The sequence below is a fragment of the Rhipicephalus sanguineus genome, chromosome 7, assembly GCF_013339695.2.
Source record: "Rhipicephalus sanguineus isolate Rsan-2018 chromosome 7, BIME_Rsan_1.4, whole genome shotgun sequence".
In the NCBI taxonomy this organism is placed as follows: Eukaryota; Metazoa; Arthropoda; class Arachnida; order Ixodida; family Ixodidae; genus Rhipicephalus; species Rhipicephalus sanguineus.
The window spans coordinates 158,828,316-158,900,235 of record NC_051182.1 but is presented as its reverse complement, the minus strand read 5'-3'; the positions used below and the strand labels follow the sequence as shown (position 1 = coordinate 158,900,235).

General features: G+C 45.7%; 2 protein-coding genes and 1 long non-coding RNA gene across 3 annotated transcripts; 1 reads left to right on the top strand and 2 right to left on the bottom strand.

Moving 5' to 3' along the window:
• Positions 1-15,022: 15,022 nt before the first annotated feature.
• LOC119401000 (uncharacterized) lies at positions 15,023-17,302 on the bottom strand. The gene is made up of 3 exons (XR_005185350.2): positions 17,258-17,302; positions 16,262-16,283; positions 15,023-15,055 (listed from the first exon to the last, which is right to left on the bottom strand). It is a non-coding gene; the product is annotated as an uncharacterized LOC119401000 (long non-coding RNA).
• Positions 17,303-30,368: 13,066 nt separating this feature from the next.
• LOC119400375 (phosphatidylinositol N-acetylglucosaminyltransferase subunit Q) lies at positions 30,369-46,512 on the bottom strand. Its single transcript, XM_037667393.2, has 8 exons — positions 45,798-46,512; positions 42,074-42,196; positions 40,825-40,948; positions 39,918-40,044; positions 39,035-39,369; positions 34,417-34,531; positions 33,169-33,224; positions 30,369-32,437 (listed from the first exon to the last, which is right to left on the bottom strand). The coding sequence occupies exons 1-8, from the start codon at positions 46,394-46,396 to the stop codon at positions 32,333-32,335; spliced, it is 1,584 nt and encodes a 527-aa protein (XP_037523321.1). The 5' UTR covers positions 46,397-46,512; the 3' UTR covers positions 30,369-32,332.
• A 310-nt stretch (positions 46,513-46,822) lies between these two features.
• Positions 46,823-71,687, top strand: LOC119400374 (thioredoxin domain-containing protein 11). Its single transcript, XM_037667391.2, has 9 exons — positions 46,823-47,363; positions 48,169-48,721; positions 50,450-50,515; positions 50,626-50,745; positions 53,842-54,018; positions 54,976-55,173; positions 57,703-57,815; positions 59,575-59,652; positions 67,385-71,687. The coding sequence occupies exons 1-9, from the start codon at positions 47,059-47,061 to the stop codon at positions 67,659-67,661; spliced, it is 1,887 nt and encodes a 628-aa protein (XP_037523319.1). The 5' UTR covers positions 46,823-47,058; the 3' UTR covers positions 67,662-71,687.
• The last annotated feature ends 233 nt before the right edge of the window (positions 71,688-71,920 follow it).

Genomic DNA, 71,920 nt, shown 5'->3' with positions numbered 1-71,920 from the left:
CAGATTGCCGTCTGTGGTTCCAGTGTTGGCTCCGCTTTTACAGCAGTCTAATAAACATTACATTGATATTTATATGATTCAGCAAGCTACATAGAAGCATTGCTCGACTACGGAGGAATACATTAACGAAAGTTACGCATGATATTCACATGACTGCACCATAAAGCGCACTTACTTTTGATAAGGCTGACGTTTGTACCCTAACGGGAGGGCTGACGTTACTTCGCAACGTCACCTCTCACCCGACATAGCTACTGTATAGGGTCTTTTAACTGCGAAGCTAATTAAGCTAGCCGTCGTTTGTGCAGCCTACGGGTATGTGCCGTGCGGCCTACGCGATAACTATCGTCATCATAAACGGGTATGTGGCACAGAAATTGGGTAAGTACCACTACTCACAACTGGTCCGCTAAAAAGGAAGAACAACACTATCGTCATCAAACGGGTATGTGCCACTGTGCAGCATATCGGAAAATTGTCATCATAAACGGGTATGTGTTCCGGCCGAGCCCCGGCCGAACCTAGCTAATACGAAGTTCAACCTAGCCACCAGTGGCGTAGCCAGGGGGAGGGGGGCACACTGGACCCGTGCCCTCCCCCCCCCCCCCCGAATTTTCTCTCTGAGATGTGTTACAGAGCACGGACACTCGACAACACTTACCTTCCCGGACCCCACGTCAGATCAAGGGCGTGCCCCCCCCCCCCCCCCCCTGAAAAAAATTTCTGCCTATGCCATTGCAACCCACACCAAATTTAACCTCGATATACCCAAGTTCTACCGAGTTCAACCTAGCTACAACCGCGTTCTGCCTAGCTACAACTAGAATAGGCAGCCCGTAGATCTATAAGAGGTGCGAACGCTTGGTTTCAGCGCGAGGTTCTGTCTCCGGAGTTTGCACGTACGTGTCGTGTCTGTGACTGTTGTTGGGTAACAGGTGTCTCAGCTTGCGACTGCTTCTGCGCAGAGCTGATAGACGGAGCGATCAAGGCGACGGTGAGTTAAGGCAGATTTATATGCATATAAACAGAGGCGTTACATATTCGGCGCTGGGGCCGACAGCTTATGGGGCTCGCACAGAGGTGCAACGACGACCTGGGATTTCTTCGCTCGCTCTCTCTCTCCGCGCAGCTTGGTTCTTTTATAGCCCTGGCCGACCCCTTGCATCAGCCAGTAGTTCGAAGCCTCCAATCAGGAACCGCCGTTGGTCGCTGGCTCGAACCGGATCCGCGGGTGAGAGAGAGGGCTTGCCGCACGTTGCGTGAGAAATTTCCGTCGGTTGCGTCAGACGCATCGCCGGAGTTTCCGGGGATTGCGTAAGACTCCCGCCTCGTTGCATCAGCTGGTGTTGACGCTGGTTGCATCAGACAGTCTGTCGATGTTGACGCTGGTTGCGTCAGACGTTCTACCAGCTTGGATGCCTTGTCGAAGCAAGGAAGTTTGGGTTGGGAGCCCTGGCATAACACTGTCTGTAGTTTAACTCGAACCTCTATGAGCTGTGAATCAACGTAGAAACAACCTAGCATCGCCTAGCTAAAACCTAGCAACGACCTATAAGCAACCTAGAAACAACCTGCATCACTTAGCTAAGGCCTAGAAACAACCCAGAAGCAACCAAATTAATCTTCAAGTTTCGTCCAGTTTCGCGTTATCAAACCTTGCGAGGCCTAGGGCAAGCTTCGCCAATTTTTTTCCAATGCAGTTTCAAGCACTGGCGTCGCCTTAATAGCCAAGGAATTTATCAGGGGAACATTCGCGGCTGTATGGCAGTTGAGAATTGCACGCAGGAGGTTGTGGGGTCGGTATGGGCGACGAGTTGATTTTTTCGAGCACTTTAAATAAAATTTTTAGTTCCACGAACACAGAGCAACGCTTCCGGTGCAAACGCCTCCGCTGAACCACTAACTTCCGGTCTTCCGAATAGTTATGTTGAATACATATGATATCGGAGCAGCAGTTTACTCAAGATAAGAGCCAATTAACTCTCAGCTTCTCAGGATAACAATGAAAATTGAATGAGTTCATAGAAAGTGCAGATGATTTTCTTGTGAGAAGCTGGTATCGTTGCGGCACCTCGCGGAGCAGATCTAACCCACGAGCTTCTTTGTACGTGGCCTCAGAGGTCTGCTTCGACAGCGCGACCAAACACAAATTAAGGAATACACCAGAGTACACCAGGGAATACAACAAGGAATACACTAGCGTATATAAGTGCCGACGTGCGAAGTGTCACTGTCAGGCACCGATGTCAAGGATCAGGGTTGCCCCCAATTTTTCTTTATATCAGAATTTCCCCACTTCCATGTGCAAATAACGACCCCTATGCCTTCCTTGGCTTCTATCTATTGGCTTCATGAGAATGTGTATAACCAAATACGAGTGCGGCGATCCATCTCCCTTGCTACGTTCATTGCGATAAACTAGTTTCAGATTTGTTCATATGCTTATGATGTCAGAAGGATTCATCAGTGACTCAGTTGTGGCTAACAACCTATTCGCTTGAATCCTAAAGAGATGAAACTTGAGCGTTTCTCGAAAGATTACTAACAGCAGTTATCTCGTCAAGCGAGCACCAAACGTTTATTGATGTTCCAATGTCTCGTCAGAAGCGATTACGGGCAGAATGGTGGTCACGGCACTGCATATTTACTGCTCTATTAACAGGCAGTTATCCAAATATGCCGATTTACGGAATATTTCCTCGAAGTATTCCAGCAGCTCTTGCAAGATGACAAGCCTCGCGAACGGCTCGTGATTGTCCCTCCAAGAGCAAACGCCGCTGAAGTCTTCGTAGTCTATGTCGAATGCAGCGACGCCAAAAGGGACGGACAACAGCTGCAACCTGAGCCTGCATATCTGAAGAAGTGTTCGGTAACAGTGCAAGCTTAAAATCAGTCAGTTGAAAACCGCGCATTGCAAGCTGTCAGAAAAGAGTGACAAACAAGCACCAGTATTTGTATTGCTATAGCAACTTTATGTACACTCATAGCGTACTTTTGCCGTCGGCGTCACCGTTATGTTCCGTATAAAGCGCAAACTCATAACATCGCCCCGCGCGTCTGTGTACCATGTGCGATTGGAACCGCGCGAGTACAGTTCCAGCATTTCGTTTCAATCGTTCTCGTTGGCGTAGACTATGCGAAAGTATTTAAAAAAATATTAGGTATTCCCGATATGCGATTTAGGATCGAGTACTGAATTGTATAACGCTATTCGATTCGCTATTCAAATTTTTTTGAACATTCGCACACTCCTATAAGATGGATAAAATTCGTAGGATTTCATGGGAAGTGGTTCCTTTTGATATGTTAATGAGGTCGTAACTTTTAACACACCTGCTTATAGAGTTACACTTTTTTTAATTTTTGGCAACTAGGCAATTAGGCAACACCCAGGGAGGGTGCCAAACATCTTTCAAGACTCATGTTCTACCTTCCTAGACATTGGTATGAGTAAAGTTCAGGTTCTTTTGATAATGAGAAACCACACTCCACACTCGGCGCCCGAGACGCACCACCCGAGGTGATATAAACGGAGTGGGAGGTGAAATTAAGTTTGAAGGTAAAAAAACAACGCTCCACACTCGACGCCCGAGATGCACCACCCGAGGTGGTACAACGAAGTGGGAGGAATCAACGTTGGATTCGCTGGTCGCTTGAAGAATGAGATACGCTGGAGAACTTTAGAGGAAAATCAAGACAACTTATATTTACAGACTAAAAGAAGAATTACAAGCATAAATGTTACAAAGAAATAAAGAAAAACAAGTACTGGAAATGGACCGTCTGTGGGGCGACCCTACGAGATTCGGCAGAGCCGACAGTGCCTAAGACCTTAAGCCCGGTTCAGACCACCAGACGGAACACCGGGGCCGCTTTTTATCACCCTGATGCTCCGCCTTCGCATTACTGCTGGCGAATAGTCGCCTGTTTGCCCTGTAATTGGGCGCTGCATGCAGCAAATCAACGAACTCGCAACAAGGTCACCGCTTCCTTACACCTATGCGGGCTCATGCTCCTCGCCCGAAGCAACACACAAACAAGAGGCAAATAAAAACAAAGTAAACTAAAGTTGTTGTGGCCAGGGCAGGCTCAGCTGACGCTACACGTGTCTAGAGCTACGTGCACGCGCGCAGTGATAAGAAAATAAAAGAAAAACGTCCGTAAGAAAAACGTCCCTGGTGACATGTCAGACACCCAGCTGAAGGGACGGCAGACCGCCTGCCTTGTGGGTGCCCCGACCACCCTCGGGCCACTTCGCTGCTTCCCCCTCCGCGCAAAACGTCGCACGTGGCACCACTTATAAGCTCGTTTTCCAGCTCCCGCTCCCACGATTTGGCGAACTAGACTGTAAAGCAAAGTGCGGAATTGGATACCACGCCGAAGGGAAGCCAGCGCGCAAACAATTGTCAAAGGTGCCGACCGGGCGTCCGATGCCCCACAACGTGGTCCCGCTCCTCGACGTTCACGCATTCGAGCGTCAAGGGCCTGTCTGCTGTTCGAGGCACCTGATGTTCGCCACACATGACGAATGCCTCCGGCGACAGCGCGGTGCACAAAAAGCGGGCCGCTTGGTCTCGTACCTCCTTGGGTGGCGCCCGCGAAGCGCGCGAACGGCAAACGGCGGAGCCCGAAGGTGGCCCATCATGCGCCGCCGAAAGGCATCGCTGAGCAATCAGAGAGGTCATTACGACAGCGTTTCCAACCCTCCCTGCCGCCGCCCGCGAGTGGGGCAGGCACTTCGAAGCACCCCCATCGGCGTGGCCCCCCAAGTTGGCCGCACCAAGTAAACAAAAAAAAGTACCGTGCGTCTGGTCTTGACGGCAGTCCTACAGTATGTATTGCCCATTAAAGTGTTGCCTCCATAGCAATGCGCCTAAGCAACGGCTCCGAAGCGCAAAGCTTTCCAATAACGCTATCACCCACGCTCATGGTTTAAGCTGTTAGGTAGCGTCTTTACCTTACCTTTTGCACAAGAGTGCTGTCGTTGTCGAAAGAGAAGACTGAGCCATTCGACTTGTCGTAGAACAGTGTTCCGCGAACTTCCGATTTATACTGGTGGGGATCACTGAAGCTTGGATTTTTGCACACCTAAAGCAAGGAGTGTGACAAAAAACCCGATACACGGTGCATTGAGACATGTGTATGGATGTCGCTATATGCAAGCGGTAGTTAGAGTATATGCTACCTTTAAGTAGCAGAGTTGCGCATCTATCTTCCAAACGCTCTAGCAACCATGCATTCCGGAGAAGCTGACGCTCGGGACAATTTTTATATTTTTCGACGCCGCCGCTGCAGCGAACTGAATTAACACTACTCATCGATAGTTCATGTTTATCGCCGGTATTCAACACACCAGACATGTTAATCGGCGACCCCGTAGGCATATCGCCTGCAAAAACGGAGTGCGACTTCACCGCATAGCTGTGGTTGCTAGCCAGACCTATGCGCAACTCTGCTACCTAAAGGTTGCAATACAGTGACTCTAGTCAAACCAGCTACACAAAAGGAGCATCTGAACTTGTGTTGAGTCATGTGAACAAGGGTATTCTGAATGAACGAGTCATGGGGCTGATGGCGCCGTTGTTGATCTTAAAGTTCAGGGCGGGATGGGAGCTTGAAGAGATAAAAAATACTTGAATAGATGGCGTCGCCGGAGTGGACGTTCCGACAAGTGGTCTTGTCTTCTTCAAGGCAACAACTGTTAAAGGAAGAAATCAGTTGTTGCCTTAAAGTAGACAAGACCACTTGCGAAACGTTGGCTCTAGCGACACCCTTTGTTAAAGGATTTTTCATCAGTTGTTGCTGTTGCTACTGTTGATGTCGCCGCTACCGCATGAAATAATCCAGCGCGCCCACGACAAGGATATTCCAAACTGGAGATGACAAAAAAGCTAGCTCAACAACAACAACAACAACAAAGATAAGTTCAAAACTACATGAAGAGTGTCGCTGAGTCTCGTTCATGCGACTCGCATGAAGCAGCGTAGCGTTACACGGAAAAACCATAGCCACGCAACGAAGAGCAGATTTTTTAAAGAATTTATTGTCATTGTCAAGTGCATATTAGGGAAATACAAGCGGTCAAAATTACAAAGAGGTCGCAACTGCGGCATGCCTCACAGTCACAACTTCACTGCGGCACGAGAGCAAGAAGCACATATGAGTGCTTCTTGAAGAACTCACTTGTGCGACGCTTCCGAAAGATTCAGCCTTTGGGTCGTGCTCGCACTCGGAGAGGAAATCTACAGGTTGCCCAGCTTTGAGTCTAGTCCATCGGCCTTTCATGGTGACCGAGACAGCCCAGTATGCGGCCACACCTCGTGCGATCAGCTTGTTAATGGTGTCTGCCGCCGTTGTCTGCGTTTGTTAATACGCGACGTATCACTTCAGGGTGAAAGCCTTTGATGCTTCAACCATAATGTGACGACGTCGCAGTATGACATGATCACGTCACAGGCCGACAAATTTGTGACGTCACCATGACGGCTTTATGACTTGATACAACGGGACATCACACGATGACGCTATCAAGTGACATATGATCGCTTGATCAAACGTGGGCCGATCCCGGAGGCACTGCAAAGCCACGTGAGGGGCAGAAAGCTTACAGTGCCTCCAATCACGGAGGCACTGCAAAACCACATTGGGTGCCGAAAGGTTTCAGGCCTTGGAGGGGGGAGAGAGGGTGGATTAACACATCCGCTGAGAAGAACAGAAAGCGATTGTTTTAGCCTTCGAGTCGTCTTGGGCAAATGCATAAGCGATTGTGTGAGTTTTTTTTTTTTCGTCAGTTCATCAGTGCAGAATAATGTAAGCAAAATTGCGTCATAGGAAAAGTTTTTTGGATCACCTAAGAAGCGCCATATTTAGGGCTAAAAAGTAAAGAGAGTGTGCCGACATCTCGTGTGCTCTACCCCAAAAAAAAAGTTCGTGGGGCCGCAGGATTCGCATGGGAACGGGTTGCCATGGAGCGAAGCTGCAGTCGCGCTTCTGCTGCAGACGCTTGCCCGCTCGTTTCTCCGGAGTGAGAGACTGCAGATATAAACGTTCTGCCTCGGACTTGAGTGTGCCAGTACACTCTACTCGGACTATACCCGCGGACAATATTTCTTGGCAACGAATTGAAAGCTACGGGGGCGGAGCTTCTGCACATGTACTCCTACGCCAAGTAGTCCGGTACGGATGGCGTTTCGCACCGCTGCGGAAAGTGACGGCTGCGCACATTCAGCGTTTGATGTCGGCGCAGACGCCGCTTAGCGTTCGATGTAAACAAAAAGACGCCACTTTCTTACGCGCGCAAAAACGCAAAGTAACGTGTAAAGTAAAACAAATACAAATATATCACTGATTTGAGCTGCCTCCTGTCTCAGAGCCATATGTAGAAATTAAAGGACTATTTTATATCTCACGCAGAAAATAGGGACACAATTGTGGGACTACATCAATTAGCGGTAGGATACGCGAGATGGGGCTCCGTGGCCTTCGCTTTGTTGCCAAGAAAAGTTGCCCGTTAGTATAGTGATCTTTCGAAGCAATCTGCGCTTTGAAAAAGGTCCCACTTTTTCTGTGCTTTACACTCTTGTTGCTGTTGCCGACGCCTCTACGTTTTGCTAGCTCCCTTTCTCCGGCGTGAACGCGCTGCGCCGTCTGAGAGTCTGGCCTTCTTCCGTTTCTGGCACTTCTCTACGTCATACTACAGCAGCGCCACCACACAATGCGTGAGCGTGCTCCGCCAGCTGCGCCGTATCCATTTTGTCATCTATAAATACTAGTCCAATTTGTCTGCATGCGGACGGGAGTAGCCCGAAAGAATGCCCCTGGGAACGTATGAGCCAGAGGTGAACCGTTTTGTTGTAAAACATCTGGCGGCAAGTGTCGCGCTCCGGTGGTCCCATAACCACGGCCACAATGCAACGTGTTCAGGCAGATTCCCCACTATTTTGTTCACACTGGTGCTAACGAACATTCAGAAAAATGAAGAAAAGTAGGGTATGGAGTTTATCACAAAAGTATAAAGAAGGCAAAATATGAAATGAAGATTTAACTAATGTCACAAGATAAATATGTGCATTTAATGCTAACTATCACGCATGGAGGGCTCGTTTCCCATTCACTAAGCACAGTATAGCATTACAAAGGACGAATCAGCAGGTTATAGAATGACATGAGTTGATAGCATCAGTCTGCAGTAGCACTTGAGCGCTACGTGGTGCGTGCGCAGGAAGTGGCAGAGAGCACGCTATGGAGAGGGTCCAATATGAGTGGGAGTTTGAATTACTTACTAAATGCAGAACAGTTACAATTGCATTAGGTTAATCAATCTGTCAAAATGACACCAGTGTTCTTTGTTATGATTCGGGGCGCTTTTTTATTCACCTCTGCTTTTCGTTTTATTAATGGCATTTCCGTGACAGCATGCAAAGAAACAAGAGGCAATGACTGCTACTTATTAAAACAAAAACAAAAAAACTCGGCTTTGTCAGCAATTTGGTGCTCTTCTCACTGAATCGTATGTATTATCGTACCGACATGAATCATTCTGCTTAATAAACTCCCTACTTGCTCACCAGGTCGTGTTTGTAGCTGCTGTTACCGAGTGCTGGAGGCCTCGTCAGCACCGTTGGCGGCATGACGCGGCAGTCCTTGAAGGTGTTGTCACCCTCCAAGTAGTGGCTTATGATAACTACAATGTTCGGCGTAAATATTTTCCTGCTCGCGCATGCGAATGAGATCATTAGGTGAAAAAGACATGAAAAAATAAGTAGATGACAAGGCGTTTGCCATAGTTCCCTTAAGTCATCCTCAAATTTTCAGTTTAGTGGTTTTGACGCCATGTGCGAGTTTAAGTATAGCGACCAGCAAATGATAGAAATTTATATATATATATATATATATATATATATATATATATATATATATATGAGAGAGAGAGATGCTATCGAACTACACTGCAATGTGCACTGGTCACATAGGACGCCATTGTTTCCTGTCAATGTGTGAAATAGGTCTTGAGGTTTGCCTAGCATGTGCGGTCAAAAGGCGACACCACGCTGGTGCGCCGATGGCGCCCTCTGTCTAAGGAGACGGCAACCCGTTCCGCGAAGCCCTTGATCAGCTCCGTCTCCGCGCCGTTTACTCCCCAAGCCCTGCCGTTTAATTGAGCACATGCGTCATTGTCGCTTTAAAGGAGCAAGTGTATGGGGCCCTGCATCTGCCTCTGGAACGTCGCTATTGGAAATAATTTTTCCGAGTACTAGAAGTTAGAGCTTCAGTGGTAGTGTGAAAAAACACTGACAAAATCTTGAAAGCAATATTTCTTGTGGCGTGTTTGAGCCATAACTAGCGTATATAATGCGGTCCTGTAAGAACGGTTGGCAACAAAAAACCGCATTTTTTTAGCTTTGGCTGGTTCGTCCGGATGTCTCGTTTTGTTCTGGCAACGATGCCCGGATGATCTCGTCTCAGTTCCCGCATGTCTCGTTTTAAGTGTCCTGTTAAAGGCACTAGCTTTTGGCTCAAGGCCGCCAACAACGAAAGCTAGAAGCACTTCATGCTTAAAAATTAGTATAATTTACTGAATCACAAAATAGCGTGATATTCACAATTTTATTGCTTTCGTTCGTGATACGGTCGCGTGCTACTTGTCATGTGCGCTGGCTTCGCGTTTAACAGTTTACGAGCGCTTTCCGAGACGCAAAAATAAGACAATTTTTAGGGACGGGAACTGCTAGTATACATGCCGTTACTCTCAATAACGTATATTGCCCTTATCGCAAAAATATTGCTTTTTTTGATTTCAGAAATAATGCGAATCGAGGTTCAGTGCATGGTTACCAGCTATTCTTTTTACCACGTCGCTTCTCTTCCCGGTGGTTCATATTTCACTAACAACGGTCAAAGTTATGCGTGATCATTATTATGTGCCCTAGCTTGAACGCGGTCAAAACGGTTTACAGATTTACATATTTCGTTCTTTAGTCTGAGCACAGTTTCGCAGTTTTCGCACGACTCACGAAAATGTTTCGACGTAGATATTTTCCAGGGTGGTGTCGGTGGCCGGACCAGCGAAAACGGTGAAACAGCTTCTGTTCTCAGTCCTGTGGCCGATTAAAAATCCGTCGAGTAACTGTAGAGGAAAATCGGAACTCAAAACCACGCCAGGTATATACCCAAAGACGTAGAGCGGTAAAAACTGCGAAATTCGAAACTTTGGTGGATCCAGATCATAGGCTGTGAATTACGAAAGATCTAAACAATGATTATGTGCTTGCTCCAAGCTTTGATGTCGAGTTAAGTATGAATAACGAAATACAAACATGCACCCTGACAATGAAAATCTACAGACAAATTACTAGTTGCGAAGAATATTTCGTGTTAAAAAAGAGGTGTGACAACTATGCTATGACATATTCTAGTTACAATGTTCGGTAGTCATTTTCGGCGAACCAGTTCTAGAATATGATGAACGACCTGAGGATATCAGACCTTAAGGCTCGCCAACATTTCTTCCACGGAGGATTTATCCAAGCCAATAGTCGGAGTGTCTAGGATGCCGAAGTTGCAAATGTGGTGGTCCATGAAATATCTCACTACCACTGGTACAGTCCCGTCTTTTGTGGAGAGTTCTGACTTCAAGTGTTGTCTGTACCTGCGTGAAGTGAAGGATTGGCATTAAGTTCAGAACTCCTCTCAAGCTAAGTAGGCTATAGTCTATGCTCAGCAAATGTGTGAAAATGAACAACTAATAGCTCTATTAAGTCAATTTAGGTTGTTGTGTTGCTCGTTTGGCATTCACAATACGCATTTGAGCTTAGACGCCACGACATAGTGATTCGGGAAATTTACATTTTCGCAAAACTTTTCGCGCGATGCGGTGTATAACGAGGTAGGAACGTTGGTAGCGGCATCTAGTGATGCTGTATGTCTCAATAGAAGAAATTACCGATGCTGAACATTAATGTATGTCTAAACATGGTCACCGCAGTTTCATATTTTCACGACTTGTCCGGCTTGAGTCACAGATCGCGCTAATAGCATGCGTACTTTTGGCTGCGCGTTTGGGAAGCCTCATTTTGCTAAACCGAAACAAGTTTGCGCGAAGCATGGCGTCTATCTTGATGTTGGCAGCTTTGCGTCCAATAAGATGTCAACGAATATCTGCAACCTGGAACTTCGCCAGTGACGTCCAATGCTAACATTCGGCTTGAACAACTTCACTCAGTTTATAAATTCACTTTACGCAAATTCCTCACTATAGGTCTCTATTTACTATATTACCCTTTTGGAATTGTGTGTGAGGCCACATACTTGTAGACAACTACACAGAAAAAGCAAGGCAGGCCCATCAAAAAAATTCATTTTGCCGCAGTGGTAAAGCAATGACTGCGATAGCAACAAATTGGAATGGAATACGAAGTAAAGCTAGCAGCGAACACCTTCAGGATCTGATCCAGCGTAACTCTACAAAACGGTGGTGTAAGGGAATACGGCCATTACAGTGAGCGAAGCGGTTTTCGTGCTGTCTGTCGCTTCAACGAGAAGTATGCGGGGAGAGCACAGCATGCACACTCGTGAGCAGTTCGAGGGAAAACAACGCGTATCTCATCAGCGATTACTTGTAATGTACTGATATGAGTGTGACGTACTGAATGGTAAGGTATGGATTTCCGCTAGAGCTTTTAGTGTTATGTGCATTTTTGTGCTTGTGAACTGCATTTAGCAGATATGACGTTCAAACGGTAATTTCGTTGTTCCCTGTCACATTGTTCACGACTCTACAAGGGTAGGAGCCGTCTAATGATGTCTATCGATAGCGCAAGCGTCCTCGCCCATTTGATGAATGTCTGCAGTTGTTACTCGAACGGCGCATCTTTACAAAGGCATCCTTTCATGCTCCTTCGCCCGGCGGAGCCAGCCGGTGTGCTTCATCTCTGCTTGCGCTGCGCCCGTCTACAGCCTTCGCAAGCTTACTCTCGCAGACAGAACATAATTATGCGCGGTGCGATGTTATCGATTTTGGACATTATACGGAACATGACGGCGACGGGGACGGCAAAATGTGGCCTGCATGGGGTGTCCACATTATTGCTATCGCAATAAAGGGCTGTGTTTGAGTAAAAAGATAGACCAACCTGTACGCGAAGCCAATGCCAGGCGCAGTCTGATCCGATTCGAGGTGTTCGTCCAGAAGAATGCTCAAGGCGACGTCGACATTGTTTGGGTCGAACGTCGCGGGTCCTTCCTTGTAGACGGAATCGTAGAATAGGTAATCGCACAGTGTGTCATACGGGATCATATCTGGTTCGCTGAGCTTGGAGCCGATGGTGCACAACAGGCGCTCCGACTTGTTTCCTGGGTAAGTTTGTCACCAGGTGAGCTTTGAAAGCAGAGCCTCACAGGTTGAAATAGAAGGTTGTACTTTGTCAGCAGCCTTTATCTAAACTGAGATTTAAATGTCGAAGTGTTTCGTGAATCATCATCATTGCCGTCATGAATCTCGTAATCTTGATTCACGAAGTTATCCTCAATCACCTATCACCATCATGAATCGCATGATGACGATAACTGGCGGAACGTATTGGCGCAGGATACTTTGACTTCGGCGACACTGAAATTTCGAGCAAAAACGCCTTCATGCGATACACCATCGACAGTCCCGTGAAAGCTTGGGCTGCATGTATCTTCGTAATTTAGTGGTTAAAATAAGGAAGATGGTACGTCTCTGTTCCAACGTTTTGTTCCTTTAGGATTTTCCCGTCGGTGGTGGATATTCGCAAAACATTTGAAAAAATATTCGGCATTTGGAATATGTCTACGTATGTGCAATTTTCTTCCCTTTTCTTAGTCCGTGTTTATTAGGTCATTTAAAGAGTCTTTACGATGCATTTGATGTGACTACTAGTCGAACATAATGACATTACCTCGTTGTTCCAAAATTTCGAATATTTGTACACCGCTACTTATGACTATCCGCTAAACCTACTTCAGTGCCGATACCGCGATTATGGCCACAAAACGAGCAGTAACAAGTGTGTATCAAACATTTCGAGCAAACGCCTCTCACCACACGTCTCACTAGCTTGTGATGTAGCTGTATCGTCAAGTAAAACGAAGATGCTGGTAGCAGCAAGATGAAGAGTCGGGCTGCTTGGTGACAGCCAACAAGCGATTCTGAGAAATATCAACGTGGTCGTCGTCATCGTCATCTTGATTACGTGCACAGCAGGACAAAGGTCGTTCCCATACTTTGCCTTTTCACCCGGCACTGAGCTTGCTACGGCCACGTTATACCCATTAACTTAATCTCATCTGCCCACCTAACTATCTGCCTGCCCCTCGTGCGCTTGCCTTCTCATGGAAGATCCAGCCCGTTACATTTAACGACCAGCGGCTATCTTGTCTTCGAGCTACATGCACTGCTCATGCCCATTTCTTCTTGGGACGTTAAACCCCAGATATTATTATTATGCCGATTTCTTCTGCTCGGTTTTGACTAAGATGTCCTTAACACGCGTTTCTTGTCTGAGAAATGTCAGTTTATATCAAAACATTCACAAAGATGTGAAATCGCGGCTCGAACAATAAGCGTTCACTTTTGTTCTTAGTGGACTCACGCTTAGGCGGTGCGGGTGGCAGTGTCACAATAGTGGGCGTCGTGGCCACGTCAGTCGTCTCTGAATATGTAAAGGGCGACTCGGTGTATGTAAAGGGCGACTCGGTATCTGTAAAGGGCGACTCGGTATCCGTAAAGGGCGACTCGGTCTCATGCCCGGTGTTCTCTTCTGTTGTCGACTTCCTCGTGAGTGGGGATGGCGTGTCTTCAGTCCTGAATTCAGGCACGACCACGGTCAGGCCACTGGCGTCCCTCATGTCCTTTTCGGTGATCTCGGGTTGCTCCTCGGTCCGCATTGTCTCGTCTTTGGATTTCGACCCTGAGAATTAAACGCCGCTTATCGAGTCATGCTCGGGGAAATGTAAATGAATCAATGAATCAGTCACTCAATATCTATCTATCTATCTATCTATCTATCTATCTATCTATCTATCTATCTATCTATCTATCTATCTATCTATCTATCTATCTATCTATCTATCTATCTATCTATCTATCTATCTATCTATCTATCTATCTATCTATCTATCTATCTATCTATCTATCTATCTATCTATCTATCTATCTATCTATCTATCTATCTATCTATCTATCTATCTATCTATCTATCTATCTATCTATCTATCTATCTATCTATCTATCTATCTATCTATCTTTTTATTGTGTATCATACACTTAATGATCGGTTATTATACAGAGCGCTTTCAAGGGTTGTGGCTGGGGTCCGTTCTCTAGTAGAAGTGGTTTGTATTGAACTACAAGACAAATAAATACAAAGAAATACAAGCAAATAGAAATAAATGCACATGCCACAATAGCCTTGTTAAAAGTGCATGAAAATTTGTTTTTTTCGTTACCCGGGTTACTCTTTGTAGGTTATGTAGACGAGCGCGAGGAAGTTGCTTAAATAAAATCCTGTGGATGATGTGATGCTACAAGGTAAAGTATCCCATAGATTCGTGGCAATATAAGAAAAGGGATGTAAAGCATTGTTAGTCCTTATTAATGGTATGCATAGTGGTGCAGCTAAGATAATTTAGAAATAAATTTGCTGAATTCATCAGTACCAGGAAGGCATGCGAGACGACATGTTGAATCCTACCAACATCATACAGGGAAACCACTTAGGACTGCGTTAACAAATTTAACATTTTCCAAGCGATTTAAATAATGCATTTCGGAAGAGACTATACTTTACATTCGAGGATATAGACTATAATAATGAAATACTGCTGTTTGTCCCAGAATATTGCTGCATGGCCTAGTTTTCTTAAGCCAGGCGCTGAATTGGCGATGTAAGGACGGTGGCATTGGGGCATTGATCGCCGGAAGAGGGAAAATTTCTCACCGCTCGTAAACGCGATCACCGTCATCGCCATGACGATGACTCCGAGGGCGATTATGACACCAAGCACCGCTGCGGCGAGTCTCGAGGTATCTCTCCTGTACAAAAGAATAATAAAAAGCAGATGTGCATACCTGACTGATTCGTTTGCAAAATTATTTTATTGAACTTACACTCAACTGACTGGATCGATATATCGACCGATTCGCACATCATAGCAGCTGTCTGTCATTAATATAAATTATGTTTTACAATAAATTTTATACACTATTCCTCGTTTCGTAAATCGTATGCGGTGACCAAGAAGCCAGTGAAACTTGTTGCAATAGCGACGTTCGCACCATGAAGCATGAAGCTTCTTTAGTAGTTGTTACCTATTACAGTTCTTCAATAATATTTTTTGGCATTTTACGTCCAAAAACTGCGATCTGACTATGATAGACGACATAGTGGAGGGCTCCGGAAATTTTTACATGAAATTCTTTAACGCGCACCTAAATATAAGCGCACGGGCCTCTAGCATATGGCCTCCATCGAAATGCGGCCGCCGCGGCCGGGATTCGATCCCGAACCTGCGGGTCAGCTGTGAAGCACCGTAGACACTATACCACCGCGGCGGGTCAGTATAGTTCTTTAACATATGCCGAGTAATCTGTGAAAAGTTTACGCATCTTGATGAACGAACTGAGGTAGACGGCTATTTATACATTGTTGAAAACCAATTTGCGTTTCACTCTTTACAGTTGTGTTTTTCACTTGAAGCCTGTCGCACTGCCTCACGCTGAGGTTCTGGCGCGGGCACTTAGGCGTGGGACGAGGCGCCTTCAGCTGAGGAAGTTGAGGTGAACAACGAAGGAATCCCGCGCGGTATGGGCGTACCTCTCCAGCTCTTTCTATACGACGATCTTTTAACATGAGACGCAAGCCAGGAGCTCTCAAACTCCTCCTTTCTCCTTGTTTCGGTAGTCTCGTCGCTACACCTTACGGTCTTTGGGCTGTGGCCACCGCCGCTGTTCGGAACGAACCCGCGACTTAAGCACAAAACAGCGTAGCTTTCGTGACCGAAAATGCGAGTTGTCGAGCTCTCCTGGAGCTTCTGGAACCCATTGTTTCTTAGGTAAGGAGATAAGAACCATTTACTGATGTTCACGTTAACAATGTATTAGCTCAAATCCTCATTGAACACGAGAGAAGTTAAATTAAACGACCGCCTATTCTCAAACGGAGTGCTCATGCTGCTAAAGTACGCACCGACAGGCAACGACACTCTTAAATTAACGCTAGTGCTCCAAATGCGTACTTACGCTGCCTCGTCTTTGATTCCAGCTGAAACACGAAACACAAACGTGTCATTGCCAACGTAGTACTCTTTAGAAACTTAAAAGACATCGACCTTGCTTTGCAACTGCATTGAGTTCTGCACTTTTAATTTCTCTTTTGAGCCACAATTTGTGTCATACAAGGAGTGTCCTCATAACGAGATTGAAGCTCTCTGTTGCGTCAATTATGCAATCCTTGGAGAAGAACTGCAGAACTTGCGCAGCATTTCTATGCTACTGCGGAACATGAAGCAATAAAATTCTAGATACTGCGCGTCTAAGCGCGCTGGCGTGTGCGCGCTCAAATTCTGCACAGCACTTCCGTTTTTGGGTCTGCTTCGTTTAGCGTCACCTTTATACGTCCGAATTGCAATTTCGTAGCACAAATCAGAAGTATTCATGCGCGTAGTTTCATATGTGCCATGATGTCTTACAAACTCGCCCAAGCTTCTGTGCTTCTAAAATTATATGGACACTTGAGACGAATTTTCGCCGTCGCCGTCATGTTCCGTATAAACTTCGAATTGATAATATCGGCCCGCACGTTGTATGTCCTATGTGCGAGTGAAAGCTTGTGGAGGCTGCAGATTGGTGCGGATCAAACAGAGATGAAACTTAATAAAACATATTATTGGTATAGTTATATTGGCAGTTATATTGTTGGTATAGTTGGTTCATACTGTGCAGAAGGTCATGACCCACTGCAAGGCGAAGGAAATAAGAGGACAGGAGAGAGCGTCACGTTCTATCCTTGTAGGTTCGAACGATAAGTTTTAAATAGAGTTCGTTTTCGCAAAGTGAGCATTATGCAAATGTAGTTCATAGGAACGTCGTGGAATTGTTGTCATGACTAGCGTGCTTAACTTTAGCGGCCTGCAGATACCGAAAAGCAATGAAAATCGAACAGGTTGTTCGGATCCACAGCGGTGGACTTCCTATTTCACCTGCAGCCCGTAAATATATACTGTGGCAATTTCATACCTGAGGGGAAACTCGATGGGCCTTTTGGTACTAGCGCCATTTCGTTGAAGTTCTCCGGTACGTAGGCTGGCGTGTCCATCGCGTGGGTTGTGGCCACGGGATAGCCGTACATGCTGATTTCGATGGAGCAGAAAGCTGTGTGAAAATGGCATTAATGCCTGCTATTGATAAGCACCTGTTCCTTTGCTTTTAATAATATAGTATTAGGAAAGGCAACTGAAAAAAAAAAGAAATGTAAATTTATACAAGTTTGTACAAAGCCCGCACTTTGACGTCCACTGTGCTTATTCGCTCAGTACCTGCATTGTCTAGCTATTGGCTAACGTACGGCTAGTTTTGAATAGTATCGACGTTGCCCTTTGGTTAGCGTTGGTTGCCGAGGAATTTGAAGGTAATCAGAGGTAAATGTATATAAATCTAAGGCATTTCTCTCGCTTTCATTGCTAAATACTTGGATTTTTTTCTTTTCGTTTTGCGTGCTATGCTTTCAGAGAATACTCTGAAATTTATCACAAAGTTACAGCTGCATAAGCTGTGCCAGTGGGCAAAGTGCTTACCATGTCTTGTTGTTGCCAATGTCGCTAGTGGAATATGTAGTACAGTGGTCTTTTATCCATCAGCTCCACTAACTACTGCGTGAACCGTTTCATGAGTCATTATGGCACTGTTCAAGAAACAAGCTGTAGCTAACTTTATTATTGCCGGTTACGTATAATAATAAATGTCTGTCGCATAAATTTTGTTTAGAGCTGTAAAATACGTTGCGGAGTGCACCACGTAATTGACTAAAGAAGGCTAACCGATCAAGGGACCCGTTTTTGTTTGGTAAGCATGCGAAGCCGACAAAGGGAAACGCAAAGGGAAACGCAAATGGATACGTTGATTCATTATTTGTAAGCAATGTGAGGTATTAGGCTAGTTGGTTTTTCATGATTATAAACTGCGCTATAGTTAGTGCGAAATACGAAGTTAGGGGGGGGGGGGGTGACACGAAACGAAGTGGACACTACAAGCGTAATTTGAGCTTGTAGTGTGCACTTCGTTTCGTGTACTCCTCCCCCCCCCCCCCCCCAACTTCGTATTTCGCAGTAACTATAGGGCAGTTTGCAGTCACTATTTGTAGATTTTGATTGCAGCATAACAATTATGCTATAAAGGGCAGCGCAAGTCGATAACCAATCTGTGTGTCGCTGGCGGGATTCGAACCCAAAACCTCAGCATTCTCATGCACAGGCTAGCCTTACACAGCTGTATATGTCTTTAATATTCCAACAGTGCAAGTAGTGCATCTACATGAATTTTGGACTGGATGGGCATTTCAGACAACTGTAAATGGTATTTTTCTGTGCAATTGTATCGGTACTATAGAGCCGTGTGAAATGCTAAGGAAGTTCGGTCGATCATTGCCACATCCTTAGTGCAGTGCTATAATTGGGTGAAATCCGCTTGTCGTCTTTAAAATGTTACGAACAATCATATGAAACAGTATTATTTATGGAACAAATCGTTATGTCACCACGGATTTGGAAAAATATTGGTACTTCCAGTGGCGTGTCGGCTGGGACATCACTAATGGCCAAAATTGAATGCATAGCACATTTGAAACGTCATCCTGTGACGGGGCAGCTCACTAGATGTCTGGTTTAACGTTCCTAAACCACCATGTGATTTTCAAGGACGCCGTAGTGGAGGGCGCCGAAAATTTCTACCACCTGGGGTTCTTTGACGAGCACCTGAACATAAGTACGTGAGCCTGAAGCATTTTCGCTTTCACCGAAAATGCGGCCGCCGCGGCCGAGGTTCAATCCCGCGACCTGGGACAGCCCACGTAGAATTGTGAAGATAGTGACGTGGATCGTGATTTAAGTTGTGTGACTGCGTTTAGGCTAAAAAAAAAACTTTTGCAATGAAAGCCGAATGCGAGAGACATTGAGCTTCCGTCCAGGTACGCGGAGTTGCCGATGTTTCTATCCGTGCATGAAAATCGAAGAAGCCAGTGCTTGGTGTTCTTTCTTGAAAGGCTGGTTGGCCATAAGAACTGACTTTTGGAAAGAGTGTAATGTCTACGCTTATCGGGCACGAGCGCAAGAAACGCAGCCAGCTCCACTGCGCGGAAGTCATCGAAACAGCGAAGCTGATGGCTCCCTTCATCGGGCTATTACCTTTTGATGTTTTTTTGCAAGTCTTCCTGGGTGATTCCACGTAAGATCGAACAAACGATGGCTGGTCGACCTCTCAAATTTATTTCAAAATTTTATATATTATTGCCTGATGAGTGGAAAGAAGAGATCCGCAATTTGTTTTGCCGCCAAAAATTTTTTCGAACCACAGGAAATCAATAATGACGAAGAGGTGGAGTGGAGCGCTCATCCGCTCTGCTGTTTTGGCCAACTTTCGTTATGAATTGCACAAAATATATTAAAGTTAGGTAGCTGAAATTTATTTACCTAAATATATGCATGTTTTTGCTCCTGCTCAAGTATTTTTAGTTTTTGTGTGTAGTGTAGATGTTTTTATAAAAAACCTCAAAAATGGCCCAATCGGCAAAATTTTCTTTACTTTGAAGGTCTTTATCTCAAAAATGCCTTGTAGCAGAGGTAAAAAAATTCCGCATTACGTTCATCGCATGCTTATCTACCAAACTGCCAAATCTTGTATTTATATAACTTTTCAGTAAAGAGATATGATCGGGCTAAGTTCAAGAAAACACCGAACAGTGAAAACTTCTGACGACAATGAAAAAAAAACCCATTTTTTAAATTTCTTAAACTTTGTCCACTTATTCTCCTCCACATCAGCTTTCACAATCATCAAAAACATGTTGCATAATGTCGTTGCACTAATAGTTACGGACCCTCCAATGAGACCCTTAGGCAAGGATGGGCAATTCCGACTTCTTGCCCAGCAAGTGTATAAAATGCAGGCAGGATTGAATTCCTTTTTGTTAAAAGGTCAGCAGGTATCTAAAAAGGTGTCGCCGGCACTGAAGACGTTAATTTTGAAATTATTTCGTCACTGCAGCGGCCACGAGCGCGGAGCTACCGAGTAGGCGCGCGCGCGCCCGAGATGCTCGTTGTAAGAGACGGCGCAGTGAGAGCTCGTTCTCGCGTCCTCAGACCGATTGAGTTCGAAACAGCAACACCTCTCGGGTGACTTGAACGCACGTGCACTGGAGCTTCGCTATTCTATCCGCCCTCTGTTCGCATCTCAGCTAGGCGCTGATAACACGGCGGAGATGGAAGCAAGATGAAAACTCTATAAGGGAGCTATGAGCGCTCGCTTCACGCACGCTGCTGCCACAGAAACTGCGCTGCGCCAGTTGCGATCAGTGGAAAGCATGAACGTGGCTCTCCAGTGGCAAAGCAAAATATGAATTGTCAAAGGAAATAAAGCAAAACTATCGGTAACCGGATGCGCTTGTCTATATTAGATGTCGGCAGCAGACGGCGTGAACTGGCCGCGCGTTCGGTGCGCTGTTCACACTTCATTCGGCGCGGATAGTTCTTGTGCTTTGCTCTTACTCAACTCCTCCTGTGCGTCTCATGACGAGAAAGTATAGCTCTGAATGAGTCTATTGTGGAGACTACCTTTCGAAGCACGAGAAGCTTAAAGGAGTACTGACACGAATTTAAAAAAAATTTCGGATTGTTGCTCTAAATAAAAATACTGGTGTCGAGAAACGTAAAACGACTATTGTGGTGCCTGGGAATGCATCCTATATATTTTAATTAGCGCCACCTTAAAAAGACACTTTCGGTTTCGATATCGAGGGGGTGGCTTCTCAGTGTCGTTTCATAGCAGTGTGACGTCACGGAGATACAGAAATTCGCGACGTACTAGCGGGAAATCCGTCATCTGCTCGTGGTGCAATAGACAACGATGAGTGAATTGTCGTCCAGTGACCCTGACAGTGATTTCTACGATTTAGGCTGCATGCAGGACGCAGAACTCGCGAACTCGGAGGAACTGTCCTGACTAGTCGGGATAATGTCCTTGCAGTGTGGCTGGCTTGCAAATGCTCAGCGACGAATACTTCAAAGTCAAATTAAAATATTTTATACGTGTTCTCCGACTCCAGTGTGTGGACAGCGTGGACACTGCATACCAACGAAGCAAAAAATGTCCCTTTTGCGATGTCTCAAAATCGTGTCAGTACTCCTTTAATTATTGCAATGAAGCCAAAATTTCGCAGAGTTACCGATCTAGACATAAATGCTTTGAAGGAACGTTTAACGCCTGAAAGATCAGTGACTGTCAGTGAGACGGACTACTTGTGCTACGCGTGCTTTTGCTACCACTTCACGGAAGATCTTCACGGAACGCACAGTTTAACGATGACATTCTTATGCCCCCTGAAAAAGAAATCGACGCAATTAACCAGATCACTGCGACTACCGGTGCACGTGCGTTCAAGTCACCCGAGAGGTGTTGCTGTTTCGAACTCAATCGGTCTGAGGACGCGAAAACGAGCTCTCACTGCGCCGTCTCTTACAACGAGCATCTCGGGTGCGCGCGCGCCTACTCGGTAGCTCCGCGCTCGTGGCCGCTGCAGTGACGAAATAATTTCAAAATTAACGTCTTCAGTGCCGGCGACACCTTTTTAGGTACCTGCTGACCTTTTAATAAAAAGAAATTCAATCCTGCCTGCATTTTATACACTTGCTGGGCAAGAAGTCGGAATTGCCCATCCTTGCCTAAGGGTCTCATTGGAGGGTCCGTAACTATTAGTGCAACGACATTATGCAACATGTTTTTAATGATTGTGAAAGCTGATGTGGAGGAGAATAAGTGGACAAAGTTTAAGAAATTTAAAAGATGGGGTTTTTTTTTAATTGTCGTCAGAAGTTTTCATTGTTCGGTGTTTTCTTGAAATTAGCCCGATCATATCTCTTTACTGAAAAGTTATATAAATACAAGATTTGGCAGTTTGGTAGATACGCATGCGAAGAACGTAATGCGGAATTTTCGTACCTCTGCTACAAGGCATTTCTGAGATAAAGACCTTCAAAGTAAAGAAAATTTTGCCGATTGGGCCATTTTTGAGGTTTTTTATAAAAACATCTACACTACACATAAAAACTAAAAATACTTGAGCAGGAGCAAAAACATGCATATATTTAGGTAAATAAATTTCAGCTACCTAACTTTAATATATTTTGTGCAATTCATAACGAAAGTTGGCCAAAACAGCAGAGCGGATGAGCGCTCCACTCCACCTCTTCGTCATTATTGATTTCCTGTGGTTCGAAAAAATTTTTGGCGGCAAAACAAATTGCGGATCTCTTCTTTCCACTCATCAGGCAATAATATATAAAATTTTGAAATAAATTTGAGAGGTCGACCAGCCATCGTTTGTTCGATCTTACGTGGAATCACCCTCCTAGGTATTGTTGTTTTGAAAGTCTTTTTTAGTTGACTACGTTAAGCTATGAGGCCGCGGTAGCATCTTTCATGGCCACGCTGGGGCGCTACGGTAGCGTTCCAGTGCGGCCGCGGCCTCTTCCAGCAGCCCTGTCGTCTAAAACGCCTATTACTACGCAAGCAGCGTTGCAAGCGCTGCTGCTGCTCATGAAATGCCCGCCTTGCCGAGGTAGTGTGGCCAGGTGTCGTTGCATCAACACCCTCTATCCATCTACAACCACGCTCCTCACCTTCTCCCCCTCCGAGCGAGACTCACTCTCGCCACTCTCGGTGTGGCACAGTTTTCCCCCCTTCCTACCAAGCCTAACTCTCTCCACCCCGCAAGTCCACGTGACCAGCTTGCCTCTCTCGCTACCAGCGCCACTCTCTCTACTTGCTTCGCTCTCCCACACTACCAAGCTCCGTTGAGCGTACTTCGGCTCACGGCTAAGGGTCGACTATGAACAGTTTCGCTGTCAAAATTGTCTGAGGAGCTGACAATATTGAAGGCGCAGGCACACTCTGACGTAGCGCGCACGCATGCGCACGTCGGCCTCCTCGGTGTCATGGGGGTGAATGACCGGCTTTCATAGTCCTAGAAGACAAAGAACAGTCGGCGTGTCTTGCGCTGGTTGCAAAGCAGTCAACCACACAAAGACGGGGCATCACCGCCGCAGTGAAAAGGGAACCGGTGGGTGATCGCGAAAGGTGAGGGTTAGCCATGACAGACGCTGCGCCGTGCTCCCTATAGGGCTGCAGAAATTAGGCGTCTTATTCTTCCTCTAATCACACAATCAGCCATGACCTCTCGATGAAAAGGTTGAGGAGAAAATCCATGGCTTGCCAGAAAGGTATAGTCAGTAATTGTCCGTAGCTCCCTTGAAACAAGGTGCTTCCTAACTTACTCTTCAAATTATTTCCTGTGGCTGTAGCCCAACAACTTGCATCGTTTCAAGAAAACCGTCTCGAGGAATCGTTGTACCGCCATGGCTTAAGATGTCACACTCTTTCGTGAGTGATTCGTTCGCACGTCTCGTCAAGCATATCTGCCAGTCAGTCTGGGAATACAATAGCAACACGCTCACCTGTTCAAATCGCAGATAAGTTATCGCAGGAGAGGAACTGGTTTGCAGAGGACCAGCGCAATGCACGTCGAAGCCGAAATGCCGAGATCACCCTTGTGAACAGATGACGATGATAATGAAGGTGCTGATGATGATTTCTCCTCTCGTGGGCCAAAAGCCATGCTTGCGAAATAGGCGTGGATACGGTTCGTAATAATAAAGAATGATAATACTCCAACATAGTTATAAGAATGGTTGGTATGATGATCGTGACGGAAAGTGCCTTCAGTAAGTACTCTTGCTTCATTCATTCGCCCTTAACTGATAATAATGCATTTCGCAAATGGAAATGCTCTCTTGCTCACCGCATGTGCGAAATTATTGCTTGAATTTCATTGTTTTACATGTCAAAGAAGCAGGTAGACAGCCAATTCGGGGTATATTGCGGTCACATTGGTTTAGAAAATGCGCAGGAAGACACCGGACATGAGAGAACACGAGATGCGCTCAGAATGCTAAAAAAATACAGTTTATTGCACGCGCTCACACATGAAAATGAAGGAGAGGAAAATTTTAATTTATTCAACGTTTTATTTTACTCAAAATTACGTCTTTTAGCACCTTTGCGCGGAACCAAAAGGACGAAAGAAAAGAGCACACACGGGCAAGCACAATCTAACAAGCGGTTTATTTTTTAAAGAAAAAAAAAACATTTTCTTTAGAACCCAACATGATCTGCGCGATCTCGTCCTAGAACACATCATTCGAGCATATATCGACCAATTGTGATCACAATGCCGCGGATCAGCTCTTCCACGACAACAGAATACATCAAAGGCACATACACCAAACAACTGAGAAGAATACGTCATTAAAGATATGATGACAGGAGCGAAACCTCTTTTCTAACAAGGCAATCGAAGAATGGCCGATGCATCACTCTTTTAGTTTTTCAATACAAAGGGCTTCCGCGATTTCCCTCGCGGTTTGGTTTCCGTGTTTGAACAAATGCTCTGCTATAGGCTAAGGCGTGCACCCACGGTCCCGACTATGCATGGCCAAATGCGTGCTAGGGCGATGTTTCAGGCTGGACGAGTCTTCCTTTAGTCTCGTGTTGCAGCATCTCCCAGTGTAGTGTTCTTAGCTTCAAGGGTCTTGACCTTAAACTTCCTGCCGGTCGGTTCTTGGCCCATCCTCCTTGGTGGGCCAGCGCCATCACGAAGATGCCATCGTCATCATTATCATCTCTTTCATCGCACGGTTTCTGGCCAATCCCCCAATGTTGGTGTGTGCCATAGATACCAGGATCTTCTGCACTCTACACTTTCATCGGCGTGTGCGCCTTGCGCATAAAAAGGCAGAATGTGAAGTAAAAGAAAAGGAAGGACAGCCATATTAGTGAAGAACATTCTAAACGCCATTTAGAAAAATTCAATGGAAGCATTGTTGAGGCATGAAATGTATAACTTATCATGTACACATATTCAAAGGCTTCTCGCGCGCATCGTTTTTCTCTTTCCACCGATGTATTCGTAACTACCACTTCGACTTCAGACCGTTTCATCATCACTTATCAAAGAGCCTTTCAACTACCAACAAACCACGAGATTTCGAGAGAGAGAGAGCGAAAAATAGAAGAAACTCTATAAATAAAAATAACGGTTCCAGGTTACTGTAGGGGGAGCCCCTGATCCGGAGCCCCAGTGGCTGTTGAGGCTAGCCGGATCTGGCCAGGGGTCACCAGTTGGCTCCCCAAGTCCAGTTTGGAGAGCCGCGCCTCCGACGACCAATTTGCGAGTCGGCCGTTCATTAGCGGCGAGGCGGTGTTTTGCCGGATGCTGCGTGCATTAATGGGTTGTGTGTTCGAGCGCCGGGGCGGAGTCACACAGCAGATATTTTAGCTGCGTTTGGGCGGCGGAGCTGCTTAGAGTCATGTTAATCCCTGCGGAGCGTCGTCCGCTGTTGCCGAGCGGATATGTGCCACAGGAATAGAATAGGACAACCCGCACTACTCACCGCTGGTCCACTAATAAAGAAGTCCACGGGAAAAAGCGTGTGCGCGCCGGGAAGAGAAAGAGAGAAGAAAGAAAGGCAAAGAGGGGAAAAAAGAAGAAAAAGAGAAAGAAAAACGAAACGAAACACCTTGCCGTTAATGTAGCACTAATATTGTTCTTGTGTAGACCTCGGTGTAGTTATCAATCGCGCGCTAAATCATGCGCTAAGGTCGGTCTTGTGTTGGTTCTTGTGTAGTTCTAAATCCCTTACTCAACGGAGCTCCACTACCGCGAAATCTGAGCAAGTTCGTAGCGCGGGCCACCCAGCGCAGTGCTGGGCAGTATCGAAGATACATGTATCTTATATACTATATCTCAGATACTCTTTGCGTATCTTGTATCTGTATCGCGATGTCTCACAAAACGAGTATCTATATCTGTATTTCCGATACATTCAATAATGTATCGTGTATCTGAAGATACAAGATACTGCTATAGCAACACCACCGTGCGGAACAACAAACGCTGGCTGAACTCCGCTTCTTAAGCTGATACTGCTGCCACTAAGTCACTAGAATAGAACTAAACACTGCGACATTCTTTTATCGTTCCACCGGAGTGCTCTAGTGAGCACAGGCGATTAGGTATACGCGTACCCATCGGTGGAGCGGAGTCACGTGATGGCGCTCGAGCCACTCGACAAAAACAATAATGCTTTCATTTGGGCCAGTTGGTGCAAACTTGTAACTTGTACACACGCGCCCGTCGTGTGTACGTCTCTTCTGTTGTCCGTATTTTTAGCGCAGCCATGAATCAAGTTACAAGACAAAACCCTACTACAATCCTACTACAAGACAAAAACAAGCGCGCGAACGTCTACGCTCAGCCAACCTTTCGTGTTCTCGATGTTTTCTCTTTTTTTAGTTGTGTCGGTGTGATGTCATTTGTTCATAGCGACGGCACTTTGTTGCGTACTCCCATGCGTGCGGCGTCTTCCGCTCAAATTCTGATGCAGCCATAGAGAACTCAAGCTCAAGTTTGTGCGCGATGCTATCTTACATATCTACATTCGATGTGAGTTTGCTCTTAGGTCAGGGTGATGTTGAGGACAAAGTTAAAATAATCTGAGCGTGCCTATAGAGTACACCGTAACAAAAATTCATCTTACGATTTAGCAAAATAGCGAAATTGAGCATTATAATAATGGAAATTATAATAAAAGACCTTAAATGTGTTAGGAAAGGGATTTGAGAAACACAATACCAAGCACTCCGTTTTTCTCATGAGTATCCCCACGAGCCCTTTTATGCTATTTCCCATAGGCACTGAGTTTTCTATTGTCTGACCTTAGCATCTAAGTTGACGATACATCATGCTCTATACTGTCATAGCTTTTAGGGGTGCCGCCTTTATCGTGTTTATACAGGGTGTTTCACGTAACTGGAGCCAAATACTTACAAAGAAGTGGTTGACCTCAACTGAATCAAACCAACGACATAGTTTACCGTCACGTGGCTCTAGTTACAGTACTTTTATATATCGCTTAATTTGTTAATTAACTAAGCTGAATTATGCAACATTTATGATATTCACTCTTGGGCCAAATGCGTTTCGTTACACTATACAGGGCATTCCAAAAGAACCGATCCATTTTTTTGTGGAAACCTACATGAAGCGTTGTGATATTTTTCCGGCGTTTAAAGAAAGCCGGACAAATATGACCACGTTACTGCCCTCCTGCGCTACCGTACTGCAGCGCTCGCAAACGTGCTTTGAGCGCAACAACCGGCGTGTGGACCGTGGCGAAATTAGTGGCCGCTGCTCTAGGCATAGGCTCCACAGTCCGTCCACATTATGGCTACCGCACAAGGCAAGCAAACGCCGTCGTCCCTGAGAAGCGATAGTAGAGTGTACTAGAAATAGTATGACGGTCCGCGCGCCGGTTGTTCCGCTCGAAAACTGTTTGAGAGCGCTGCAGTACGGTAACAGATGAGCGCAGTGGCGTGGTTTGATTTCATATTTCGCGGGCATTTTTTAAAAGACAGAATATATTCACCACACAGCATGCACGTCGCCAAAAAAAAAAAAAAAAAAAGAAACTGGATCAGTCGCTTTTAAATGCGCTCAAAGAGTGTATTAGAACTGGCGAGTGCTCGGAACGGCCGCAGCACCAATGTACAGAAAGTCAAGTCCAAACAGGGTCAATCCGCTTGTGGCGCTGCGGTCGGTGGTCTGCAATGTGCCGTCGTTTGAGGGTTGCGCGCGGCTCCGCCGAAGTGGTGCAGGGGTAGAATGCCCGCTTCCCACTCAAAAGGCCCGCGATTCGAATCGCAGCTGTAGATATGGTGGGTTTTTATTCTTAGTGTCACCTTTTGTAGCTGTATTGCTTTTCCTTCGTTTCTTAAAACTAGCTTCAGTTGCTACGTGTTGGTTCAAAAAGTAACGAAAAATGTGAAAGAGAAGAAATTTGACCGTGAGCGTAGTTATACGTAGCGCCACCGCCCGGGATTCAACAGAAACGTAAAGTATGGCCTCCGATATTTTCGCGAATACGAGACTCGAAACGAGATTTCACATTTTACGTTACTTTTTGTAGCAATACGTAACAACAGAAGCTAGTTTTAGAAAACGAAGGAAAACCAATACAGCTATAAAAGAAGACACTAAGAATAAAACCCCACCATCTACAGCTGAGATTCAAACTCGGGCCTTTTGAGTGGGAAGCGAGCATTCTACCTGCACCACTTTGGCGGATCCGCGCGCAACGCTCAAACGACGACACTTCGCAGACTACCGATCGCAGCGCTGCAAGCGGATTTAGCCTGTTCGGCTTCACTAAAGTCCCTAGATTTTTCGCTTTTACTTAAGTACCGACAACTGCCTCCTTTCACGGCCCTCTCTCACGCGCAGCTGGCGTCCGACGCCATTTTCTTCCTAACTTGGAAGATTTACAAAGCCATGTGCGTCTAAGTACATTAGCCACCCACCTTTCAGCAGACAATATGCTACCGCGACGCGCCTTTCTCCTCCCGTCAACCCCCTGTCATTAGTGAATGGGGGACGCGTTTCACCAGGTGCTGGAAAAGAGTTAGGAAGAACATGGCTGCCGAAAACGAGCGTTAGCCAATGAGATTCGTCGCCGGTGCTTCAATGGTTGTCGGTACTTAAGAAAGAACAGGGAAAAATCTAGGGACTTTAGGCTTCACTTTTTGTACATTGGTGCTGCGGCCGTTCCGAGCACTCCCCTGTTCTATTACACTCCAACGAGGAGGCAGCCGACGTGAGAGACTTGGCGGGAGAGCACCATGGAAGCAAGCATGCGATAAGAGCATTTGAATGTCACGAAGCATGCATGATTACAAGAACAGAATATGCAGATAAGACTAGGCTTAGCGTTATCGAGGTTGTTGTTTCTGCATACCCCTTATTCACTGACAAAATATGGCTGCCGGCGCTGTAAATTCTGGTCCTTGGACCACGAGAGCCACTGCCACATAGCGACATTTTTATTTATCACACCAGCGTCGCCGATACTGCCTGCTATGTGTTCTAAAGAACGTGACGGCATTGCTAACGACAGCAACCCAGGCTTCATCGCTTTTCTCAGCGTTACACGGGAGTCTATTTGAACCTCAATAGACAGTTCGGAGTCATGTGACCGGTGCAGGAACACCATGTGTAACGTCATGCCACCGCCGCATACAAGTTGAATGAGACGCTTTGCCTGGCGTTGTCTAGGTGTCGCTATTTTGTCTATGTCAGTGTTGGCCCGTGTCACTCAGGGGCTGGCCAGTAACGTACGCTGTGCGAACACGGTCCGATTACGCTATCGCGTTCCTCTCTTGAAATCGAAGCTCAAGCGTCCACCAAGTATTTGCCAGCATCATTGTTGCTAGAGCCAGGGTCGACAGCGACGTGCCGCTTTACAAATGACGTCACACGTGACGTGTTTGACGAGATCGCATGACTCCGAGCTGTTGAGATGCAAGTAGACTCTCAGATCGCATTCTGTCATACTTCGAAGTGCAACAAAAAAAAATTGGTCAAATAACATCCCCGGGCTTTTATTTGACAACATGACAAGAGCGGCATGTATAAATCGATCGTCCGTCGATCCGTCAAAATGGAATGAATGACACGTGGCGAGCGCGTGCGCATGCGCGTTGACGAAGAACGGCACAAAATCATACAGAATACTGATTATGAAATTCCAATCAAAGTCCGATAATATCTACAAACCTTAGCAGCTACTTTCGGGTGTCGCGTCAATGTATATAAGAGGCAGAGAAGGCGAGTCATAATAGTAATAGTTACATGCCAAAACCATGATATGATTATGAGGCACGCCGTGTACAGTGTAATACTCCAGATTAATTCTAACCACCTGGGATTCTTCAACGTGCACCTAAATCTAAGAGCACGGGCGTTCTTCCGTTTCGCCTCCAATCGAAATACGGCCGCCGTGACTAGGAATCGAACCCGCACCCTCGAGCTTAGCTCCGCGACAAGCGCGAGTCACCAATCAAAAATGAGAAGTTGATAGTAAATAAAGCAGCGAGATATACTTTCGTGAAACTATGCGTATTTTCACTGAGGCTCCACATTTACCCAATTTCAGCGGTGAACACAGACTACAGTGGAAGCACTGCTACGCACAAAAAAAGCAAGAATAAATATGGAGGCGGCCATAATCCTTGACTTAGGTGTCTGGTAGCGGCACTCGCACGTCGGCGTTCGTGTGCATAGGTGTATTCCTTGGTTTAACTTTGTGCTACATCGCACTGTGCTCTCAGAGGCCACGTAGAAATAAGCGTTCGGTTGAGATCTGATCCGCCAGGTGCCGCAACGATCACAGCTACTCACTGGAATAATTTTAATTAATTATACGGATAGTTTATTGACCCTCATATTACGTAAACGTACGCTCCGATATCACATGTACCTACATGAACGAGAACCATCGATTTCGTACCGGTTTTACTTTTTACAAGACTTTTTTTCTGAATATTCGGAAGACCGGAAGTGAAAGCTCGACCGGAAGTGCTTGCAAGAGAAACAAGAGTGTCCCTCGTTGTTCATGCCTCAAAAAGTAAGCCCCGTATGACACACATGGTCCTTTATAAAGGTTGCGTGTTCTTATGGGGTCGTGTATAACTTGTGAATATAACGTCTTCATATGAGACCGCGATATGTCGATATGGAGCTTACGGGGTTTTTTTTTTTATCCTTATGGAAGGCTTTTCGAAAGCAGGCCAACACATAAAAGAAAACTCATCGTGCACGTCAAACTCCAGCGTATCTGTGCTTGTCTAGCGATTGCAAAGCTATTTCGGCAGGCTTACACATGCATGCGGTTTTCTTGCGCGACTTCCCCCGTCAGCGGATTCCGCTGCGCGTGCGCACCATGACCTCCCGAGATGCGAGCGGTGAGCGTATAATGTCGCAGTATATAAATGTACTGACGTACTATCGGCGTCAAATGAAACATGAACAGCTGCAAACATTAGAAATGGCATAGTGCACGCCCTCCAGTCGTCACCGTTGACAGGCGCGCAGCACTCCGGTTTGGCAGCACTGCGCGTGTTCATGGTGATGACTGGGAGGCACGCACCATACCATTACTAATGCTTGCCGCGGTTCACTTTTCGTTTGACGCCGACAGTACTTCAAACGGGGGACACAATAAGTAAGAGCCAGAAGAAGCGGGCGACTCGACCAATGCAACTCACAAAGGAAATGAAAGAGCGTAGATAACTTGAAGTACCTTTTTCTAGAACTAGCTGGCCCGTAATCTTATCACTGCCCTGTTATCTTTATAATCTTCCAGGAAAACTTGGTATATAATATTATGGCCGCCGTAAATTCGTACGAAACATAACTGTTGTTAAATACAGTCACAGCCTCACTATAACAAATAATAATAGTTGAGAGGTTTTACATGCCAAAACCACGATATGAATATGAGAGACGCCGTAGTGGTGGGCTCCGGAAGTTCCGACCACCTGGGGTTCTTTAACGTACAGCTTAATCTAGGCACACGGGCCTCTAGCATTTCGCCTCCACCGAAATGCGGCCGTGGTGGCCGGGATTCGATCCCGCGACCATCGGGTCAGCAGTCAAGCACAAGAACCACTAGAACACCCCGTGGATCATCGCTATAGCGGGGTCTTTCGTTACACGCTACATTCGCTATAGGCGTGTATGTTGCTACACGTTGAGAGCGACCAGAAACGTTCCAGATTTATTTTGTTATATGCGATGATGCTGTATCCCCGTTTGTTATACCGAGGTTAGACTGTATGTAGCTTCCCCGATTGACTATGCCTAAAAAAGGTTTGGCCGTGCTCCGAGAAAAAAAGAACATACTCTGTAATAAAACTGGAAGCCGTAGGAATTTCCTGAATGGCTCGTTCTGGATTGGATGTGTCATCTGTTGAAGAATAACGCTTTCGTCGTTTTCAGTGGAACGGCGCTTTGTCTGCGCGTGACAGTATCTACATGTATGCATTAGACGTAATCCATCGACTAGTATGTCGCACGTCTTTCGCTAAGGGTGCTTGGAAGCCACGTGTTCGATGACGTAAAACAATAAGCGTCCAATGGGATAGGTGTTCTCTTCAGAGAGGATAGACGATGCGTCCAACAAGGAGGTCGGCCAACAGGTCCTTCCATGAGGGGAAGCCAAGGGGTTCTGGAAGCAAGTCTACGCTCCCACCGGTCACCTGCGCACACAGCGAAAGAAAAAACAAAAAAGAATTATCCAGTTGCACTCAACGTGAAAGCTGTAGGAAGTGCGGAGCAGTGGTTCACCTGCTTTTCGGCGACGCTGGCGTTCAAACCGCGTGCAGCCTGCGCACTCTACCCTCCTCCTTTCCCTCCTCACCCTCAATCCCTTTCCCATCCTCTTGCTATGCTATGCTATACACGGCCATGCTACGCTTTACCTCACCTTCCCTCCTCCTTACTCTCACCCTTCTCCCTCACTCCCCTTTCCCGCCCCTTGCTATAGTGTACACGGTTATGCTATGCTTTACCTTCCTCCTCACCATCACTTCCCTTGTCTACCCTTAGCTTGCCAAAGTATACCCCACATGGTTTAGTATACAATAGCACACGTTTGTGTAATATACGTGCAAACTCCAAATAAATGTCGTTGCAAGTTCAGCGCTCCTCCTTGTCGTCTCTGTTCGTCCTTGTCTGTTTTCAGTGCCGCAGCATTATGAAACAGAATACACGACGGAAGAATACCGGTGCCGAAGACGTCCCCCCCACTCACTCGCTCGCTCGCTCGCTCGCGTGCGCGCACGCACGCACGCACGCACGCACGCACACACACACACACACACACGCACGCACACACACACACACACACACACACACACACACACACACACACACACACACACACACACACACACACACGCACACACACACAGACCAGATGGCAACGCACCTGCATATAAAGTGCGAACTCCGGCCCGGATGACAAGGCGTCGAAGCGGACGTCTCCTGCAAGATTTAAAAAAAAAGCACTCCAGGGCAGTCTCCATTCGGTTGAATGCACGTTTGCCAGTGCGTGAATAATGTTACTTGTTGATTCCCACTACGTATGCCTCACTTCAACACAGAACTACCTAAAATCATCGGCAAACGCTCTATTAGTGAACGACAAACGCGCTATTGGTGAACGTGATGATCAATAAAATGACAATATTTGCTGGAAAAATGCAAATAAGCCCCTAAAAAACTCGTCAAGCGACTGGAAAATTCTGCAAGCGACTCGGCGAAAAAATAAGCCCAAATCCGCTTAGCGGAACTGGCAACTCTGGTATGGGCATAGGCGTGCGTACAGTGGGAGATTTTGCGCAAAGTCTGCCCCATACCGTTACTAAGTCGGAGAAGTATCGTCATTGTTTAAAGAGCAGGGTTACGGCCACGCAGGTCTTTCGCGGTAATGGCGGCCGAAGGTCCCTGTAGTTGCATTATAAGAACTGCTTACTTCCCAGAAAGCCAAACTAGCCACGGTGGTGTAGTGGCTATGGTACTCGACTGCTGACCTGAAGGTCGCGGGATCGAATCCCGGCCGCGGCGGCCGCATTTCGATGTAGGCGAAAATGTCTGAGGCCCGTGTACTTAGGCGAACGTTAAAGAACACTAGATGGCCAAAATTTACGGAGCCCTCCACACGGCGCCCCTCATAACCATATCGTGGTTTTGGGACGTTAAACCCCAACAATTATTATTATCATTCCAGAAAGCCGGTGGCCAAGGGCAAACCGTTGTGAGAAGCATGTCATGGACTCATTTTCATTTTTCATCCAATCTGTGAGGTGAGGGGGGAAGCAGGGGCGTAGCCAAGGTGGGGCGGTTTGGCGGGGGGGGGGGGGGGGTTAAAACTCTCCTCGAAAATTTTCAATTTTGCTAGCGTATATATACACGCACACATACAAACGCACGCACGAACATACACAAAGTATGGTTGAACCCCCCCCCCCCCCCCGAAAAAAATTTCTGGCTACGCCCCTAGGGGGGAGGGCTGTGATCATACCTCGCCCCCCCCCCCTTAATGGTGAACCCTGCGCACGCCTATGAGTATACGTCGGGCTATTCGGTATCGAATCATCATGAGCGCGTAAGCCTGTTTTCGTGTTGCAATCGGTTTCGACCGCAATTCGGCGACGCAAGCAGGCGCGTAACTCACCCACGATGGGTCGTCCGGTGACAGTTCTCGCCGCCAGTGTGTAGAAAGGCAACGAGTCCCACACGAGCACCGCCCGGCTCAGCAATCCTTGCACGCACAGGACGACCAACCGGAGCTGCTTCCCAGAAAGGAACGAAGGAAGGTAAAAAATTCAATGCAGTTCCACCCCAAGCGAAAGCTGTACGAACTACAGAGCACTGATTCGCCTGTGGTTCCCTTGTGTTTATCCGCCATCTTCTGTTATTTTATGCTCTTTTCTGTTGTTTTCATGTGATTATGTGATATTTTCTTTCGTTTCCTGTTCTTTTCTTGTGATTATCTGATTTGTTTTGAGATTATCAATTCTATGTTCTATGGTCTATATACTTTCTACTGTTTTTCTACTCTTTGCTACTCCGAACGCGGTGCGTCTAGCTCTCGACGCTGGCGTTTCGCTGACTCGGACACACGAATTAGCCTTTCGGCAACGCTGGCAATCAGACAGGAGCGCACACTGGCGTTCCAAATGTGCAACCAGCTCGGCTTATGCGTATCAAATGTGGGACCTGCGTGACGCCAACGCCAGATACGAGACCGCCTGACAACAACGCGAGACATATGAGGCAACGACAGGGCGGTCCCTTAAACTGCTCCACATTTAAAAAGGCTGCATGGAGTAGAGGCTCTACCAACGTCTGCCAGCACTTGCCCTCCCTTTATCTCGGAAACATGCTCTTTCGGGTTGGTGCTCGCTTAGAGGTTGCGGCGGTTCTCGCCGTCTGGCCCAATGACGGAATGCAGCACTGCCTTACAGCTCAAAAAGCAATTATTAGCACGAGAAACGATCAAAAGTTAATCTAACAGCTCAAAGTCCCCGCAGCCACCACACATGCCATCAATCGTTCAGCCTTCGCCGCGCCGGCCGTCCACCACACGCGTGCACACACTCCGCCAGTCCGTCGCCAATTCCCCGCGCATCGCGTTGGCTGGCGTCTTTGTAAGGGATCTGTAGGACGCGCGCACCCTTACTGCGCAGCACGTGTAGTTATCGGGTGGCGATGCGCGCGATTCCCACAAGGTCAAGTTGTTTAGCTCCGTTAATGTAGACGCGAGGTAATTTCCCGAATAAGAGATCGTTGGTCCCGATGAAAGCAACCTATCAAGATGAGTGTTGATGACTCGATGTCCAATAAAATTTACGAAGACTCTGAGGTTTCCTGTAGAAACCAGTGACACAAGACACAGTAAACAGTATCTGTCCTGAAAAAAAAAAAAATGCCGCATTAAGCTCGTATAGGACCTTGGAGGAAAGCGTTCCCGTTCCTTCACTGAACGCTGACGGTTTACCCTGCCCCTACCAAGAAGGCGGGACAAATATGCTGCCCCACTACTGTGAGACCTGAGGACGTGCGCAGCGCGGGCACCCAGCGATTCCCGTTCGAAGAGTTCCCGCTGCTCCGTTTACCAAATCGTTGATGACGATGACGTCAATGTTTGCGGTAAATATGTACGGTTTACCCAGCACGAGTAGAATCTTGTTAGGGAGATTCACAAACTCAGTGTGCCACATACGCGCTACTTTGTGCTGCGCTTTATCGACGACTTCCTGCTTGTTACCGCAGTTGAGATACGTGTCGTTTGCAGGGAGTTCCTTCAGGTCAACGTTACTAGAACAAACTCAGTTTAAAAGCTCCGCCGGAGAGGCGGTCCGCGTGGCGGTCGTGAGAACTAGTGGCGCTGCAGTCACGTCTAGCTCCCGCCCCGCGGCTGGCGCTTGTTGTGATCGGCGCCGCCGATCGCGATGTACGAGCGCACGTGGGTTACAGCGTCGTCTGCACTTTGTTAGCTCGTCATTTTTGCGACTGTTCTTGTCCAGGCTTAGCGTCTTGTACAGACACGTGCCTGATGTAGGAAGCGTATAGAGGGCGAACAGATTCACGGTATGCCGACTTGCTTTGCGCCGGGCTGCAAGAGCGGCTACCGCAACGACGACTCCGCTTCACGACACTTCTTCGGACCTCCAAAAGACCCTACGCCATTCAAGCTTTGCATCGCAAAGATAGAAAGCTTACTGCGAAATGCAAGATCTGTGACGTTCAGTTTGAGAGTGACGACATTGTAAAGCACTATCGTCGTGTCGTTGCGGGACAAGAAGTTTTTATCCCGTGTGGAAAGTGGGAACTCGCGCCAGGTGCCGTGCCGCGCTTGTTCCCAGCACTTCCACCCCACATTTCAAATCCAAAATGTTGGGGGTGGGGGTTTAGGCGCAAATCCCCCCCAAAACGCACGGCGTCCCGTGAAAGCCCAGTGCCCAATTTGGAGGAGCCGTCAGAAATAGAACAGCAAAACGAAAGGCAGGCGATTACTTATATGCGCTACCGAGACTGAGAGTTGCATCACACTGACATTCGATCAGTTGTCAGCTGTCGCTATGCCTTCAAAGCAGTGGATTTTCGAGAGATTTTACGACGAGGTATTGAACAAGATGTGCGGAACATTTTACACTCGCCGTCTCGGGAACGGGCTGCTCAGCGCAAAAATTTGACACGGTACACATAGAAAAGACGAGGACCAGCGCTGGTCCTCGTCTTTTCTATGTGTACCGTGTCAAATGTTTTGCGATGAGCAATTTAATAATAGAATACCAACTAGCCCAATCCCACACTTTGCTTCGGGAACGGAGACTTACTTGTGCAAAAAATAATTGTAGTTGACGAGCAGTTTAACTGCGTAGTGAACGGCTACAGCACGAAACGCAAACGGCTGTCGTACAGTGTAAGAAGTGCTGCGGGCATGGAACATCTGCTCGGTGAAGTTGAAAAACTGAAGTTGAATGCTGAAGACTCTTCTAGCGACAGAGTAGGCGCGAATAACTGCTCGGTGCTCACATCACGGCCGATCTGTTCGAATTGTTTAAGGCACCGTAGTAGGATGCGACGTAGAAAGACGAGACACCGAAAATACAACTGTCCGCTGAAAAAAATTGCTCAGAGACGACATCTATTCGATGTAATCGCACACTGAGATTTCATTTACCGAGTTCTCGTAAAATTTTCCGATTTTGGGTCAGTATCCCTTTAACCGTCGCGAAAACGTGTCTTGTAAACATTGCAAAGCATTGGTGATGCTTTTCGAGGAAGTTTTTTTTTCAATAACTTGTAGAAACATGAGTACTGTTTTTCTAGAACGTTTTTGTATCTCGAGTAAGTACGCTTCTTTGTACAGGCTTTTACGAACGTGTTGGGTTTTTCTTGGTCTAGATAAGACGGCAGCGGCTAAAATTGTGGTGGTAGTTATACAAATTACGCTGAAAACCCTCATTCGCTTAGCAACACCTATGCTTGGAAGTTAAGCGCAATGTAGACAGCTCAAATATTGTCACAGGGTCGTGACGTCGACGAAGGCAGCAGTCAGCAGGTCCGAGATGAAGCTCTTTATTTGGCAGAACTTGTGGCCGGGAAACTGAAAGTCAAACTACAACAATACACTGATAGCGGCGAACAGAGCGTCGACCGTCGATCAACTGACAAGCGGTCAAGCGCATCGGCTTTTATACAGGCGCTATCGAACTTTCCAGCGATATCGCTGGTGGCGGCGTTATCTCTCCACAAAGCTGGAACATTCGCGTGCAGCACGCAATCTTACCAAAACGATCTACTACAATCGCGAAGCTTCTCGAACACTGCTTCGCGGACAGCCTCGAGCGTTGATAAGCGTCCTTGCTGGTCAAACCCGAATACAGCAAAATAAAACAAGAAGTGGGCGTGGCAATATAGACCGAACATCGATTCTTAGCCAATCAATGAACAACGCACGCGGGCCAATGCATACAGACGACCTAATGCATATCCACCTAAGTAACCACCTAACTAGTACAATAATAAAGTTGCCGCGCAGTTGCCGCGAGCAACTGCGCGGCGGACCGCAGCGTTATGCCGTGGCAGCAGACGACGCGCCGATAGTGGCGCAAGACGGAACTGCAGCGCCGCTAGTTCTCGCGACCGCCGTTCGGACCACCCTCCTCCGCTGGCGGAGATACGGAGCTTTGAAACTGAGTTTGTTCTAGTAACGTTGCTTCAGGTTGTTTCCCGCTTCAGATCTAGTGACGAATTCGCCGAAGAAGCGCCGGTGGGGGGAGGGGGGGGGGGAGCAATCGCGCGCTTGGCGAAGCGGTGGCGCCCTCTCTCGTGCAGTGCGGGATTCGGTCGCATGCTTCCAAAACGTTTTTAGCAATTTTACGTTAATTAGCGCGATTAATTCTTGGTTATTTCTTATTATTTCTTGGTTATATTATTTTAGACCTTGTTCGTTTACGTTAACCCGGATTTGAGCATTGCCAGCCTTGTTTTAGGTCTGTATTGACCATAGGCGTGCGCAGGGCTCCCCTTCAGGAGGGGGGGGGGGGAGGGGCGAAGGCGGGCGATGGTTCATCGCAGCGCCCCCCTCACTATTAAGTCAATGCATGGGGCAGACTTTGCACCCCCCCCCCCCTCTTAGGTGACTAGGGGGGGAGGCGGTCGCCCTCCTCCCCCCTGATTGTGAGCGTGATCTCACCACACGAGTTCCAAGGACGGACGACAAGCGGGCCCCTAAAGTGCTACGCTCTTCAAAGGTGTACAGTGGCAGGAAATGGACTGACCGCCATGAAGACGACGTAGTAGACGGCCACGGTGGGGAAGAGGAAGAAGAGGACGCCGAACAGCAGCGTGCCCACGAACATCTGGTCCACGTCGTAGCGGTGAGAGTCGACGCGCCTGCGCAGTGGGTTCCACTTGCGCCCGCGGAACAGTCGCCACAGGGCTCCTAGGGCGCGCACCCAGCCCTGGTAGAGGCGGCAGGCGTAGCCGTAGAAGCAGTACATGTGCACCGTGGCAAGGGCGAGCAGGTCCGAGGCCAGGGCCAGGTGCAGGGTCAGGCTGCCCGGCCAGAGGCTGAACAGAGCACCGACCCAGGGATCCACGACGCCCACGTAGGCTGCGAGACGGCGATATGTCGACCACATCTCAGGTTAACACCTCATTAGTATGCAAGCCGTCGAAACGTTTAATCTACTTCCCGAGGGAAACGTCTCTTATAGATATGAAGTCTTATCATGGTGTCGATAAACAAAATAACAGTTTTCCATATTCAGTATATTAAGCATCAGCTTCCATGAGGTCTTCAATACAATGAGGTGTTCACCCTAGATGTCGACGACCGTGTACATAGCGTTAAAGCCTATGCACACTACTAATACAGAGTCACGAGGCATATGGGGTTTGGAAGGTTTGACGCTTGGGCAAGTTGGTGTGGATTCGTTTCTAAGTGTTAACAGCGCATAGAAGGTTCGAAAATGGACAAGACAAACTAGACGCAAAGAGCGCTGTGTTTCAGTGTTCCCTCTCACATTGCTCACGACTGCACTTAGATTTTGGTCAGCGTGTTCGACTTGAAACCGCATAACCTGTGACGGGAATGTCAAGTAAAGGTTCCCGCCGTGGCTGTTAAAGTGATCGTATAAGAGAGAGCAGGAGGACACTCACTCTTCCACAGGCTTATGTGGTAGAGAAAGAAGCGTCCCAGCGCGTTGTTGAGCGCAGTGTTCAGCTTCAGTCCAGCAGGGGCGCCCATCAGCCACTGGATAAGCGTCTGCAGGTGCTGGACTACAGTCTGCAAGACGAAAAGGCCGGCGGTAGCGTTGTCATGCGCGGTAGCATTGTGTAGCGCGTGCGTTTGCGCACGCGACAGTGAAGGTGATGGACACCAGACGGACTATAGATAGCGATAAAGGGCGAGACAGACGGTACGATTTTCCATGCGATGCGACGTCCGATGCGGCGGTGGGGAAACCGGAATGGTGACCTTTCATAGCATCGGACAGTCACCATTCCGGCTGCCGCACCGCCGCGCCGGCCGTTGCATAGCATGGAAAGTCGTACCGTCTGTACGGTACGTCTGTAGGGGGGGGGGGGGACAGCTGCCCCCTCTAAGATTTCCGCCTGCGCCTCCTTTTCCTTCCCCAAGAGCAAGCATGTACAAAAGACAGCGCATAAGTTCCCATTCTTCCTGCCATCCTTGAAGGAACTCTTGTCGTGGGTGCCCGGAGCTCAAGGAAAAAGATACTGGCCCCGCCCCCTCCTTGTCCCCACAAGAGCAAACGTAGTCAAAACACAACGCATAAGTTGCCCGCATCCGCCCCCCCCACCTTCCGAAACAAATGGAACTCGTTTGTCCTGAGGCCCTGAGTGCCCCCACCCCCTCTAAGTAAAAAAAGAATCCTGGCGCCGCCTCTGAGCATAAACAGACGATCGACACTGACCACTGTGTGTACAGATTTAAGTGAACACCAGATGGTCAAAAATTTTCCGGAGCCCTCCACTACGGCGTCCCTCGTAATCATATCGTGGTTTTGGGACGTACAACCCCAACAATTATTATTATTACACTGACCTCTGTCCACTCGAGCGACGCCCAGGGCACTTCCTCGGAGAAGCCGTTGTCCCAGTGCACCACCCAGGCGATGCAGGCGCCCAGCAGGCAGTCGAGAAGAACGCTGCACATCCTGTTCTTGCAGCTGCGCATCCGCCAGTCGGGTAGCGCACGTCGTCAGTTTTCTACGCTGTGTTCCAACTAATTCGGGTCAAGACACGTTGTGTCGTTCAAAGAAAGCGAGTTTTCACAGCCGTGCTGCCTACAGTGCTCAAAAAAGTCCTTTGAAGACGGCTTCGACATATCGCACAAAACTGCTTTTATCCTCTCATTTCTTTTCATCGTTCAGATGCGCACGCTGCAAACAAGGAGGAGGCTAACATTTCTTCAGCATGGTGGAAAGTTGATTTTGATTCATGGCGTCAAAAGGCGCGAAAAAGACAACGGATACAGATGGCCCCGGAGGCGTCAATTTGCCTCAGCCAACCCTCGCCTAATCTGCAAGAAGCTGAAGTAGTGTCCCTTTTCGAATGGCGCATGAAGTGATCACGCATTGCCTGGCTTTTAGATTGCTTTTGTCATCTTTTATTCGGTAAGTGTTATAAGTCCTGTGTGTTTGCTTGCGTGTGTTTGCAATGTACTGTTATAAATAAGTCCTGTGTGTTTGCTTTCCGTGGCTCTGCTCTTTTGCGCTGTTTAACTTCAGTATGAATAACCGACTAGCCCTGCAGTCAGCTACTTTATTCAGTTATAAATAAGTGTTTTCCTAAATAAAATATGTCAGCTTCGTCTTATTAGTGGCACGAGCGTCGAGTGACACTCTCGCTTCTCTTCCAAGCACTTCCGGTCGAGCACTCACTTCCGCTTTTCCGAATATTTAGAAAAATCCTTTAAAAAATCGATCGTTCTGGTCCAAGTTAAGTGTTATATTGGATACATATGTGATATCGGAGCACAAGTTTACCTAGCATAAAGGCCAATACATATATGTATCCAATATATGACTTTGGCTTAGGCACGCCCTAATATATACAACAAGGCAAGTACGTGCTACTGCCACTACTAGGCACTGAAGTCAAGGACTAGAATCACCTTCAGCATTCTTTTTTTGAAATTTTTATTCTGTGTCGTTGACTTTTTCGCGCCTTTCTGCGTCCAGTGAAGTTTCTCGTCTCCTGTCAAATTTCTTGACAACGCACTTATTAAACTGCAAGCTTACGCCGGTCAAGTGCCCCCATAGCGCACACACGAAGCAAGCGGAACGGTTTACCGAAGAGTGATGCGACCATGCGTTCGCACGCTGTCGGCGACTGCAGCGAAGTCATCGAGTCGCTTGCAGATCAGTGCGCCCGTGGACGTCGCCTGGGCACACGTCGACAGCATCGACGTCGTCCTGTAAGTGACATTCAGCAACATTAATCAAAACAAGCGGATATAATGAAGCCAAGGAGGGTGTAGGGGACGTTAATTGCACTGTTTTAACTGCATTGTGGTATAGATGTGAAGAAAGTAAAGTGCACGAAAAGACAACTTGCCGCCGGCAGGGAATCGAACCTGCAACCTCCGGATAACGCGCCCGATGCTCTACCAACTGAGATAGTCTTTTAGTCCACTTCACTTCCTTCACGTTTATGTCATAATTACTACAATAACCTTAAAACAGTACAATTAAAGGGACACTAAACAGCAAGACGATTTTTCTCGTATTAGTAAACTACCCTTTCAAGATACCAAAAACACCACGCTTGCTGCGATAAGACGCTTAGTAAGCGAGAAATCGCGCAAAAAGAAAATGTGGGTGGCGACGCCACCTTGAAGTTTCCGCACTATTCAACGTGACGTCACATTTTTTTGACAGCGCCTACAAGGGCCTATACGTAGTTCCTAAACGGTAAAAATGAAGTACACTGTCCTCTGAGGGGGCCATAGAGTTAACACACCAAGTTTCAGAAAATTTTGTTGAACCAATGAGGCCAAAATACGATAAATACACTTTGAAATCCGTGACGTCCCGCGTGGAAATTTTGGCGCGAGATTTAAAAATGAAACTTAACTTCATTTTCTCCTTTAGTAATAGACGTATGATGGTGAAATTAACGACATTATAGTTCTCAAAGTACAACTTATAGATCTAAACCGATTCATCGTTTCTCTTTAGTGTCCCTTTAACGTCCCCTATAGATTCAGTGGCTTCATCGTCAGGTTGGTTTTCATTAAAGTTGTATCAAACAAAGAAACGAGCTCGTAAAATTCCCTTCTTTCGTTCATTCAGCAGCATTTGTTATTTCATCTAAATGGTAGCAATCTGGGACAACAGGGGACGGAGAGGTCGTTGAAACGTGCACAGAGGGCACGAAGCAAGGTCATACAGGATGCGAAACTCCCGTCAACGCGGGCAAACTGATAACCGATAACGTCACAGATACAGCATGCATAAACCAACGGAGGCGCATGCAGTAGCGGCGCCATGCGGCACTCAAAAAGAAAAGAAAAATAATCCCGACGCGGCCGAACGGGCACCCTCTGAGATGTTCGGCGCGCCACATCTTGCAGCTCACACCGAGGTTGGTTCTAAACGTTCCGGTTTTCTGCGTCACTTCCGGCGGCGCTCTCCAAAGTTTCGGTATCAAAAACAAATTTTTGCAAGTCTTTTCAGCACTATCCCGCTTATATTTTAACCGTACAAGCATAAGCCTCCTTACCACCCTATCAGAAACTACTAGCTTTTCAAGTGGTACAAAATTCTGTTGCTTCTAAGTTTTGTCGTTCTTGGGGTTACCACGTCTTCTCTCAAGAAAAAAAAAAAGTCTGTGTGGTTTTGTGCAAGGACGATAAAGAATTTATAGAAATAAATTCGTTCAAATACGACAGGAAGTCGAGCTAACACTATAAGATACACACTCACTAGTCAATTATCAACTGCAGTGTATCTGACTAACGCGCAATCACACACGTAAGCATCTCCTTAAAGGGACACTAAAATGAAACAATAAATTAGTTTAACTGATAAATTAGACTTTGGAAAAAAAAAAAGACTAGTGTGGTCAATTTCACCACAATAGGTTTATCAATAGATGAGAAAATCAACGTCAAACGTTTCACATTCAAACTTCCAGTCTAAATCTCCGATGCTGACGTCACGGATTTCAAAGTATTCTTTCGTATTTTGGACACGTTGGCTCAACGAAACTTCCTGAAACTTGGTACGATAAATTTCTGGCCACCATCAGAAGATAAAGTACAGCACTTTTACCGATTACGAACTACGTAGGCCCTAGTACTCTATCAAAATCTATGACGTCACGCCGACTAGTGCGGGAATTTCAAGATGGCGTCGCCACCCGCATTTTTTTTTTTCGCGCGTTTTCTCGCTTACCTAGCGTCTTCCCGCAGCAAGCGTGGTGTACTTGGTATCGTGAAATAGTGATTTATTAATACGAAAAAAATCGTTTAGTGTCCCTTTAAAAGAAGACGCATAGGAAAGCTGGCGCGCGTAGTGAGGCAACGTACCCGAATGCTCTGCAGCGCGCATAGCCAGTGGCGCGTAAATCTCCGAGATTTTTTGTTGCACTGTGATCAGAGTCTGGGCAGTAATTCAAATCTGTTAAGGGAAATTCGACGCAATAAATCACACGACGTTGTTTTCCGTTGCGGTACGAGCACTCGAAGGGAGCTTTCATGCAGTGCTAGCAAGCCATGTGGCAAAATGACATGTTGGATAATAATAATTCTTCGGCGTGTTACGTCCCAGAATCACAATATGATTATGAGGGGCGCCGTAGTGGAGGGCTCCGGTAATTTCGACCACTTGTGGTTCTTTAACGTGCACCTAAATCAAAGCACACGGGCTTCTAGCATTTCGCGCCTCGATCGAAATGCGGCCGCCGCGGCCGGGATTCGATCCCGCGACCTTCGGGTCAGCAGTCGAGCACGATAACCACCGCCACGGCGGGTATGAGATATTCGAGAATGGGCTCACTTCCCTATGATTCTGCGGCCTCCGTACGAAGTGAAGAACGACCAAAGTGGCGATTCTGAAATCCGTCCTTTAACTACATAGCTCGCTAGCGATGCAGAAAAGCTTTCTTGAGGGGTGATTTTACCGCGACAACGCCGGTAAAAATAAATAAATAAATAAATAAATAAATAAATAAATAAATAAATAAATAAATAAATAAATAAATGAAAAAAGACCGCTTCATCACTTTAAGTATAACTTTTCTTTGTGGCTGCTGTTATATGAAACGTGTTTCGCAGTTTTAAGGGACTGGTGTAGAGTTACAAATGTCGCAGTTTTTCTTTCTGTCGCCCTCGATTGTGCCAGGTGTTCAAAAAAAAAAAAAAAACAAAAAAACACCTGACACAATCGTAAAAGAGGGGGAGGATATGACACAAGCATAATGTAACCTGTGAAACAAGTAACAACCGCAGCACAAGATATTCATGATGTAAAATGTTTCGCTTCATTGCGGAAGAACATAAAATTAAATACCCCGAGGCTACCTGAATATTACGAAGGAAAAAAAAAAAAAAAGCGGTCGGTATCACTTAAGTGATGTATGATATCCAATATGCATACATAATTATTCGAAGTAGTCTCGTTTTTTTTTTTCATATATTAGCTCTTACAAGCTCAAACAGTAGCACTCAATAATTGGCGTATAGTATTTTCTTTTTCGAGTTCTTACGTTATAATTTATCCATGGATTATATCTCATGGACGGTTGTAACCAAGAAATTACGGTATTTTCGTTCGCTGCCTCGACTGCCTGGCGTCATTTTTCTCAAAAGACGTCCGTCTTTTTGTTGTTTCTTTTTTTCCTCTACCAAAATGTGCGCATAATTCTGCGTGTGATCTATATGTGCGTGCGCTCGCTATCGAACGTCGTGTAGCAACGTGTCTAATTGTGGCCGGTATGCTTGCAGTATCGAACGCTCAACTGGCACATTATTCTCATCGAACGCCGAAGAAAGAGAGCAAGTGCACCGCTTACCGGGTCGGTAGCTTGCGCTTGATCGCCGTCTTCGCTGCCTGTATCAACGAACCGGCGCAGATCGCTGGCTGCCACAGGAAAGATATCTCCTCCGCGTCGGCACTGGCGTACAAGACATCGGCACAGCCGACTACGACGCAGCCGACTACGACGCCTTCGGGTAGACGGAACCCCTGACACTTCAGCAACCAGCCCACCAATGCATTAACGCCGCTCTCGCGAAAGCTAGGAGTGCTTTCCAAGGCGTGGGCGTCATATAGCACGACCATCGTCCTCGTCGAGGGCTGCCTCACGAAGGACTGCACGACGTTCCCGTAGTCGTCGACCTGGATGCAGAAGTCGAGCGTCTCCTTGGCGTGCGCCACTAAGACTACGTGGTCCTCGCCTCTCGTGAGGAGCCCTACGAAGCACGATTCGCCGCACGGCGCTAGGCAGTACCTGAAATCGTCCACCGTCGCTTTGGTCGCCTTGGAAGCGGGAAGCAGGAGAGACGCCGTGCAAGCGATATTGGTCTTCGCATTGTCAGCGCATCCCAAGAGTACGCCCGTGCCCTGGCACAGTTGCACGGGTAGGAAAATATTCGCGAAGCCGTTTGTCATTTTCGAAGGGAGGAGTCTTCACGGGCAGTTTCGATTTCGCGTAACCGCCATCTTGCGTGTTTTGAAGCTGCCCCTGTTGCCAGGACTAACTACTCGTAGGGCTCAAATACGGCTAAGGGGGCATCTAAACTCGCTACGAGGATCCTCTAACCTAACAAGTACACGCGGCATCTTTTGTTGCCAGAGTTTTATTTTATAACGCCTAAAATTGTGTTTTTTTTTGCATGTTTTGAAGCGGTTCTCGTTGCCAAGGGAACAAGGCGTAGGGCACAAACGCTGCTAATTAGACATGCGAACTTGCTACATATATTTTTTCTAAGCACAATTTACTTACGCAATAAATATACGCAGCACATTTTGTTGCTTGGCGTTTATTTTATAATTGTGTTCTATAGATATCACGAGCAGTAAAGTGAACTTTGAAGTCGTATCAAGTCAAGCCGCATCACCGGCGAGTCAACATGGCGCCGTTTTAATCAGCAGATATCGAAACTGATCGCAAAGTGAGGCGTCCTCCGTTCAACATCCATGCCGGCGTCGGTGCACCGACATCGCCGCGTTGTTGCTGGCAACGATCGCAACGCGTCCTAAGCCTCCCGCACCGTCTATCCAACCATCTCGCGAGGCATTTTGCAGCGAGAGGTGGAGGCAATGACGTCACGATGCAAGAGCTGCTCGACGAAAACACCAGTGACAGCGATGAGACGACGACGACCGACGACGCTAATCCACGTGTCGCTTCGCGCGAGCAACACTCCGATTCCGAAAGCTCCGAAGCGGTCGTTGTTGCCGACGGGGACGCGCAGCGAAAGAGGACTATGACGTCTTACGCGAGAGAACTGTTCTTCCTCACGCTTCTGCTCCTTGCGAGCTGGGCGGCGTTGCACGAGACGGCCAAGAAGACGCGACCGGCGTCGCCTCCGAGACGTTTCTTCGCCAAACATTCGCCCGTCAATGACTCCTACAGGTACGTCAGCGCGCGATCAACAGAGAGCAAGTGTCTGTCGATTACGCGGACAACCTTAAAGGTAGTCCGACAACGACGCGTACACATAGGACTTGCACTTTCCCTCAGACTTGTTGTCAATGTTATCCTCGTTTACGAGGCAGGAAAGACGTGGGGATCAGCACACTTGACTGTATCCTCGGTGGTGCAGCTTCTTGTGTATCTGTCGTTTTGGTGCGGGACGTTAAATCCGAACACTTATATATATATATATATATATATATATATATATATATATATATATATATATATATATATATATATATATATATATATATATATATTCTTGCGGTGAATGATATCTAGGCAGCATCGCGTGTTTGTGTAAACAAACTTCAGTGCGTTGGATGGAGCGCGCGATACTGAACGAGGGAGTAACCAGACATATAACCAGACATTTGCTTGTTGGGAGGTTGATTCGACGACTACTATTTAGCGTCACAGCACATGCGTGATTATATGGGAAGCCAGAGGTTGAAAAAAAGAAAGGAATCCGGCGGTAACCACTGGAAACCAAGACCTGTAATCGGCAACCCCGTAAACGTGCACGCCCACCTTTAGAAGCCAAGGCCGCACTTGGGTAAGTTAGGAATAACCTTGCCGGGTAGACGCCCAACTGGGAATGCATTCCCAAATGGTCCCAGTTACCAAGTGGAAATGTGTTCCTTAAACCAGTTGAAGTGGAACCAATTGAAACCAGTTGGATTCCCAGTGACACATGTTCACCTGGGCGTGCTGCACACGCCCCCTTCCTTTATGCACGCAGAGGCCACCTCGATGCCGAACGGGTCCACAAGTACGACGTCTCCTTGGTCCTCTACTACGCGCCCTGGGACGCGGCCAGCATGCGGGCCCGAGACGCCTTCGAGTACCTGGCGTACCGGTACGGGAACCAGTTCGCCTTCGGCGCCGTAAACTGCTGGGTGCCCAACGGGCGCTGCCGGAAGCGCCACTCGCCGTCGCTCTACCCGGTCGTCGTGGCTCACGTCCGGGACGTGGGCGACGTCGTCTTCCCCATGAACGTGACGCCCACGGCGCGGACCCTCGAGGGCTTCCTGATGCACGTCTCGACGCCGCTGGTGCGCGTCACGGGAGCCGTCGACCTGGCGGTGCTGCTGCGACGTCACACGGCCGTCGTCCTGGGCATCGTGGGCGATCCCAGAGGTCGCGCCTACGAGAGCTTCTATGGGTTCGCGCTGCAGGCCCTAACGCGCGACCCCTGGCGCGACGTGGCGTTCGCCGTGGCCGTGGACCGCCGCGCTGCCGCGGAGATCGGCGTCGAGCACACTGTCACACTGTTCACGTGGAACGCATCGCTGGTGAGTTGGTTCTTGTTATAGACGGTTTCAGTGTTTACAAACACATACCCTGGACGGCTTCCAGTTTTGTCCGCCAACGTAGCTTACTAGCATTGGCGGGGAATAAAAGCCTTGGCGAATGGCCCGTGGACTTTCAACACTTTTCCCTTTGCGTTTAGCCAAATATTTCAAATAAATATTCTTTTAAGCTATACACATTACAAGAGGTACCCTTGAATTTTATGTGCCCTCCTTTTATCCGAAAACGTAAAAAGAGACTTTCCTTACTTTGAGACAACAAAAAAAAAACACGGTTTCCGCTTCGGTGTTAAAGAATGATAAATGAAGCGACCGGAGGTTTCTTGGGGTAGAATGCTTGCCCCTAATATCACTGTCGCAAAATTGTCTATCATTCACAGACATCACTAAAACAGCCACGGTGGAGCACTGCACGGTGAGACACGAAATTTGTGAAGTGACATTAATGTTACGAGTATATTGCATGCAGGTTCTTTCGTTATTCGCACACAGGGGGCCATTGATGTTCCTGCCGCCTCATTTTCGCAACGAAGCGCGTTAACCGCAACGTGATTATGTTGTCCTTGCGTTATCAAAGCCAATATGTCGGAGTACCAGTACCTTACGAAGCTGCGTCCATGACGTCACATGCAAGTTATCTATACTTGGTTACAACCTAAGACAAAAGTGTCAGTTCCGCCCACAGCCATCGATGTCCCTCCCACGGAGATAATATGCATAAGTGCTCCATCCAATAGCACTTACTCATTTTTGTGACATCAAGCACTTCTCCACTGTTTCAGATAGTTGACTTTCCCCATACAGACCCACATTTGTGTCGCTGGTTTCAGGTTGGAAGCTTAAACGTCCTCGTAAATTTTGTCGGGGACTTTGACATTGCCACTCTGCTAAACTTAAGGTTGTGGTAGTAGCGACGAACCTTTAACTCTTAACATGCATAGTATGTACATTAGCCGAGTAAGTATTTACTTACAGTTTGAGTGGAAACCAGCTGGCGCCACTGTCTATGACTCTGTGGGTGAGCCGACATTAGCTTGTAACCAAGTATAGTAGGTGATAGTCATTGTAGTTGGATTGAATTTTGAAATTTAACCATTTTGTAGCTGGCCCTGTTCTTCATTGAAGGACACTGTAGTGTATAGATGCAGATTAACTAACCCCAAGCAATCAGTGTATTCTGGAATTTGCAACTATAAAACAGCGTAAGCGATAACCATAACCATAACTTAAAGGGGCTGACAACCAGCAGAATATGCAATTGGGTCCTCGTTAAAATGGATAGATCGGAAATTATAGTGAGAGAATCAAGCATTCTTTTCGGAATTTGAATAGGGTTTGTATACTTAAATTGTTTTTGAAAGTTGCAAAAACAGGCACATCATGCTGCCTGGTGGACACACCTTGGTACTGTGCAAAAGAGTTGTTTGAATTGCTGTACATAGTCTGTTGTTGTTTAGGTGTCACACTTAGAATTAGAGTCTGTATATATTATCAGACATCTTCACTTTATTTCATGTTTATTACAGAGCAAAAAACCACTCTCTGGCCATGCCAGCGAGTTGAAGAGCTTGAGTACCACCCGTATTTCACTACCTGTAGACTGAGAACGTTTTTCTGGTGAACGTCTGGGTCGTAAAGATGGACTTTCTAATGTTTCTTTGCGTTTGTCATTAAACAAAAAAAAATTTACCATGATTTCTTTTATCGCAGGGTTACAGCGAGAAAGGCACAGATTACAAGACCGCGCTCGATTGGACATATAACAAGGCTCGTGAGGTATTGTATAATATTTCTTAATTAAAAAACTTGGTCGTAAAACATTCAATTGGGCTTCACCGTTTTCGCAATTACTGGCCTGCACGTTTCACCGTGAATTCTGCGCGCAGGCTCGAACACTTCACTGGGTGGCACCCTCTGGCCTGAAAAGCAGGAGTCTGTCGAAGTTCATCGAGAACCAGTCGACACTCGTCCTCTACACAGACCACGGCAGCCCAGAATATATTCAGGTCTGTGTCTGGCACACTCATAAATACATTTTTTCTAGGCTTGTGCGAATATTCAAGCACTTCGAATAATCGAACGAATATTACAGTATTAAAATTTGCTTTGATGCGAATTTAAATGATCCAGAATTTCGAAGTATTCGAAATGAATGAATAGACATATATAAACCACACGAAACTCCCTGTAAAGGTGGTTTCACTGCAGTGGAAGAGCTCTATTCTGTGAATACACCTTTCCAGGGGAAATCTGCACTGCCATGAAGCCCTACTTCAAGGTTGAATGAACATATTACCCGATTGAACATATTAATCGATTCATAAATTTTTAAGTATAAAAGCTTGTTATACCGGCTTATATGCTCTAAGCGTAGTAAATTTTAAAACTTAACATATTTTACAGGTTACCACTTGCATTCTACCGAAAATCAAACCCTGCTCCTATTCAAAGTTGCTTCCACTTCCCTTTGAAACAAAAAGAATGACATTTGCACGCGCCTTGTTTCAATGTTAAAATATATTGTGCAGGTTAGTTGGGTCATGACAAATATGTTCATTTTCTTTATAATATGTGATACATACTATTCGAATTCGATTTGAAATTATTCGACCAAATCACTATTCGCTTCGAATTCACTTCAAACCTATAATTTACTATTCACACAAGCCTAATTTTTTTAACGCTTAGTCCGTATGAAAGCACTTGTTAACATTAAACTGTTAGGGAGTCATATTTACAGTTATTAATTAACCTGTACTGCATAATACAGTGCAGACCACTTATAACGTAACCGCATATAGTGCAGGACCGGTTATAATGCGGTCTTTTTCGACTCCCGTTCACCCTCCCATAGAACCGCATGTATAGGCATACCGCTTATTGTGCAGTCCCCCAAGATGAAAGACCGTTTATAATGCGGTTGCGGGAAAATATTTCTGACAAACGCGGTAGCGAGTGCGGTTCTCAAAGGAGGTACGCCGCTGGGGAGGGAGCGACGAGGTCGTTACGAAGGGCGAGGGCACGCACAGTGAACGAACGAGGGGCGGAGGGAGGAAAAAGACCGCGGCAGCGCTGTGCGGCAGCTTGGCGGGCTTTTGTCGCCGTTGATCTCCTGGCCGCGAACACAAACTTCGTATCACGCGCGCTGTTCTTAAGTTAGTGCTTGAGTGCGATCTTTTCGACGTCCGATCTTCATGTTGTCTTGGACAAACTTCCCACGACAACATGCTGAACGGCACGCTAGACCTAATCAGCGTTGGTTGCTTTTCGGTAGCGGTCGCGGGCGATAAAAGTTGCGGTTTGGTGCGGAATCAACGAAACTTTTTGCGATGGCTGCACTTGAAGGGAAGAGAATCATATAGTTAATGAAAACGAGGGCATGGTTGGCACATGCAACTCTCGAATTGTGGTTCCGGATTCGATTGCAATGTTTTGGACATCGCGTGCGCGCCCGCGAAATCGAACGATCGGTACCGCTCAGCACGTGAAATTTCGGTCGCGATTCGACATGGTTTTGTGTAATGCGCATACCTCGAGGTGGCCTGAAACGTAGTCGGCGAATTTCCGCGATGGCACTTTGTTTTGTTTGCTTTTTTCCCCCGTGTTCATTTCGTTGGCAATGCAGGTCTTTGGCGGTTAATTTTTGAACATTCGGACATTTAAGTGGTTGTAAGCGCCCCAAATCGCATATGTCGATTATCGGACACGCGAGGCTACATGCTCAACACGTTTTGCGCAAGTGCAGCCTTTGAAGAAGGTTGTTTTGGTTATAGTGCGGTACCGCTTATAGTGCGGATATTCGCGACTCCGGCGACTTGCGTTATAAGCGGTCTATACTGTAGTATCTACTCAAAGCTGATCTCTTAAAGGGGTACTGACACGAAAATTTTCATTTGTCGTTTTCTTGCATAAAACAAAAGGCCAAGCCCTCAAGAGCCTAGAAAATGTGCTGCTATGCGTGAGTGCACTAGAAAAAGTAATTACAGTATGCTTTTAAAAGCTAGTTTGAGTTCCTACTGTGCCCTGACGTCACAATACAATATGAGCTTCTCATCACGTGCTCGCGCAAGATATCGCGATGTTCCCACGGCCGCTCCACACCGTGCTCCATTGGGAATGCACAAGCGGCCATTTTGGAAGCTTTGGTACCTGATGTCATCACAGCTAGCCAGACTGCTGCGTGAAGTCACCAGAATTTGTACTGTAGCCTGACGTCAAGTTAGTGTCAGTGACGGTAGGTGTGCCACGGGAAAATTGACTTTAATATCAAAATAAAACATCAGCATTTGTTAAGCTTCACACTTGCTCAGTCTCTGTATACAGTACGGCAGAGTAAACTTGCATTCAAAAAATGGTGTCAGTACCCCTTTAAGATGTGTATACATAGGTGTCTTCAGGTATGATGTGGAAGCTTTAGATTATCTGGTTAGAGTTAATGGCAATGAGAAGTGTAAGGCAGTGCACATAGAAACAAAAATGAACATAACTAGCTGTAAAAAATGTCTGTTTTCTGTCCAAGTTCAAGTGCATCCCTGAAGAATCGGAATATAAATTGTGTCCCAATTCACTTCAGCAGATTGTTGAAAGAAGACTGCAGTTAACTTAAGATCTGTTGCCAGGAAAGTAGTAAAAGTTAATACAGGCTTTGTGGTGACGGGCTCCTTCTGATGTCTGATGAGACATTTTGTTTATTGCAACATGGTTCACTTGGCAAATATGTGAAGATGTTTATTGTACGGCACTCGGACCAGCGCAATGGCCACAGTCAAAGCGGAGCACGGACTCTCAACGCGGGCGGCGGTTTTTCAGAAAAGAGCTTAAGAGAACGACCCACTATAGAAGGTGTTGGAGGGGGTGACCTACTACAGCGTTCCAAGTGTTCCCTGCAAATTGTTTTTTGTGCAATGGTCTTTGAATTGCTGCTATAAGTAACTACTACGCTTGTAAGTGAAATGAATTACTGGAGAGGTGTTTTCAGCTCTGTAACTCCGATTTCTAAGATTTCAGAAACAATGTTAGCATGTCTACAGAGAAAGTACGCTCCATGTTTTCTTAGAATCAAAGCAAAGTCAGAGCCCCTTCCCGCACATATTGACATGCAGATGCACCAGCTGTCCCAGGACTACCAGTCGTGTGACCTGAAAGGCCGCTTCTCGGGCCTCAGCTGCCGGACTAACAGCACGGTCAACTTTGTGGCCCTGGATGGCCGGCACTCTGAGTTTGCACCACCTGGCCTCCTCTCTGATGGCCTCCCCACTGCCGTCATTTACGCTGCGAAGGTACATTTTCACAACTCATTATCACTATCCTTTCCGAGCTCGCCAACTTTTATGTTCCATATTGCCATTTGAGCATGCCTGCAAAAACTTCCGTTGATGCTTTCATATGGCACACGGTAGGAGCCCGAGGATGCACCCTGTTGTGTTTTTCTTGGGCTGTAACATAATTTTTTTTAGGAATCTGTTGTAATGTTCCTTGTCGCCACGGATCTTCGAGAGATTATTAACTACCATATGTGTTTCTACAAGATATTGTCATGATAAATAGGAAAATATTGCTTCTCCACTGGAGAGAGCTCAGCCTCGCACCTTTGGTCTTGCTCATATGTTGTTCCTGAGCTGGTGAGTCACGAGCTTATCTAAAGTAAAGCGCATTTGCCCTTAATATAGTGTCTAGCCTGTTGTTAAGAAGGCATACTAAAGCAAACAGTGTGAAAATTGAACAAGGATTAAAGCAACACAGACACTGAACTCTTTTAGTAAACAACTACTACAACAATCTCCATTCTGTTTTCACACTGTTTTGCATGAGTATGTGTAATACTTGCTGTCTTTATTACTGTTTATGGGTGTAGAACCTCATGTAACATTTTTTGAGTCGTGAGATTTCTTTGTCTTCTTGCATGCTTTTTTTTTTCTTTTTTTGCGTGAATACTTCAAGTGCAAATGTTGTGGGGATTTTTTTTCTTTTTCAGGAAACTTGCTGGGTTACCACAGTATGAAAGATTTATTTATTTATTTATTTTGCATACCCTCTATTGCTGAAGCAGTGCAAAGCGGAGTGGGTTACAGTACATAAAAAAATGAGGCATGTAGTATTATACAAATAGCGTCAGAAAATTTAAAATAATATTTAAACACAATGACACAAAACTGAAACAGGAAATAACAGCACTTTGACATTAACTCTACAATCTCGGAATGCTTTCTTTTTTTTTTTCCTCACTTAAAACACAGGATGATGCCCAGTACGTCATTCGCGGACCCGTGACTGCGCCAACTTTGAAGAAGCTAGTCGTCGACTTCACCGACCGGGTCTTGGATCGCCATTTAAATTCGGTTGGACCGGATTCAATTGCACTCGCCGGTAGTGATGGCCTCATTGCCGAACTCAGCAGCAAGGGCTTCCGCAAGCTCATGTTGGACACTACACGGGTGAGAACATCACTGCCCTTTGTTTCTGAGTGTGTTAGGCTGCAAACTTTCAAGTTTAAATGGCACTTTAATCTTCAAGTTTAAATGACTCAACTCTGCTTTCCTGTTTGGAAAGCTTTCAGTTATCCTATGTATTTATTCCTTTGTCTGGGATAATTTGATAAAGATGATGTGATTTTGAAGTGCCGAACAAGTTGAATACATTTATGTTTTATTTGTTCCTTTTTTATAGCTTGATTGTGTAAAATTTGTATGATCGATTCGACAGGATTTCCTCATTAAAAAGTGTATTCTCTGTTTTTTTAACACGAAAGTGTTTTATGCCGGGGTCCACCACGGCTCCACTGACGTATTTCCGTCACGGATATGACATTGTAAAATATAAAGACTAACAGTGGGCGAAGAAAAAAACCAGAAGAAAAAGTTCCGTAACCGGGAATCGAACTTACGACCCCTCGCTCCGCAGCGCGCAGCGCGAAACGATTCGGCCACGGACAGCACGTTCTTCGCAATGCTAATGGCGAGCTATTTGTATACACCATTTGCCAGTGGCTGTACTCAGAGATCTGTGTTACAGCGTGTTTTCGTTATCACTAGCGAGATGGCGCGAAGGGCTCGAAGAGCGCGCTTGAAAGATCGTCGCCATTGCGACGAGCGCCCGCGTCTACAGGGCGTGGTCACTTGTGCGTGCGCTTATCTCGTGATTGCAGTGGTTTGTACGTCTCACGTTGAGAGCACGAAGGTCACTTGGCTCACTGCAGCGGCCGCTTTTGCGAAAGGAGCGTGGTGCTCACGCAGAAATAAATTACAAATGTGAAAGTTAGTTCGCTTTCATCCTGTGTATGTTCGTTCCGTGCGTCCTTTCTGCTTGAGCGGCGCGTTGCAAGTTTCGAGCTGCTTGCCGTTCTTCGCGTGACATTACAATGTGTTGCTGTAGCATTCATTCCTTCACCCTTGGGGCGAAAGAATGCGCAACAAACGCTCAACTACGTCCGTGAAGACACGTTTCACTTTCGTGTTATACCGATTCCTATGACAGAGGGATCAGCCATGTTTTTTTGGCTTGTTCCAGTATTTTTCATTTTACATCTACATCTTTTCACTTTTTAGTTCATTTGTATTTTTTGTTTGCATCCTTAGTTTTATCGTTTTAACTGTATGCATTGTATTTTCTGAGTCATGTATTTTCTTTTTAGGCATTACTGTACCTTTTTAGAATGCTACGTTTCTTTGGTTCGCACCTGCTATAGACGGTTTCGCTGTTTACAAACGCAGACCCTGGACGGCTTACGGTTTCGTGCACTGACGTAGCATTGGCGGGGAACAAAAGCCTTGGCGTGTAGCCCGCAGATTTTCAACACTTCTCACCCTGTGCCTAGCCAAATATTTCAAATAAAGATGCTTCTAATTTATACCCAACATTATAAGAGTTAGTCGTTAACTTTATGCGCCTTCTTTTTATCTGAAGGCGGAAAAAGGGTCTTTCCTTATTCTGACATAACCTAAAAACACGCTTTCTGCTTCGGTGTTAAAGAGTGATAAATGAAGAACCGGAAGTTTCTTGGGGTACAACACGTGCTGCTACTATCGCAGTCTTGAAACCATTTATATATAGTCTCTTTGAGACTGCATCATCTATAAATAAATCAAATAAAAATAAGATTACTTTTTTCCCTCTTTTCTGTGCGTGATTTCCTTTAAAGACTGCATTTGTTGCAACAGATCTCCTTTTATTGCGATAGCAATTATATGGACAGTCTCGGCTGGAAAATGTCCGTCCCCGTCGCCGTCATGCACCGTATATGTATAAGTATGTATATATATATAAAAGCCCCAAAGAAAAAAATTAATGAGAAAAATGCTTCCGAAGCGCGGAATCGAACCAGGGACCTCTTGCTCCGCAGCGAGTGGCGCTATCCACTACGCCACGAAACGCAGATCCTCCACGTAGCTAACGGCGAGCGTTATATACATACCCTTTACCGCTGGACGGACTCAGAGACGGCAGGCGATAATAAGCGTTTCTTCATTACCAGCGAGATGGCGCTAGCAGCACGACGGGCGCATTTAAAAGTCGTCGTCGAGCTCGCTCGCTTCTTATATTTGCGCAGCGAGAACATTGCCCTTCCGTTGTCTGCTCGCGCGGTTTTCTCTCGGTGAGGGGAAGAGGAATGTTTCACGCTTTCACCGTGATGTCCGTGCTCATGTTACGGCGCGTACGAATGTCACTCGAGCCCAAGGAATGCCGCTAAACGAACAAACAGAAGATGAGCGCGAACTATCAAGTGTCACAGCTCTACACTTGAAGCACGCTAGTTTCCTTCGCTGCTTCGGCCGCCTTTGCAACAGGAGCGCTGTTCAAACTGAGAGTATCCATTGGCGAGCCTCACTTCGTATAGCATTAATTTCTTGCTATCGCATTTATTGCTTCGCCCTTGCGTCGAAACTGTGACTTTTTTTCATTTTCACATTAGCTTGAGAGTTCGATAAAACGTTCTTGCTCTGAGGCCTGTGTCAATACCCTTCCAGGATGCAGTTGTCCTGTTTTATGCGTCTTGGTGTGGCTTCTGCAAGGCCATCTATCATCACTTCTTTGCCACGGCAAGGTTCTTCAGGGGCTTCAAAGGCCTCATCTTTGCCAGGTGAGTCAACAGTCTAGCGCTCTGTACAGATCACTGCATAAAGGCCAACATATCATTTTATTGCAATAGTAACTATATATGGACACTCAAGATTAATTTTCGTTGCTGCCATCAGGTTTCGTATAATGTTCCAGGGCAATAGCATTGCCCCATGCGCCGTATGTTGTAGTATGTGTGAGTAAAAGCGTGCGAGTGACAGCATGCGAATGCTGCTTACGTAGAGCACCAAGTCGGGCTATTTGGTTCACATTCATTTTAAAACCTATTAACTGCGCTACTAAACACGGACAAAAACGAGGGAAGACAGGACACTGCATGTGTCCTGTCTTCCCTCATTTTTGTCCATGTTTAGTAGCGCAGTTAATAGGCTTTAAAATGCTGCTTACGATCGCGGCACAAGAGGAGGGAAGCACGCCAGCCGTCTTGCGTTGCACAAAAGGCCCATAGGAAGTCCTTGGGGGGGGGGGGGGGGAGAGGGAACTGTATGGCTCCAGTAGAAACTGAGTGCTTTGAGCAGCCAGGCGTGGGTGCGTGTGCCCTATCCTGATAGTGATAAGCAGATGGCTCATACCTTTGTACACACTGTGTTCTCACTGCTCAGTTCATGTTGAAGCATTAGACAGCACGAAGGTTGCATCACTCGCTTTGATAGCCGTGTTTTTTTTTACACCATTGTTCTGTTGAGTTACAGCAGATTAGATGCTAAGGGAGTTTGCTGCTAGCCTTGCTTTATTTTTCCAATTTGTTTCTACCCCATTCATTGCTTCGCCTTTTCGGTGAGACTGACTTTATTTGGTATGCTGAGTTGGATACACCTAAATTGTGAATAAATGCTGTGATCTGAACGCAAAGCCAAGCATGATGTTCTTGATGTATTGGAAATTAGCACTTCTGAGCAGCCCTGTGCCAAAGGAGGCAAGCATGCGAGGCTACCCTGTGAAGTTACTGTGAATTATGGCTCGATAAGTGCACTTGTTTGATGCACATGTGGTGTAGACACTTGTGCCACTCATGAGTGTGCACTAAAAGTGTGACGACCGCCTCCTTCTACGGTTTAACCCTTTCGGCTCCTGTTGACGAGTGTAGTCATCATGAGATTTGGTACCAAAATGACCAATGACCGATGACGACTATACTCGTCATCAACAAATATTGGTCCCTCATGGAACCAATGGCGACTATACTTGTCATAGTTGTGTTTCTTGATGCTAGATGGCCACACTTGTCCATGTTGTGCAATTTGTGTCTCGGATTTCATTTTATTGCCATGCGGTGAAGCCACCTTCGAGTTATAGTTTTTTATGCAATTAGTGAAGTAAAGGAACCCCATTGGATTGAAAGAATGGTACTGTTTTATTCAGAACAAAAAAAAAGCTGTACGAATTGATCGAAAAAAAGTTTCTCTTAAGTTTGGTACAATTTTGTTCTTTTTTCATGGGAACGAAAGGGTTGATTTCAGTTGTCTAAGTCAAACTTGTTTGAAATCCATTACACTGCAGAAGTTGTCAGCATCATTCATTTGCAGCTTTGGAACCAGTAGTGAACTCGGAGCGTCTCCAAGCGGTTTGAGAGGGAGCATAGCTTTCAGTTGTGCTGGGGTTAACATGTTCTGGGAGCTTCACTTAGTTGAACATAAGTTATGCAGTAATATTGATGAAAGGGGCTCAAAAGAAACTAGTCAAACGTACCGTTACTCTTCTTTCATAAGGATATATACATCAAGGTGTGTGTCTGAAGTTTGTTGCCATTTTCTTTTTAGGGTCGATGCGTTCAAGAATGACCTGCCGTGGGAGTTCACTGTACAACAGTATCCTACCATCATTTTCTTTTCACGCAAGTAAGAAACCTTTTATTGCGATAGCAATTATATGGACAGTCTCGGCTGAATTTTGCCGTCGCCGTTGCCGTCGCCGCCGTCATGCACCGTATATGTATAAGTATGTATATATATACAATAGCCCCAAAGAAAAGTAATTCAGAAAAATGCTTCCGACGCGCGGGATCGAACCAGGGACCTCTTGCTCCGCAGCGAGTGGCGCTATCCACTATGCCACGAAACGCAGATCCTCCACGTAGCTAACGGCGAGAGTTATATACACACGCTTTACCGTTGGACGGACTCAGAGAAGGCAGGCGATAATAAGCGTTTCTTCATTACCAGCGAGATCGCTCTAGGAGCCCGACGGGCTCATTTAAAAGTCGTCGGCGAACTCGCTCGCTTCTTCTTATATTTGTGCATGGGAGAACCTTGCCCTTCCGCTGTCTGCTCGCGCGGTTTTCTCGTGGTGAGGGGAAGAGGAATGTTTCACGCTTTCACCGTGATGTCCACGCTCATGTTACGGAGCGTACGAAAGTCACTCGAGCTCAAGGGACGCCGCTAAACGAACAAACAGAAGATGAGCGCGAACTATCAAGTGTCACAGCTCGGCACTTGAAGCACGCTAGTTTCCTTCGCTGCTTCGGCCGCCTTTGCAACCGAAGCGCTGTTCAAACTGAGAGTATCCATTGGCGAGCCTCACTTCGTATAGCATTAGTTTCTTGCTATCGCATTCATTGCTTCGGCCTTGCGGCGAAACTGTGACTTTTTTTCCTTAGCAGGTTGCACCATATCACAGCTCACTTTAGTGTAAGCTTTTCAAATTTAACTGTATTTATGTCACATATTGCATCCTTTCGTAAGAGCAGGCCTGAACCTGAACTTTTCGTTGCACAGTGCAATGATGGTGACATTACGAGCTCCTGTAACAATTGGTGTTACAAACTGCAGTAGTGTAACCTATTAATATGTGAGATATGGTGTATTTAAGAAGTCTAATATTTTCTCAAAAGCTCAGACTATTTGAATTTTAAATTGTGTGCTTTTTCTTCAAGCTCTATTTCTAGGGAAATCTTCATTTGTACAACAAAAGGATCCCTCAGTAGGGTGTGTTCAGATAAGGACAGACCAAGGGGGGTCCCGACTATTTTTTGTTTTGCACGAAATTTTTATATGAGCTGGGCAAATGTCTCTATAGAAAGGAATGAACCTTCGTTTTGCGGAAATCGTCACGGATTTCTAGGAAAAAATTACCGTTTCACAACAGGTGGAAAAAGGCAATTCTGCAACTTTCAGATTTCACAACTTTGGAGGCCTATCACTAAAAACTTAACGCATTGTGGACATCAGTGTTAATTTTTCGTAAATCTTCAGCAATAGTACTATCGGCCTACGGAAATTTAAATTTGTGTGACTGACAGTACATTTTTGAAAAATTTCCAAACTTTGATTTTTGAGCGGCTGCCTCTGGCTGACCCCAAATTCAAGGGTCTTTTTTCGCAGTTTTCGCTAAAGCGCTGAAGCTGAAAATATTTCTCGCAAGTCTACGAAAGGTTTTTCGCTAATTAAGCAAAACGGTATGCGACTACACTGCATATTTATTTCGTTATAAAATCCCAAAAATGCCATAATTCCAAAACTAGCGAAAATTGCAACATTTTAGGGTCGTTTTAAAAAAAATAATCATCACCGACTTTTATGAAAATGATGGACTATACCCGGCCATGAGTGCTAAATATTGTGCTACAAAAATATGTTGCATTATTTTGTTTGAAGTGAGAAAATTGAGCTTATTTTAATACCCATCAATGGGTATTATTTAACATCAATGTGTGGCGTTCTAATGATAAAATAAATTTAATAGACATATTTAGTTCGTAGCTCGCTTTTTTGGTTTTAATAATGACGATGGACCCAGCTTGTTTCTTTTTGACTGTTTTGAGACACATAAAAGCTGAGCTTGAATTTTTCAGAGCTCCTCTGTCTGTATCCATACTACGGCACATTACGGCAGCAGGCACGCGAGAACGCGTACAGCAAGACCAGAGCGTAATTGAATGCCACCCGCAAGAGAGGGAAACAAAAGTACGTATAACAGCCAAGCACTCCGAGAACCTGTGACGGAGAACACATGACCGTCGTGAAATGCGAGACGAACCGCGGTGCGCCTGCAACGGTCGGACCCAGACAGGAGAGAGCGTTCGCCTCACCCCTGAAAAGCAGTTTTTTGGGTGTAGACCATATGTCAGTCTGGATAGTGAACTCTAACAAAGAAGTCGTGTTGTTTTCTACGTGTGTCAATGATACAGTTTTTTCATCACATTGTAGTTACTCTCGTGTCGTCCTCTATTATTAATAATAAGTTATTTCGTAAGCAGATAAGATAGAGATTGCGGAGTAAGTAAGAAGCCCACTGCAAGCAGCTCTCTTCACGTAAACCCTGGTGTCAAGACATCAGCTGCGATCCGGCTACTGAACTTTCGTTATTGCACTAAGAACTTCCTTGGACGCTACCTTCACCCCAAAGTGATTGTACCTTATACTCACTGTAACCTACTGTGTCACCGAGAGACCTCACTGTGGCACAGTTCTGATGGCGAAGTTTCCTGAACGAAATTGCTGCGCCGACTACTTAAATAGACACAAGCGGAAGATCAGGTTTCAAAGGAATTTCCGCAGTGTCAAAGACTTGGGAATTGACAATCTAAAGAAAGTGTTGGAAGCTGACACAGTGCTCAGAGTGCATGAATCGCACTTTGTGTGCCAGAATTGCTTTAGGAACTTTAAGGAAGACATTGAGCATATGGAAGAGGAATCCAGTCAGTCCAATGAGGGTTTCCAGACTACAGAGGAAGTTATGGAAAGCATTAAGGCAGTCGTTGGTGCCCCATCAGCAGTGTCGCCACTAAAGCCTCCTCGGAGTGTAAAGAAAGGGAAGAGACTCTCGTACGCAAAGCGCAAGGCAAATGAAATTACTAGAGCTGCTGTAAGAAACATTCGATGCGGAATTCGCACAGCATACGGTATTGAAGACATTCCATCACAATTCAGTTGCTGCGCCTGTGCCAGCTGGAAGAAAAACCTACACACAGCGTACATCATGTGCACATCTTTTCGAGAGCGCTGCCGTCTGCTATCCTTGATACATCTGAGCCTAACAATAAAAGAGGCGCAACGCTTCATTCCAGAGGCAACGAAGCACGCGATTCTAAAGGCCAGGAAGATAGCTGCAGAACAAGGTGTGTGGAGCCTTTTGGAGCCGTACTGCAAAGAAAAATTGAGTGAAACAGACACCAACAAAATCCTTGAATACTACACAAAAGATGAGCTGGACTGTTCAAGGCAGAGTCCAAACAAGAAAGATGTGGTGCGCGTGCGCATCGATGGAAAAGCCGAATTCATTTCGAAGCGTTTCATGACGCGGTCGCTACGAGAGACATACTCAGTCTACAAACTTGCTAATCCGCTGTCAGCGGTTAGTCTGACAAAATTCATATCTTTGCGCCCAGAATGGGTCAAATGCTCACCGCATCGGGAGGGGTGTGTATGGGCATATTGTGCTAATTTCGAACTATGCCTTACTAGGATCAAAAATGCGTCGGGGTCTTTGATGTCGACTGATGATGTGCAGGCGCTCTGTGTGTGCACGCAGCCTAGCACCAAATGCTTCTTGGGCGAGTGCGAACAATGTCCTGTGAAGAATGGTCTGAGCCTGGGAACTCTTGGCATAGCACCGGACGAAGAAATTGTATTTGCTACATAATTGGGAATCAGGTGAACTAATAAAGAAGACCATGATGCCTCCAGCATTCCTAAAGGAATTTCAAAATGTGACCATAAAATGGATCCCTCATAACTACCTCACGCGCACGCAAGCAAATACCATACACGAGGAAAAACAGTGTTGTGAAAAGGGTTCCATGTTTTCCACTTTGATTTTGCCGAAAATTGGTCCATCGTACTCCCAGATGAAGTACAACCTTACCATTGGCAAAGTACGCAAGTTAGCATCTTTAATTGCGTTGTATCGACAAGAAAGTCGACATGGAACTACGCAATAATTAGCGATGTTGTTTGCCACGGCTCTGCACATGCTTGCTAGGCCCTGAGAAAAATCAAGGATCACATTGAAGATTATGCTCCAATTTACACAAAACTAACTCTTGTGAGTGATGGAGCAGCTGCCCATTTTAAGAACCGCTTCCAACTGCACGAATTGCAATGCAGTCAGCTTCAGACAACCAAGTGGCTTTTTTCGGCAACGGGGCACGGCAAAAATGCCTGCGACGGCGTCGGTGGCCTTGTGAAACAACAAGCCACACTACATAACCTGCGTTCACCCGCCACCGAGGTCACTCAGTGCGCAAGTGATTTTGTTACTATTGTAGCCAGTAAACTTATAAAGGTTTTCTTACTGCATATGGAGAAGAGTGAAGTGGAAGCCTTCAGAGAACTGAAGAAGGAGGAATGGAAACTTGCCAGACGGGTTCAGGGTATTCAGGCAACCCACATGTGCAAACACATGAAATCGGACCAAGGGAATATCCTGTACGTAGTGCGGTGCGCAGACACAGAGTGGAAAGAGTTGTGAATCTGCAGTGTGCAAAATTTGATTGCCCGAATGGATATTACTCATTCTAGGTGACGTGAATAAACTATTTAATGCGCAACATGAACGTGCTTCTTGTAGATTCATAACTCCCTCATTCCCACCATCTCAACCCGTTTCTGCGAATGATAAATTCATCGAAATATTAAGACTGCAACGGTCTTATTATTCCCATACAATGGTAATGCTCGAGCCACCTGTACATTATTGTAACCAACTCTAGTCCATAAATTTCGTTGCTTGATGGAAGAAAATCAGGGTAAGTACGCAGTTGAAGATGGTAACACGAAGGCTTTTCTTATTAACAAAGTATAGGAAGATATTTTTGCAGGATTTTCATCGAAATATGGCCCTCAAGTAGTCTTAGGGCAAGTTATAATCATTTTCCTTAAAGAAACAAACGCGAACCTCACATTTCGGGCCCCCTTTCTCTACCACCCAGCAGCGAGCAATTGGGTCTAGGCACACTAACGCAACAATAACATTTTCCCGTACTGTTAGGGAAATACTAGTTAAATCTCTTTTGCGTTAGACAGGTGGTATGATGTGAACTAAAATGGTTGACGTGCAGAAAAATTTCCACTCTACACCACAAGCTCTCATTTGTACGCGCTCTCGGGTGCCGGCTGCCTCAATGTACTGGTAGGGACACAGACAGAGGAGCTCTGAAAATTCAAGCTCAGCTTTTCTGTGACTCAAAGTGGTCAAAAAGACACAAGCTGGGTCAATCGTCATTATTAAAACCAGAAAAGCGAGCTACGAACTAAATATGTCTATTCAATTTATTTTATTATAAGAACGCCACACATTGATGTTAAGACCATACATGGGTATTAAAATAAGCTCAATTTTTTCAATTCAAACAAAATAATGCAACATATTTTTGCAGCACAATATTTAGCAGTCATGGCCGGGTATAGTCCATCATTTTCATAAAAATCGGTGATGATTATTTTTTTTAAAACGACCCTAAAATGTTGCAATTTTCGCTAGTTTTGGGATTATGGCATTTTTGGGATTTTATAACGAAATAAATATGCAGTGTAGTCACATAACGTTTTGCTTAATTAGCGAAAAACCTTTCGTGGACTTGCGAGAAATATTTTCAGCTTCAGCGCTTTAGCGAAAACTGCGAAAAAAGACCCTTCAATTTGGGGTCAGCCAGAGGCAGCCGCTCAAAAATCAAAGTTTGGCAATTTTTCAAAAATGTACTGTCAGTCACACAAATTTAAATTTCCGTAGGCCGATGGTACTATTGCTGAAGATTTACGAAAAATTAACACTGATGTCGACAATGCGTTAAGTTTTTAGTGATAGGCCTCCAAAGTTGTGAAATCTGAAAGTTGCAGAATTGCCTTTTTCCACCTGTTGTGAAACGGTAATTTTTTCCTAGAAATCCGTGACAATTTCCGCAAAACGAAGGTTCATTCCTCTCTGTAGAGACATTTGCCCAGCTCATATAAAAATTTCGTGCAAAACAAAAAATAGTCGGGACCCCCCTTGGTCTGTCCTTATCTGAACACACCCAGTAGGAACCCGACAGTTTTTATATTGCTTTGCTAATTTGTGTATATTATGTGTAATAATTTCTTTCTCCATTCAAGGCAATTTTACCATTGTGCGGCAGCACGATACTGCTACAGGTTTGTGGCCTCAGAGTGAACATTCCGTGTCAAAACGGTGTCTTCTATGCAGACTTTGCTTTGTGTACAGTAATTTCACGAGAGTCATCGATGCACACTGTATGGAAAGAAAGCTGATGCCCTAACGAAGCTGCTTTCTTTTTTATTTTCTGTTATCAATTGAACACAACGACCTTTTTTCATTGAGATTTCTTTTGGAGATTTATTCTATACTCACTGCGGTGATTATAACGTCTCTTGCTGTGACGCTATACTTGATTATGAACTGAGCACTGTTTTTATCTCTTTAGTGGGTTGGTGCCTCTCTCTCTCTCTTGTGATTATCATCATCAGTGTTATTTTGTTTTGTATGACACAGTAGTGTAGTTATAGGCTCTGAATACTCACTCTAGCAACATGGCAGCCATGGAATTACTACGAAGCAGAATGGTGTGTGACCAGTAAGCAGCTGATGGAGGTGCCTTCTAATTGAGGTAAAATGCGAGGGAAAATTCCCCAAGCACTGATAGGAGTGCGACAAATTTCGCTGTCAAAACGGCGATAACCTGTTTCAGAAGTAGCAGCCACAGCAGTGACCATTGTTGTGACATTGGTCACTACTGTGACAATGGTAATGGTCACAACGGTGACCATTACAACAGCAGCAGCTTCGGGACACTGACGTTGCACACGTTGACGTTGCACACGTTGACATTGCTTGGAAAGCTTTGTGGGACGATGTTGACAGTTATAACTTTTATGTATACTCTTTGACTGACTTCTGTTTTTATTTAAGGTTTCTTTTCATGCTGTCTTGTAGGTTTGTGTGCATTTCGTGCTTATTTTTAAAATTCTTTTTGTGAATCAAAACTTGCACTGTTTGCAAAGTTTACAGCTGTTAGGTCACATGGTCACACCTTTTTATTCTTGGTTGGTGGTAAGGTCTAGCATTTCAGTGACATGGAGGGTAGTTTCTGCTATTGTTCCATGAAGCTGTCGGGCTGAGACAGTGTCACTAATGGCATTATGCCACTGCTGAACTTTGTGAGTACACTGCTCTAAATTCTCAACAGAAATACATTTCACACAAGCGTGCATTCTTTAAAAGCTATACATGCTTTAAACAGTGACACAAGCATTGAAAACACTTTCCACACATTTTATATTTCAAGTAGCCAGAGCCAAGCTTAGCCACAGTGCAGAAGCCGGTACACCAAAAAACGCCACAGTCGGGTCGCTGTGTGCTCATACAGTTTGCTCACTCTTGTGTTGCGAGACGTTCAAAAAACGCCAACGGCCAGTGCAGCAATGACGTTTCGGGCAAGTAGTTTCACTTATTGCACTCGTCACACTCAGTGTTGGGCAGAAACTACTATTGCTAAAAACTACGTTGTGCAAAAACTACTGTTGCTAAAGGTGTCGTTCACCTTAAAATACACCCCCTGGTCAGAACCCCTCGCAGGATTATGGAAGAACTGATCATCTAATTTGCTTGAAGCACCCATCACCATTTCTTTTTCAGGAAAGCGGACAGCGTCCAGTACTCAGACTTCGTCACGACGACGCGGCTCGTGCGCTTTGTGTTGCGTCACCTGCGTCACGAGGTGGCGAGGCAGCTGGTGACAACCCTGTGCGATTCGCGTCTCTGCCTCTTGCGGAGTTTGCGGAAGCTTCAGGTCTGGCAGCTGCGCTGTTCCAGACTGAACCTTCCGCCGTCCAAGATGGCCGAGACACACCGTAGGGAAAAGACGTTACGCACCATGCTCCTGTCTCAACTACGACGAAGAGGGCACTCATGATATTTGTGGTCATCGTAGGGCGTTATTGACAATATTGTGTAAAATTTACCACGGACGCGAACGGCAGTGGTGCGGACTACCACCGTCCCTTTCAAGCAACGAATTTTCCGAGTGATTGGTGTGTGTAGCGTGGACGGCTTTGTCTTGTAGCATCGAACTTCGGCACATGCGGTGCCGGGTGACTTTTTGGTGCCCGTCAGTTGCCTCACCCCTGAAGAGACGTTTATTGTCGACAGTTTTATGTGACGCACACTCGTCGGGGCATTGGGAAACGTCTACGTTTTATAAGTGCGTCGCAAAGAAATTACAGTACGAGTTGAGATCTTCTATGCGAAGGTTTCACTGCTGCCATTCTGTAGGTGGCGCGCACGCGTGGCTTCTTCAACCCACATGCGGAGAAAAAGCCATCACCAGCACGATTGTATTGGGAGAGTTTGGATGCCTTTTGTAGTGAATGTCGCGTTCCACCAACAATCGTTCCAATATCTAGTGTCGCTAGATTTAAATTATCTTAAAATACGGTGCTGCAAACTTTTTTGTAAAGGCAAGTTCAGAATCGAAATACCCACACGCCTGAATACAGCGGCTGATTCTCGCACAATATTTACTTAGCAGGGGCAGTGGTGTGGAGGGCTTTTGTATTTCACTGACCAGTAGAAGCTGTTTTTCTGAAATTGCAGAAAGCTTGAAGAAATGTCGTGCAATTGTGTCAAACACTGAAATGACATTACTGTTGAAGATTTGTTTTTCTGTAGCAGCTAACTGCAGCCTTCGCGCTATTGGCCGATCATCGACTCTGTAATTTTCAATGATTTGGGTAATATTCAAATGAAATGCTTTATTTTTAATTACTTCTTCTTGGTAGGTACACATGTTTATTGTCACCTATGTTGATTGACTGGAGTTTGTTCTGTCAGTATACCTTGCATCATTTAGTCTTTTTAGGATGAAGGTTTTTTGATGCCGACTACTAATTCAACGTTGTTCATTTGTCGAGGTGTTGGATTTCTTGGTTTAGAAGGGGTAAAAGGCTGCAGAAATTGTGAACATGCCTTCTGGTGTGAAAAAGTTTAGGATTTATGAAATATCTGCTAATTTCAGTCAGTTTTGAGTGTGTGCTAGCTATCTTTTTTTATTCTGAGCCATAATTTATGTTGTTATCCTACAATGTAATTATGGAGTTGTATCGTTTATGAAGCCAATAATTTGAAGCTGTACTTTCTGATGCATTAAAATGTGAGAAATGGTCTTAACAGCTCAGGAATTGTGAAAATAATGGTATGCATGAAATTCCCGTTATGTTTTACTTTTATATAAAGAGTGCTGTACAAATGTTCGAAATCTGAAATGCAGGAAAATCTGAACTGTTTGTTATGGCAATCTACAACCATTGTTGGGAATGAATGCTGTAAACTATTCAATAGTAATTTTTATGTATATTTTCTTTTTCAACATTTCAACATGATGACTGCCTTGTTAGCACAGTGTACATTAATAGATGAATCCATGCTGATATTTACAACTGATTTGCAAGGAAATATAATGATACTTGAACAGACTCAAATGACTTGCATTTACTGGCCTTTATTGGCAGTATTGTTTCGTGCAGTTTTCCTTTACATGGGTGTTACTGATAAGTATGATATCAGAGGTGAAGCCATGCATTAGCTTGGGCTCAATGAGCTTATTTCACAATTTTCAGCTCACGTTATTGAGATCTTCAAATTTGCACGATAAACTACATATATTTTCAATACCAGATTGCTGAATGATTGTAGAAGAAAGAATGAACCTACTCAATATGTTTTTTTGAGCTGTTGGAAAAGTTTCTCTAAACTATATGTCAGAGCTAGCTCTACCTCTTTTGGGGCTAGTATAAACCGTTTAATAGGTGAAACCTCTTTGCTCTGTGACGGTTGCTGAAGCAGAACACTTCCAGCTGGCATGAACATGCGCCTTCTCTGATTATAGTCTTAAAGGAATTTTCCATTTTTGAAACTATTAACGTGCTTTTAATACACAACGGCTTCCAATGTACATATGAATTTAATTATGGTTGAAAAATCATGCACATTATAATCGCAACCACATATTGCAGAATACAGGGAGATCTATTAAAACATTTTCTTCGCTGAGCTGTTCCACTACACAACTTGCTCAGTAACTATATTCCTACCATTACTTTTGCTCACAACAGCAGTTGAAGACATCAGGTAGAGTTACATGAACAGCTGAAGATGTTATGAAAATGTATATGTTATGAAATGTTATTAAAATTTATGTGCCAAACTGTAGTTAGTAATTCAGCATTTATAAACTGCTGTTTTTCAGAAATGCTGCTGCAGAAAAGTATACTGACCACTAATGCTATCAATGAACAAATTTTTCGCGAGAAACATTTCATTTCGTTTCACCTTGACATTTTTGCTTATTTCTGTGCCTACCTCAAGATCGTTTTTGAGTGTTTTTTTAATGGTAACACTTACCTAAAGACTTCCGTCTATTTGTGTCCTTCTTATTTCCTCGGTATGCTAGTGTCTGGTTGCTGAGTTGTACGCTTTTAAGTTTTGAAGTGCGCCACGATTATCGCAAACTGTGAGAAATCTATCGTTGGTCAAGAATGGGTGTGACAGAAGGATGTCTGGTTCTCAACACACTGATTTTTCTTTCACTGCCACTGCGAGCCACTATAATCGGTTACGACCTAAGAATATATACAAGCTCCGTCCCCAGAACTGCAGCGTGCCTGCCATTGGTATGTGCAAGAGAGTCGTGCTACGTGGTTTCCATTCACACCTTAAGTACTTTTTGGCTGCTAATATAAATACTACACATGCTAAGAATTAAGTTTGCCATCCCCACGTAAAATATTACATCTGGCTGAGCAGTAGTGTCTTAATGTTTGCTGAAATTTGGCAGGAAGTGCTAGTTTTCAAGTGAAAACCAGTGACTCTAACATGTGTCTGTATTGGAAAATTACTTGCCTGAAATATGCTAAAGGTAATTGACGTTATAGTTGTGAGCAAATGTGATTGGATAGGGCATCTGTGCAAATTCTCTCTGGTTGGGACAGCAAAAACTGTGGGCGGAGCTTACGTTTAATTTTAGGTTGTAACCGACTATAGTTCTCGTCACATATGAGTTTACAGTTCACATGAATATGTAATGGTTTCTGGCTTTACAAATGCAGGGGGCTTGGAATGTCATACTTAGCCGATAGTTTCTTGTCCACACACACATGTGTGTGTGTATGTGTATATATACATACATGTGTATCTCCGTGCAAATGAAGATACACACTTTTTACAAACAGATACAATTGATAATTCATTAGCTAACATTGATTATCAGCAGTTTTTGTTAAATGTGTGTGCCTCCATTTGCAACAAATATTTCTTCGAGTTCACCAAGAATACTTCTTCCGACTATATATATATATATATGTCTTGCAAGGTTATATTACTAGTTCTTTTCAGTTGCACCCTTAGCACTTGCCCTGCCTTGTGGTTGTTCATGTCATGGTTTCATGTAGATGACAGGATGCTGTTTGTTCTGTGATATGTTTTGTCTTGCGATGATGTTCATTTGAAAGTGCAGGTATCTGGCGATGCCACGTGGGCTTATATTTTTTCTTTGTTTTCTTCTGTAGAACTGGGAATGTCTGCTGGTACGTTGTTGCATATGGCACATGCTTATGCGTTTCACAGGAACTTTGGTGCCTTACTTTGGGACATGATTGCTTTGCAATCTACACAGAGTTGCTTGGCTGTGGAGTTAATGACAACATTGTTGAAATGACTTTGGGAATCGTTCATTGTCTGTCAGTGCATGAAATATAGTGGTGCTTTTCCCAAATCACTCATTCAAAGACTTTTCCCGGAGAAGTGTGCTTTGGGCAGGTCAATACAAATAATTTAAGTAAAGTTCTCTCGTGTTATCGCTCAATTGCCGATGTGGAACACTGAGACAGAGATTTCATTTTATATGTCGACTGAGGCTGAAATATTGACGATATTTGCTGTGTGGCAGTCTGAACTGCCATGCTTTTGTGAGACCCATGTGAGCACCGTGAAAATACATCTCCGTGTAATCTTGCATTTTAACTACCTTCACTGGGTCTCCTGCGTGCGCAGTGGCTGGAGCGTTACACAGGGTGATTCTTTTAGAATTGACGTTACATTATATATGGCTGTAGTTTTCTTACAAATTATCTTATTTTAATGCGGTTTGCGCGAAAAGATTCAGCAAGGACGAAAATT

Excerpts from the sequence above, each read along its gene's own strand:
- LOC119400374 (XM_037667391.2), top strand. The coding sequence starts at position 47,059 with ATGCAAGAGCTGCTCGACGAAAACACCAGTGACAGCGATGAGACGACG. Across the intron at positions 50,746-53,841 it reads GCAGCCCAGAATATATTCAG|ATGCACCAGCTGTCCCAGGA; the intron begins GTCTGTGTCTGG and ends ATTGACATGCAG. Across the intron at positions 57,816-59,574 it reads AAAGGCCTCATCTTTGCCAG|GGTCGATGCGTTCAAGAATG; the intron begins GTGAGTCAACAG and ends TTTTCTTTTTAG.
- LOC119400375 (XM_037667393.2), bottom strand. The coding sequence starts at position 46,396 with ATGACAAACGGCTTCGCGAATATTTTCCTACCCGTGCAACTGTGCCAG. Across the intron at positions 42,197-45,797 it reads AAGCGCAAGCTACCGACCCG|GACGACGTCGATGCTGTCGA; the intron begins GTAAGCGGTGCA and ends TGTCACTTACAG. Across the intron at positions 40,949-42,073 it reads CATGGTCGCATCACTCTTCG|CTGCAAGAACAGGATGTGCA; the intron begins GTAAACCGTTCC and ends GCGGATGCGCAG.